Here is a 72,089-nt window from a genome sequence, read left to right on the forward strand (position 1 = left end):
ATGTGTCACTGGAACGTCCCACTGCAGAACTACACACAAATTTGCCCTGAACCTGTACCCCTCCATAACCTCCCTGTCTCACTGGAACGTACCAATGCAGAACTCCACACAAATGTGCCCTGAACCTGTACCCGTCCATAACCTCATGTCTCACTGGAACGTCCCACTGCAGAACTCCACACAAATATGCCCTGAACCTGTACCCTCCATAACTTCCCTGTCTCACTGGAACGTACCAATGCAGAACTCCAAACAAATATGCCCTGAACCTGTACCCCTCCATAACCTCCCAGTCACACTGGAACGTACCAATGCAGAACTCCACACAAAAATGCCCTGAACCTGTACCCCTCCAAAACCTCCCTGTCTCACTGGAACGTACCAATGCAGAATTCCACACAAATATGCCCTGAACCTGTACACGTCCATAAACTCCCTGTCTCACTGGAACGTCTCACTGCAGAATTCCACACAAATATGCCATGTACCGGTACCCTCCATAACCTCCCAGTCCCACTGGAAAGTACCAATGCAGAACTCGACACAAATATGCCCTGAAACTGTACACATCCATAACCTCCCTGTCTCACTGGAACGTACCAATGCAGAACTCCACACAAATATGCCCTGAACTTGTACCCTCCATAACCTCCCTGTCTCACTGGAACGTACCAATGCAGAACTCCACACAAATATGCCCTGAACTTGTACCCTCCATAACCTCCCTGTCTCACTGGAACGTACCAATGAAGAACTCCACACAAATATGCCCTGAACCTGTACCCCTCCATAACCTCCCGGTCTCACTGGAACGTACCAATGCAGATGTCCACACAAATGTGCCCTGAACCTGTACCCGTCCATAACCTCATGTCTCACTGGAACGTCCCAATGCAGAACTACACACAAATTTGCCCTGAACCTGTACCCCTCCATAACCTCCCTGTCTCACTGGAATGTACCAATGCAGAACTCCACACAAATGTGCCCTGAACCTGTACCCGTCCATAACCTCATGTCTCACTGGAACGTCCCACTGCAGAACTCCACACAAATATGCCCTGAAACTGTACCCTCCATAACTTCCCAGTGTCACTGGAACGTACCAATGCAGAACTCCACACAAATGTGCCCTGAACCTGTACCCTCCATGACCTCCCTGTCTCACTGGAACGTACCAATGCAGAATTCCACACAAAAATGCCCTGAACCTGTACCCCTCCAAAACCTCCCTGTCTCACTGGAACGTACCAATGCAGAATTCCACACAAATATGCCCTGAACCTGTACACGTCCATAAACTCCCTGTCTCACTGGAACGTCTCACTGCAGAATTCCACACAAATATGCCATGTACCGGTACCCTCCATAACCTCCCAGTCCCACTGGAAAGTACCAATGCAGAACTCCACACAAATTTGCCCTGAACCTGTACCCCTCCATAACCTCCCTGTCTCACTGGAACGTACCAATGAAGAACTCCACACAAATATGCCCTGAACCTGTACCCTCCATAACTTCCCTGTCTCACTGGAACGTACCAATGCAGATGTCCACACAAATGTGCCCTGAACCTGTACCCGTCCATAACCTCATGTCTCACTGGAACGTCCCACTGCAGAACTACACACAAATTTGCCCTGAACCTGTACCCCTCCATAACCTCCCTGTCTCACTGGAACGTACCAATGCAGAGCTCCACACAAATATGCCCTGAACCTGTACCCTCCATAACCTCCCTGTCTCACTGGAACATACCAATGCAGAACACCACACAAATATGCCCTGAACCTGTATCCCTCCATAACCTCCTTATCTCACTGGAACGTACCAATGCAGAACTCCACACAAATATGCCATGAACCTGTACTCTGCATAACCTCCCTGTCTCACTTGAAAGTACCAATGCAGAACTCCACACAAATATGCCCTGAACCTGCACCGCTCCATAACCTCCCGGTCTCACTGGAACGTACCAATGCAGAAGTCCACACAAATGTGCCCTGAACCTATATCCGTCCATAACCTCATGTCTCACTGGAACGTCCCACTGCAGAACTACACACAAATTTGCCCTGAACCTGTACCCCTCCATAACCTCCCTGTCTCACTGGAACGTACCAATGCAGGGCTCCACACAAATATGCCCTGAGCCTGTACCCCTCTATAACCTCCCTGACTCACTGGAAAGTACCAATGCAGAACTCCACACAAATGTGCCCTGAACCTGTACCCGTCCATAACCTCATGTCTCACTGGAACGTACCAATGCAGAACTCCACACAAATGTGCCCTGAACCTGTACCCGTCCATAACCACCCTGTCTCACTGGAACGTCCCACTGCAGAACTCCACACAAATATGCCCTGAAACTGTACCCCTCCAAAACCTCCCTGTCTCACTGGAACGTACCAATGCAGAACTCCACACAAATATGCCCTGAACCTGTACCCTCCATAACCTCCCTGTCTCACTGGAACGTACCAATGCAGAATTCCACACAACAATGCCCTGAACCTGTACCCCTCCAAAACCTCCCTGTCTCACTTGAACTTACCAATGCAGAATTCCACACAAATATGCCCTGAACCTGTACACGTCCATAAACTCCCTGTCTCACTCGAACGTCCCACTGCAGAATTCCACACAAATATGCCATGTACCGGTAACCTCCATAACCTCCCAGTCCCACTGGAAAGTACCAATGCAGAACTCCACACAAATATGCCCTGAACCTGTACACATCCATAACCTCCCTGTCTCACTGGAACGTACCAATGCAGAACTCCACACAAATATGCCCTGAACTTGTACCCTCCATAACCTCCCTGTCTCACTGGAACGTACCAATGCAGAAAACCACACTAATTTGCCCTGAACCTGTACCCCTCTATAGCCTCCCTTTCTCACTGGAACGTACCAATGCAGAACTCCACACAAATATGCCCTGAACCTGTACCCCTGCATAACCTCCCGGTCTCACTGGAACGTACCAATGCAGAAGGGCACACAAATGTGCCCTGAACCTGTACCCGTCCATAACCTCATGTGTCACTGGAACGTCCCACTGCAGAACTACACAGAAATTTGCCCTGAACCTGTACCCCTCCATAACCTCCCTGTCTCACTGGAACGTACCAATGCAGAACTCCACACAAATGTGCCCTGAACCTGTACCCGTCCATAACCTCATGTCTCACTGGAACGTCCCACTGCAGAACTCCACACAAATATGCCCTGAACCTGTACCCTCCATAACTTCCCTGTCTCACTGGAACGTACCAATGCAGAACTCCAAACAAATATGCCCTGAACATGTACCCCTCCATAACCTCCCAGTCACACAGGAACGTACCAACGCAGAACTCCAAACAAATATACCCTGAAACTGTACCCCTCCAAAACCTCCCTGTCTCACTGGAACGTACCAATGCAGAACTCCACACAAATATGCCCTGAACCTGCACCGCTCCATAACCTCCCGGTCTCACTGGAACGTAGCAATGCAGAAGTCCACACAAATGTGCCCTGAACCTGTACCCTCCATGACCTCCCTGTCTCACTGGAACGTACCAATGCAGAATTCCACACAAAAATGCCCTGAACCTGTACCCCTCCAAAACCTCCCTGTCTCACTGGAACGTACCAATGCAGAATTCCACACAAATATGCCCTGAACCTGTACACGTCCATAAACTCCCTGTCTCACTGGAACGTCTCACTGCAGAATTCCACACAAATATGCCATGTACCGGTACCCTCCATAACCTCCCAGTCCCACTGGAAAGTACCAATGCAGAACTCCACACAAATTTGCCCTGAACCTGTACCCCTCCATAACCTCCCTGTCTCACTGGAACATACCAATGCAGAACACCACACAAATATGCCCTGAACCTGTATCCCTCCATAACCTCCTTATCTCACTGGAACGTACCAATGCAGAACTCCACACAAATATGCCATGAACCTGTACTCTGCATAACCTCCCTGTCTCACTTGAAAGTACCAATGCAGAACTCCACACAAATATGCCCTGAACCTGCACCGCTCCATAACCTCCCGGTCTCACTGGAACGTAGCAATGCAGAAGTCCACACAAATGTGCCCTGAACCTGTATCCGTCCATAACCTCATGTCTCACTGGAACGTCCCACTGCAGAACTACACACAAATATACCCTGAACCTGTACCCCTCCATAACCTCCCTGTTTCACTGGAACGTACCAATGCAGAACTCCAGACAAATATGCCCTGAACCTGTACCCTCCATAAGCTCCCTGTCTCACTGGAACGTACCAATGCAGAATTCCACACAAATATGCCCTGAACCTGTACCCACCCAGAACCTCCTTGTCTCACTGGAATGTACCAATGCAGAACTCCACACAAATTTGCCCGGAACCTGTACCCCTCCATATCCTCCCTGTCTCACTGGAAAGTGCCAATGGAGAACTACACTCAAATTTGCCCTGAACCTGTACCGTCCGTAACCTCCCTGTCTCACTGGAACGTACCAGCGCAGAACTCCACACAAATATGCCCTGAACCTGTACCCCTCCATAACGTCCCTGTCTCACAGGAACGTACCAGCGCAGAACTCCACACAAATATGCCCTGAACCTGTACCCTCCGTAACCTCCCTGTCTCACTGGAACGTACCAATGCAGAACTCCACACAAATATGCCCTGAACCTGTACCCCTCCATAACCTCCCTGTCTCACAGGAACGTACCAATGCAGAACTCCACACAAATATGCCCTAAACCTGTACCCCTCCATAACCTCCCTGTCTCACTGGAACGTACAAATGCAGAACTCCACACAAATGTGCCCTGAACCTGTACCCGTCCATAACCTCCCTGTCTCACTGGAACGTCCCACTGCAGAACTCCACACAAATATGCCCTGAACCTGTAGCGCTCCAAAACCTCCCTGTCTCACCGGAACGTACCAATGCAGAATTAAACACAAATATGCCCTTAACCTGTACACGTCCATAAACTCCCTGCCGCACTGGAACGTCCCACTGCAGAATTCCACACAAATATGCCATGTACCGGTACCCTCCATAACCTCCCAGTCCCACTGGAAAGTACCAATGCAGAACTCCACACAAATATGCCCTGAACCTGTACACATCCATAACCTCCCTGTCTCACTGGAACGTACCAATGCAGAACTCCACACAAATATGCCCTGAACCTGTACCCCTCCATAACCTCACGGTCTCACTGGAACGTACCAATGCAGATGTACACACAAATGTGCCCTGAACCTGTACCCCTCCATAACCTCCCTGTCTCACTGGAATGTACCAATGCAGAACTCCACACAAATGTGCCCTGAACCTGTACCCGTCCATAACCTCATGTCTCACTGGAACGTCCCACTGCAGAACTCCACACAAATATGCCCTGAAACTGTACCCTCCATAACCTCATGTCTCACTGGAACGTCTCACTGCAGAATTCCACACAAATATGCCATGTACCGGTACCCTCCATAACCTCCCAGTCCCACTGGAAAGTACCAATGCAGAACTCCACACAAATTTGCCCTGAACCTGTACCCCTCCATAACCTCCCTGTCTCACTGGAACGTACCAATGAAGAACTCCACACAAATATGCCCTGAACCTGTACCCTCCATAACTTCCCTGTCTCACTGGAACGTACCAATGCAGATGTCCACACAAATGTGCCCTGAACCTGTACCCGTCCATAACCTCATGTCTCACTGGAACGTCCCACTGCAGAACTACACACAAATTTGCCCTGAACCTGTACCCCTCCATAACCTCCCTGTCTCACTGGAACGTACCAATGCAGAGCTCCACACAAATATGCCCTGAACCTGTACCCTCCATAACCTCCCTGTCTCACTGGAACATACCAATGCAGAACACCACACAAATATGCCCTGAACCTGTATCCCTCCATAACCTCCTTATCTCACTGGAACGTACCAATGCAGAACTCCACACAAATATGCCATGAACCTGTACTCTGCATAACCTCCCTGTCTCACTTGAAAGTACCAATGCAGAACTCCACACAAATATGCCCTGAACCTGCACCGCTCCATAACCTCCCGGTCTCACTGGAACGTACCAATGCAGAAGTCCACACAAATGTGCCCTGAACCTGTATCCGTCCATAACCTCATGTCTCACTGGAACGTCCCACTGCAGAACTACACACAAATTTGCCCTGAACCTGTACCCCTCCATAACCTCCCTGTCTCACTGGAACGTACCAATGCAGGGCTCCACACAAATATGCCCTGAGCCTGTACCCCTCTATAACCTCCCTGACTCACTGGAACGTACCAATGCAGAACTCCACACAAATGTGCCCTGAACCTGTACCCGTCCATAACCTCATGTCTCACTGGAACGTACCAATGCAGAACTCCACACAAATGTGCCCTGAACCTGTACCCGTCCATAACCACCCTGTCTCACTGGAACGTCCCACTGCAGAACTCCACACAAATATGCCCTGAACCTGTACCCTCCATAACCTCCCTGTCTCACTGGAACGTACCAATGCAGAATTCCACACAACAATGCCCTGAACCTGTACCCCTCCAAAACCTCCCTGTCTCACTTGAACTTACCAATGCAGAATTCCTCACAAATATGCCCTGAACCTGTACACGTCCATAAACTCCCTGTCTCACTGGAACGTCCCACTGCAGAATTCCACACAAATATGCCATGTACCGGTAACCTCCATATCCTCCCAGTCCCACTGGAAAGTACCAATGCAGAACTCCACCCAAATATGCCCTGAACCTGTACACATCCATAACCTCCCTGTCTCACTGGAACGTACCAATGCAGAACTCCACACAAATATGCCCTGAACTTGTACCCTCCATAACCTCCCTGTCTCACTGGAACGTACCAATGCAGAAAACCACACTAATTTGCCCTGAACCTGTACCCCTCTATAGCCTCCCTTTCTCACTGGAACGTACCAATGCAGAACTCCACACAAATATGCCCTGAACCTGTACCCCTGCATAACCTCCCGGTCTCACTGGAACGTACCAATGCAGAAGGGCACACAAATGTGCCCTGAACCTGTACCCGTCCATAACCTCATGTGTCACTGGAACGTCCCACTGCAGAACTACACACAAATTTGCCCTGAACCTGTACCCCTCCATAACCTCCCTGTCTCACTGGAACGTACCAATGCAGAACTCCACACAAATGTGCCCTGAACCTGTACCCGTCCATAACCTCATGTCTCACTGGAACGTCCCACTGCAGAACTCCACACAAATATGCCCTGAACCTGTACCCTCCATAACTTCCCTGTCTCACTGGAACGTACCAATGCAGAACTCCAAACAAATATGCCCTGAACCTGTACCCCTCCATAACCTCCCAGTCACATTGGAACGTACCAATGCAGAACTCCACACAAAAATGCCCTGAACCTGTACCCCTCCAAAACCTCCCTGTCTCACTGGAACGTACCAATGCAGAATTCCACACAAATATGCCCTGAACCTGTATACGTCCATAAACTCCCTGTCTCACTGGAACGTCTCACTGCAGAATTCCACACAAATATGCCATGTACCGGTACCCTCCATAACCTCCCAGTCCCACTGGAAAGTACCAATGCAGAACTCGACACAAATATGCCCTGAACCTGTACACATCCATAACCTCCCTGTCTCACTGGAACGTACCAATGCAGAACTCCACACAAATATGCCCTGAACTTGTACCCTCCATAACCTCCCTGTCTCACTGGAACGTACCAATGCAGAACTCCACACAAATATGCCCTGAACTTGTACCCTCCATAACCTCCCTGTCTCACTGGAACGTACCAATGAAGAACTCCACACAAATATGCCCTGAACCTGTACCCCTCCATAACCTCCCGGTCTCACTGGAACGTACCAATGCAGATGTCCACACAAATGTGCCCTGAACCTGTACCCGTCCATAACCTCATGTCTCACTGGAACGTCCCAATGCAGAACTACACACAAATTTGCCCTGAACCTGTACCCCTCCATAACCTCCCTGTCTCACTGGAATGTACCAATGCAGAACTCCACACAAATGTGCCCTGAACCTGTACCCGTCCATAACCTCATGTCTCACTGGAACGTCCCACTGCAGAACTCCACACAAATATGCCCTGAAACTGTACCCTCCATAACTTCCCAGTGTCACTGGAACGTACCAATGCAGAACTCCACACAAATGTGCCCTGAACCTGTACCCTCCATGACCTCCCTGTCTCACTGGAACGTACCAATGCAGAATTCCACACAAAAATGCCCTGAACCTGTACCCCTCCAAAACCTCCCTGTCTCACTGGAACGTACCATATATAACCATATAACCATATAACAATCACAGCACGGAAACAGGCCATTCCGGCCCTCCTAGTCCGTGCCGAACTCTTAATCTCACCTAGTCCCACCTACCCGCACTCAGCCCATAACCCTCCACTCCTTTCCTATCCATATACCTATCCAATTTTACCTTAAATGACACAACTGATCTGGCCTCTACTACTTCTACAGGAAGCTCATTCCACACAGCTATCACTCTCTGAGTAAAGAAATACCCCCTCGTGTTTCCCTTAAACTTTTGCCCCCTAACTCTCAAATCATGTCCTCTCGTTTGAATCTCCCCTACTCTCAATGGAAACAGCCTATTCACGTCAACTCTATCTATCCCTCTCAACATTTTAAATACCTCGATCAAATCCCCCCTCAACCTTCTACGCTCCAATGAATAGAGACCTAACTTGTTCAACCTTTCTCTGTAACTTAAGTGCTGAAACCCTGGTAACATCCTAGTAAATCGTCTCTGCACTCTCTCTAATTTATTGATATCTTTCCTATAATTCGGTGACCAGAACTGTACACAATATTCCAAATTTGGCCTTACCAATGCCTTGTACAATTTTAACATTACATCCCAACTTCTGTACTCAATGCTCTGATTTATAAAGGCCAGCGTTCCAAAAGCCTTCTTCACCACCCTATCTACATGAGACTCCACCTTCAGGGAACTATGCACTGTTATTCCTAGATCTCTCTGTTCCACTGCATTCCTCAATGCCCTACCATTTACCCTGTATGTTCTATTTGGATTATTCCTGCCAAAATGTAGAACCTCACACTTCTCAGCATTAAACTCCATCTGCCAACGTTCAGCCCATTCTTCTAACCGGCATAAATCTCCCTGCAAGCTTTGAAAACCCACCTCATTATCCACAACACCTCCTACCTTAGTATCATCAGCATACTTACTAATCCAATTTACCACCCCATCATCCAGATCATTTATGTATATTACAAACAACATTGGGCCCAAAACAGATCCCTGAGGCACCCCGCTAGTCACCGGCCTCCATCCCGATAAACAATTATCCACCACTACTCTCTGGCATCTCCCATCTAGCCACTGTTGAATCCATTTTATTACTCCAGCACTAATACCTAACGACTGAACCTTCTTAACTAACCTTCCATGTGGAACCTTGTCAAAGGCCTTGCTGAAGTCCATATAGACTACATCCACTGCCTTACCCTCGTCAACATTCCTCGTAACTACTTCAAAAAATTCAATAAGGTTTGTCAAACATGACCTTCCACGCACAAATCCATGCTGGCTACTCCTAATCAGATCCTGTCTATCCAGATAATTATAAATACTATCTCTAAGAATACTTTCCATTAATTTACCCACCACTGATGTCAAACTGACAGGTCTATAATTGCCAGGCTTACTTCTAGAACCCTTTTTAAACAATGGAACCACATGAGCAATACGCCAATCCTCCGGCACAATCCCTGTTTCTAATGACATCTGAAAGATCTCCGTCAGAGCTCCTGCTATCTCTACACAAACTTCCCTCAAGGTCCTGGGGAATATCCGGTCAGGACCCGGAGATTTATCCACTTTTAAATTTCTTAAAAGCGCCAGTACTTCCACCTCTTTAATTGTCATAGGTTCCATAACTTCCTTACTTGTTTCCCACACCTTACACCATTCGATATCCTTCTCCTTAGTGAATACCGAAGAGAAGAAATCGTTCAAAATCTCTCCCATCTCCCTCGGCTCCACACATAGCTGACCACCCTGATTCTCTAAGGGACCAATTTTATCCCTCACTATCCTCTTGCTTTTAATATAACTGTAGAAGCCTTTCGGATTTACTTCCACCTTATTTGCCAAACCAAACCAATGCAGAATTCCACACAAATATGCCCTGAACCTGTACACGTCCATAAACTCCCTGTCTCACTGGAACGTCTCACTGCAGAATTCCACACAAATATGCCATGTACCGGTACCCTCCATAACCTCCCAGTCCCACTGGAAAGTACCAATGCAGAACTCCACACAAATTTGCCCTGAACCTGTACCCCTCCATAACCTCCCTGTCTCACTGGAACGTACCAATGAAGAACTCCACACAAATATGCCCTGAACCTGTACCCTCCATAACTTCCCTGTCTCACTGGAACGTACCAATGCAGATGTCCACACAAATGTGCCCTGAACCTGTACCCGTCCATAACCTCATGTCTCACTGGAACGTCCCACTGCAGAACTACACACAAATTTGCCCTGAACCTGTACCCCTCCATAACCTCCCTGTCTCACTGGAACGTACCAATGCAGAGCTCCACACAAATATGCCCTGAACCTGTACCCTCCATAACCTCCCTGTCTCACTGGAACATACCAATGCAGAACACCACACAAATATGCCCTGAACCTGTATCCCTCCATAACCTCCTTATCTCACTGGAACGTACCAATGCAGAACTCCACACAAATATGCCATGAACCTGTACTCTGCATAACCTCCCTGTCTCACTTGAAAGTACCAATGCAGAACTCCACACAAATATGCCCTGAACCTGCACCGCTCCATAACCTCCCGGTCTCACTGGAACGTACCAATGCAGAAGTCCACACAAATGTGCCCTGAACCTATATCCGTCCATAACCTCATGTCTCACTGGAACGTCCCACTGCAGAACTACACACAAATTTGCCCTGAACCTGTACCCCTCCATAACCTCCCTGTCTCACTGGAACGTACCAATGCAGGGCTCCACACAAATATGCCCTGAGCCTGTACCCCTCTATAACCTCCCTGACTCACTGGAAAGTACCAATGCAGAACTCCACACAAATGTGCCCTGAACCTGTACCCGTCCATAACCTCATGTCTCACTGGAACGTACCAATGCAGAACTCCACACAAATGTGCCCTGAACCTGTACCCGTCCATAACCACCCTGTCTCACTGGAACGTCCCACTGCAGAACTCCACACAAATATGCCCTGAACCTGTACCCCTCCATAACCTCCCAGTCACACAGGAACGTACCAACGCAGAACTCCAAACAAATATACCCTGAAACTGTACCCCTCCAAAACCTCCCTGTCTCACTGGAACGTACCAATGCAGAACTCCACACAAATATGCCCTGAACCTGTACCCTCCATAACCTCCCTGTCTCACTGGAACGTACCAATGCAGAATTCCACACAACAATGCCCTGAACCTGTACCCCTCCAAAACCTCCCTGTCTCACTTGAACTTACCAATGCAGAATTCCACACAAATATGCCCTGAACCTGTACACGTCCATAAACTCCCTGTCTCACTCGAACGTCCCACTGCAGAATTCCACACAAATATGCCATGTACCGGTAACCTCCATAACCTCCCAGTCCCACTGGAAAGTACCAATGCAGAACTCCACACAAATATGCCCTGAACCTGTACACATCCATAACCTCCCTGTCTCACTGGAACGTACCAATGCAGAACTCCACACAAATATGCCCTGAACTTGTACCCTCCATAACCTCCCTGTCTCACTGGAACGTACCAATGCAGAAAACCACACTAATTTGCCCTGAACTTGTACCCCTCTATAGCCTCCCTTTCTCACTGGAACGTACCAATGCAGAACTCCACACAAATATGCCCTGAACCTGTACCCCTGCATAACCTCCCGGTCTCACTGGAACGTACCAATGCAGAAGGGCACACAAATGTGCCCTGAACCTGTACCCGTCCATAACCTCATGTGTCACTGGAACGTCCCACTGCAGAACTACACACAAATTTGCCCTGAACCTGTACCCCTCCATAACCTCCCTGTCTCACTGGAACGTACCAATGCAGAACTCCACACAAATGTGCCCTGAACCTGTACCCGTCCATAACCTCATGTCTCACTGGAACGTCCCACTGCAGAACTCCACACAAATATGCCCTGAACCTGTACCCTCCATAACTTCCCTGTCTCACTGGAACGTACCAATGCAGAACTCCAAACAAATATGCCCTGAACATGTACACCTCCATAACCTCCCAGTCACACAGGAACGTACCAACGCAGAACTCCAAACAAATATACCCTGAAACTGTACCCCTCCAAAACCTCCCTGTCTCACTGGAACGTACCAATGCAGAACTCCACACAAATATGCCCTGAACCTGTACCCGTCCATGACCTCATGTCTCACTGGAACGTCCCACTGCAGAACTCCACACAAATTTGCCCTGAACCTGTACCCCTCCATAACCTCCCTGTCTCACTGGAACGTACCAATGAAGAACTCCACACAAATATGCCCTGAACCTGTACCCTCCATAACTTCCCTGTCTCACTGGAACGTACCAATGCAGATGTCCACACAAATGTGCCCTGAACCTGTACCCGTCCATAACCTCATGTCTCACTGGAACGTCCCACTGCAGAACTACACACAAATTTGCCCTGAACCTGTACCCCTCCATAACCTCCCTGTCTCACTGGAACGTACCAATGCAGAGCTCCACACAAATATGCCCTGAACCTGTACCCTCCATAACCTCCCTGTCTCACTGGAACATACCAATGCAGAACACCACACAAATATGCCCTGAACCTGTATCCCTCCATAACCTCCTTATCTCACTGGAACGTACCAATGCAGAACTCCACACAAATATGCCATGAACCTGTACTCTGCATAACCTCCCTGTCTCACTTGAAAGTACCAATGCAGAACTCCACACAAATATGCCCTGAACCTGCACCGCTCCATAACCTCCCTGTCTCACTGGAACGTACCAATGCAGAAGTCCACACAAATGTGCCCTGAACCTATATCCGTCCATAACCTCATGTCTCACTGGAACGTCCCACTGCAGAACTACACACAAATTTGCCCTGAACCTGTACCCCTCCATAACCTCCCTGTCTCACTGGAACGTACCAATGCAGGGCTCCACACAAATATGCCCTGAGCCTGTACCCCTCTATAACCTCCCTGACTCACTGGAAAGTACCAATGCAGAACTCCACACAAATGTGCCCTGAACCTGTACCCGTCCATAACCTCATGTCTCACTGGAACGTACCAATGCAGAACTCCACACAAATGTGCCCTGAACCTGTACCCGTCCATAACCACCCTGTCTCACTGGAACGTCCCACTGCAGAACTCCACACAAATATGCCCTGAACCTGTACCCCTCCATAACCTCCCAGTCACACAGGAACGTACCAACGCAGAACTCCAAACAAATATACCCTGAAACTGTACCCCTCCAAAACCTCCCTGTCTCACTGGAACGTACCAATGCAGAATTCCACACAAATATGCCCTGAACCTGTACACGTCCATAAACTCCCTGTCTCACTGGAACGTCTCACTGCAGAATTCCACACAAATATGCCATGTACCGGTACCCTCCATAACCTCCCAGTCCCACTGGAAAGTACCAATGCAGAACTCCATACAAATTTGCCCTGAACCTGTACCCCTCCATAACCTCCCTGTCTCACTGGAACATACCAATGCAGAACACCACACAAATATGCCCTGAACCTGTATCCCTCCATAACCTCCTTATCTCACTGGAACGTACCAATGCAGAACTCCACACAAATATGCCATGAACCTGTACTCTGCATAACCTCCCTGTCTCACTTGAAAGTACCAATGCAGAACTCCACACAAATATGCCCTGAACCTGCACCGCTCTATAACCTCCCGGTCTCACTGGAACGTAGCAATGCAGAAGTCCACACAAATGTGCCCTGAACCTGTATCCGTCCATAACCTCATGTCTCACTGGAACGTCCCACTGCAGAACTACACACAAATATACCCTGAACCTGTACCCCTCCATAACCTCCCTGTTTCACTGGAACGTACCAATGCAGAACTCCAGACAAATATGCCCTGAACCTGTACCCTCCATAAGCTCCCTGTCTCACTGGAACGTACCAATGCAGAATTCCACACAAATATGCCCTGAACCTGTACCCACCCAGAACCTCCTTGTCTCACTGGAATGTACCAATGCAGAACTCCACACAAATTTGCCCGGAACCTGTACCCCTCCATATCCTCCCTGTCTCACCGGAACGTACCAATGCAGAATTAAACACAAATATGCCCTTAACCTGTACACGTCCATAAACTCCCTGCCGCACTGGAACGTCCCACTGCAGAATTCCACACAAATATGCCATGTACCGGTACCCTCCATAACCTCCCAGTCCAACTGGAAAGTACCAATGCAGAACTCCACACAAATATGCCCTGAACCTGTACACATCCATAACCTCCCTGTCTCACTGGAACGTACCAATGCAGAACTCCACACAAATATGCCCTGAACCTGTACCCCTCCATAACCTCACGGTCTCACTGGAACGTACCAATGCAGATGTCCACACAAATGTGCCCTGAACCTGTACCCCTCCATAACCTCCCTGTCTCACTGGAATGTACCAATGCAGAACTCCACACAAATGTGCCCTGAACCTGTACCCGTCCATAACCTCATGTCTCACTGGAACGTCCCACTGCAGAACTCCACACAAATATGCCCTGAAACTGTACCCTCCATAACTTCCCAGTGTCACTGGAACGTACCAATGCAGAACTCCACACAAATGTGCCCTGAACCTGTACCCTCCATGACCTCCCTGTCTCACTGGAACGTACCAATGCAGAATTCCACACAAAAATGCCCTGAACCTGTACCCCTCCAAAACCTCCCTGTCTCACTGGAACGTACCAATGCAGAATTCCACACAAATATGCCCTGAACCTGTACACGTCCATAAACTCCCTGTCTCACTGGAACGTCTCACTGCAGAATTCCACACAAATATGCCATGTACCGGTACCCTCCATAACCTCCCAGTCCCACTGGAAAGTACCAATGCAGAACTCCACACAAATTTGCCCTGAACCTGTACCCCTCCATAACCTCCCTGTCTCACTGGAACGTACCAATGAAGAACTCCACACAAATATGCCCTGAACCTGTACCCTCCATAACTTCCCTGTCTCACTGGAACGTACCAATGCAGATGTCCACACAAATGTGCCCTGAACCTGTACCCGTCCATAACCTCATGTCTCACTGGAACGTCCCACTGCAGAACTACACACAAATTTGCCCTGAACCTGTACCCCTCCATAACCTCCCTGTCTCACTGGAACGTACCAATGCAGAGCTCCACACAAATATGCCCTGAACCTGTACCCTCCATAACCTCCCTGTCTCACTGGAACATACCAATGCAGAACACCACACAAATATGCCCTGAACCTGTATCCCTCCATAACCTCCTTATCTCACTGGAACGTACCAATGCAGAACTCCACACAAATATGCCATGAACCTGTACTCTGCATAACCTCCCTGTCTCACTTGAAAGTACCAATGCAGAACTCCACACAAATATGCCCTGAACCTGCACCGCTCCATAACCTCCCGGTCTCACTGGAACGTACCAATGCAGAAGTCCACACAAATGTGCCCTGAACCTGTATCCGTCCATAACCTCATGTCTCACTGGAACGTCCCACTGCAGAACTACACACAAATTTGCCCTGAACCTGTACCCCTCCATAACCTCCCTGTCTCACTGGAACGTACCAATGCAGGGTTCCACACAAATATGCCCTGAGCCTGTACCCCTCTATAACCTCCCTGACTCACTGGAACGTACCAATGCAGAACTCCACACAAATGTGCCCTGAACCTGTACCCGTCCATAACCTCATGTCTCACTGGAACGTACCAATGCAGAACTCCACAGAAATGTGCCCTGAACCTGTACCCGTCCATAACCACCCTGTCTCACTGGAACGTCCCACTGCAGAACTCCACACAAATATGCCCTGAACCTGTACCCCTCCATAACCTCCCAGTCACACTGGAACGTACCAACGCAGAACTCCAAACAAATATACCCTGAAACTGTACCCCTCCAAAACCTCCCTGTCTCACTGGAACGTACCAATGCAGAACTCCACACTAATATGCCCTGAACCTGTACCCTCCATAACCTCCCTGTCTCACTGGAACGTACCAATGCAGAATTCCACACAACAATGCCCTGAACCTGTACCCCTCCAAAACCTCCCTGTCTCACTTGATCTTACCAATGCAGAATTCCTCACAAATATGCCCTGAACCTGTACACGTCCATAAACTCCCTGTCTCACTGGAACGTCCCACTGCAGAATTCCACACAAATATGCCATGTACCGGTAACCTCCATAACCTCCCAGTCCCACGGGAAAGTACCAATGCAGAACTCCACACAAATATGCCCTGAACCTGTACACATCCATAACCTCCCTGTCTCACTGGAACGTACCAATGCAGAACTCCACACAAATATGCCCTGAACTTGTACCCTCCATAACCTCCCTGTCTCACTGGAACGTACCAATGCAGAAAACCACACTAATTTGCCCTGAACCTGTACCCCTCTATAGCCTCCCTTTCTCACTGGAACGTACCAATGCAGAACTCCACACAAATATGCCCTGAACCTGTACCCCTGCATAACCTCCCGGTCTCACTGGAACGTACCAATGCAGAAGGGCACACAAATGTGCCCTGAACCTGTACCCGTCCATAACCTCATGTGTCACTGGAACGTCCCACTGCAGAACTACACACAAATTTGCCCTGAACCTGTACCCCTCCATAACCTCCCTGTCTCACTGGAACGTACCAATGCAGAACTCCACACAAATGTGCCCTGAACCTGTACCCGTCCATAACCTCATGTCTCACTGGAACGTCCCACTGCAGAACTCCACACAAATATGCCCTGAACCTGTACCCTCCATAACTTCCCTGTCTCACTGGAACGTACCAATGCAGAACTCCAAACAAATATGCCCTGAACCTGTACCCCTCCATAACCTCCCAGTCACACTGGAACGTACCAATGCAGAACTCCACACAAAAATGCCCTGAACCTGTACCCCTCCAAAACCTCCCTGTCTCACTGGAACGTACCAATGCAGAATTCCACACAAATATGCCCTGAACCTGTACACGTCCATAAACTCCCTGTCTCACTGGAACGTCTCACTGCAGAATTCCACACAAATATGCCATGTACCGGTACCCTCCATAACCTCCCAGTCCCACTGGAAAGTACCAATGCAGAACTCGACACAAATATGCCCTGAACCTGTACACATCCATAACCTCCCTGTCTCACTGGAACGTACCAATGCAGAACTCCACACAAATATGCCCTGAACTTGTACCCTCCATAACCTCCCTGTCTCACTGGAACGTACCAATGCAGAACTCCACACAAATATGCCCTGAACTTGTACCCTCCATAACCTCCCTGTCTCACTGGAACGTACCAATGAAGAACTCCACACAAATATGCCCTGAACCTGTACCCCTCCATAACCTCCCGGTCTCACTGGAACGTACCAATGCAGATGTCCACACAAATGTGCCCTGAACCTGTACCCGTCCATAACCTCATGTCTCACTGGAACGTCCCAATGCAGAACTACACACAAATTTGCCCTGAACCTGTACCCCTCCATAACCTCCCTGTCTCACTGGAATGTACCAATGCAGAACTCCACACAAATGTGCCCTGAACCTGTACCCGTCCATAACCTCATGTCTCACTGGAACGTCCCACTGCAGAACTCCACACAAATATGCCCTGAAACTGTACCCTCCATAACTTCCCAGTGTCACTGGAACGTACCAATGCAGAACTCCACACAAATGTGCCCTGAACCTGTACCCTCCATGACCTCCCTGTCTCACTGGAACGTACCAATGCAGAATTCCACACAAAAATGCCCTGAACCTGTACCACTCCAAAACCTCCCTGTCTCACTGGAACGTACCAATGCAGAATTCCACACAAATATGCCCTGAACCTGTACACGTCCATAAACTCCCTGTCTCACTGGAACGTCTCACTGCAGAATTCCACACAAATATGCCATGTACCGGTACCCTCCATAACCTCCCAGTCCCACTGGAAAGTACCAATGCAGAACTCCACACAAATTTGCCCTGAACCTGTACCCCTCCATAACCTCCCTGTCTCACTGGAACGTACCAATGAAGAACTCCACACAAATATGCCCTGAACCTGTACCCTCCATAACTTCCCTGTCTCACTGGAACGTACCAATGCAGATGTCCACACAAATGTGCCCTGAACCTGTACCCGTCCATAACCTCATGTCTCACTGGAACGTCCCACTGCAGAACTACACACAAATTTGCCCTGAACCTGTACCCCTCCATAACCTCCCTGTCTCACTGGAACGTACCAGTGCAGAGCTGCACACAAATATGCCCTGAACCTGTACCCTCCATAACCTCCCTGTCTCACTGGAACATACCAATGCAGAACACCACACAAATATGCCCTGAACCTGTATCCCTCCATAACCTCCTTATCTCACTGGAACGTACCAATGCAGAACTCCACACAAATATGCCATGAACCTGTACTCTGCATAACCTCCCTGTCTCACTTGAAAGTACCAATGCAGAACTCCACACAAATATGCCCTGAACCTGCACCGCTCCATAACCTCCCGGTCTCACTGGAACGTACCAATGCAGAAGTCCACACAAATGTGCCCTGAACCTATATCCGTCCATAACCTCATGTCTCACTGGAACGTCCCACTGCAGAACTACACACAAATTTGCCCTGAACCTGTACCCCTCCATAACCTCCCTGTCTCACTGGAACGTACCAATGCAGGGCTCCACACAAATATGCCCTGAGCCTGTACCCCTCTATAACCTCCCTGACTCACTGGAAAGTACCAATGCAGAACTCCACACAAATGTGCCCTGAACCTGTACCCGTCCATAACCTCATGTCTCACTGGAACGTACCAATGCAGAACTCCACACAAATGTGCCCTGAACCTGTACCCGTCCATAACCACCCTGTCTCACTGGAACGTCCCACTGCAGAACTCCACACAAATATGCCCTGAACCTGTACCCCTCCATAACCTCCCAGTCACACAGGAACGTACCAACGCAGAACTCCAAACAAATATACCCTGAAACTGTACCCCTCCAAAACCTCCCTGTCTCACTGGAACGTACCAATGCAGAACTCCACACAAATATGCCCTGAACCTGTACCCTCCATAACCTCCCTGTCTCACTGGAACGTACCAATGCAGAATTCCACACAACAATGCCCTGAACCTGTACCCCTCCAAAACCTCCCTGTCTCACTTGAACTTACCAATGCAGAATTCCACACAAATATGCCCTGAACCTGTACACGTCCATAAACTCCCTGTCTCACTCGAACGTCCCACTGCAGAATTCCACACAAATATGCCATGTACCGGTAACCTCCATAACCTCCCAGTCCCACTGGAAAGTACCAATGCAGAACTCCACACAAATATGCCCTGAACCTGTACACATCCATAACCTCCCTGTCTCACTGGAACGTACCAATGCAGAACTCCACACAAATATGCCCTGAACTTGTACCCTCCATAACCTCCCTGTCTCACTGGAACGTACCAATGCAGAAAACCACACTAATTTGCCCTGAACCTGTACCCCTCTATAGCCTCCCTTTCTCACTGGAACGTACCAATGCAGAACTCCACACAAATATGCCCTGAACCTGTACCCCTGCATAACCTCCCGGTCTCACTGGAACGTACCAATGCAGAAGGGCACACAAATGTGCCCTGAACCTGTACCCGTCCATAACCTCATGTGTCACTGGAACGTCCCACTGCAGAACTACACACAAATTTGCCCTGAACCTGTACCCCTCCATAACCTCCCTGTCTCACTGGAACGTACCAATGCAGAACTCCACACAAATGTGCCCTGAACCTGTACCCGTCCATAACCTCATGTCTCACTGGAACGTCCCACTGCAGAACTCCACACAAATATGCCCTGAACCTCTACCCTCCATAACTTCCCTGTCACACAGGAACGTACCAACGCAGAACTCCAAACAAATATACCCTGAAACTGTACCCCTCCAAAACCTCCCTGTCTCACTGGAACGTACCAATGCAGAACTCCACACAAATATGCCCTGAACCTGTACCCGTCCATGACCTCATGTCTCACTGGAACGTCCCACTGCAGAACTCCACACAAATTTGCCCTGAACCTGTACCCCTCCATAACCTCCCTGTCTCACTGGAACGTACCAATGAAGAACTCCACACAAATATGCCCTGAACCTGTACCCTCCATAACTTCCCTGTCTCACTGGAACGTACCAATGCAGATGTCCACACAAATGTGCCCTGAACCTGTACCCGTCCATAACCTCATGTCTCACTGGAACGTCCCACTGCAGAACTACACACAAATTTGCCCTGAACCTGTACCCCTCCATAACCTCCCTGTCTCACTGGAACGTACCAATGCAGAGCTCCACACAAATATGCCCTGAACCTGTACCCTCCATAACCTCCCTGTCTCACTGGAACATACCAATGCAGAACACCACACAAATATGCCCTGAACCTGTATCCCTCCATAACCTCCTTATCTCACAGGAACGTACCAATGCAGAACTCCACACAAATATGCCATGAACCTGTACTCTGCATAACCTCCCTGTCTCACTTGAAAGTACCAATGCAGAACTCCACACAAATATGCCCTGAACCTGCACCGCTCCATAACCTCCCGGTCTCACTGGAACGTACCAATGCAGAAGTCCACACAAATGTGCCCTGAACCTATATCCGTCCATAACCTCATGTCTCACTGGAACGTCCCACTGCAGAACTACACACAAATTTGCCCTGAACCTGTACCCCTCCATAACCTCCCTGTCTCACTGGAACGTACCAATGCAGGGCTCCACACAAATATGCCCTGAGCCTGTACCCCTCTATAACCTCCCTGACTCACTGGAAAGTACCAATGCAGAACTCCACACAAATGTGCCCTGAACCTGTACCCGTCCATAACCTCATGTCTCACTGGAACGTACCAATGCAGAACTCCACACAAATGTGCCCTGAACCTGTACCCGTCCATAACCACCCTGTCTCACTGGAACGTCCCACTGCAGAACTCCACACAAATATGCCCTGAACCTGTACCCCTCCATAACCTCCCAGTCACACAGGAACGTACCAACGCAGAACTCCAAACAAATATACCCTGAAACTGTACCCCTCCAAAACCTCCCTGTCTCACTGGAACGTACCAATGCAGAACTCCACACAAATATGCCCTGAACCTGTACCCTCCATAACCTCCCTGTCTCACTGGAACGTACCAATGCAGAATTCCACACAACAATGCCCTGAACCTGTACCCCTCCAAAACCTCCCTGTCTCACTTGAACTTACCAATGCAGAATTCCACACAAATATGCCCTGAACCTGCACACGTCCATAAACTCCCTGTCTCACTCGAACGTCCCACTGCAGAATTCCACACAAATATGCCATGTACCGGTAACCTCCATAACCTCCCAGTCCCACTGGAAAGTACCAATGCAGAACTCCACACAAATATGCCCTGAACCTGTACACATCCATAACCTCCCTGTCTCACTGGAACGTACCAATGCAGAACTCCACACAAATATGCCCTGAACTTGTACCCTCCATAACCTCCCTGTCTCACTGGAACGTACCAATGCAGAAAACCACACTAATTTGCCCTGAACCTGTACCCCTCTATAGCCTCCCTTTCTCACTGGAACGTACCAATGCAGAACTCCACACAAATATGCCCTGAACCTGTACCCCTGCATAACCTCCCGGTCTCACTGGAACGTACCAATGCAGAAGGGCACACAAATGTGCCCTGAACCTGTACCCGTCCATAACCTCATGTGTCACTGGAACGTCCCACTGCAGAACTACACACAAATTTGCCCTGAAACTGTACCCCTCCATAACCTCCCTGTCTCACTGGAACGTACCAATGCAGAACTCCACACAAATGTGCCCTGAACCTGTACCCGTCCATAACCTCATGTCTCACTGGAACGTCCCACTGCAGAACTCCACACAAATATGCCCTGAACCTGTACCCTCCATAACTTCCCTGTCTCACTGGAACGTACCAATGCAGAACTCCAAACAAATATGCCCTGAACATGTACCCCTCCATAACCTCCCAGTCACACAGGAACGTACCAACGCAGAACTCCAAACAAATATACCCTGAAACTGTACCCCTCCAAAACCTCCCTGTCTCACTGGAACGTACCAATGCAGAACTCCACACAAATATGCCCTGAACCTGTACCCGTCCATGACCTCATGTCTCACTGGAACGTCCCACTGCAGAACTCCACACAAATTTGCCCTGAACCTGTACCCCTCCATAACCTCCCTGTCTCACTGGAACGTACCAATGAAGAACTCCACACAAATATGCCCTGAACCTGTACCCTCCATAACTTCCCTGTCTCACTGGAACGTACCAATGCAGATGTCCACACAAATGTGCCCTGAACCTGTACCCGTCCATAACCTCATGTCTCACTGGAACGTCCCACTGCAGAACTACACACAAATTTGCCCTGAACCTGTACCCCTCCATAACCTCCCTGTCTCACTGGAACGTACCAATGCAGAGCTCCACACAAATATGCCCTGAACCTGTACCCTCCATAACCTCCCTGTCTCACTGGAACATACCAATGCAGAACACCACACAAATATGCCCTGAACCTGTATCCCTCCATAACCTCCTTATCTCACTGGAACGTACCAATGCAGAACTCCACACAAATATGCCATGAACCTGTACTCTGCATAACCTCCCTGTCTCACTTGAAAGTACCAATGCAGAACTCCACACAAATATGCCCTGAACCTGCACCGCTCCATAACCTCCCGGTCTCACTGGAACGTACCAATGCAGAAGTCCACACAAATGTGCCCTGAACCTATATCCGTCCATAACCTCATGTCTCACTGGAACGTCCCACTGCAGAACTACACACAAATTTGCCCTGAACCTGTACCCCTCCATAACCTCCCTGTCTCACTGGAACGTACCAATGCAGGGCTCCACACAAATATGCCCTGAGCCTGTACCCCTCTATAACCTCCCTGACTCACTGGAACGTACCAATGCAGAACTCCACACAAATGTGCCCTGAACCTGTACCCGTCCATAACCTCATGTCTCACTGGAACGTACCAATGCAGAACTCCACACAAATGTGCCCTGAACCTGTACCCGTCCATAACCACCCTGTCTCACTGGAACGTCCCACTGCAGAACTCCACACAAATATGCCCTGAACCTGTACCCCTCCATAACCTCCCAGTCACACAGGAACGTACCAACGCAGAACTCCAAACAAATATACCCTGAAACTGTACCCCTCCAAAACCTCCCTGTCTCACTGGAACGTACCAATGCAGAACTCCACACAAATATGCCCTGAACCTGTACCCTCCATAACCTCCCTGTCTCACTGGAACGTACCAATGCAGAATTCCACACAACAATGCCCTGAACCTGTACACGTCCATAAACTCCCTGTCTCACTGGAACGTCCCACTGCAGAATTCCACACAAATATGCCATGTACCGGTAACCTCCATAACCTCCCAGTCCCACTGGAAAGTACCAATGCAGAACTCCACACAAATATGCCCTGAACCTGTACACATCCATAACCTCCCTGTCTCACTGGAACGTACCAATGCAGAACTCCACACAAATATGCCCTGAACTTGTACCCTCCATAACCTCCCTGTCTCACTGGAACGTACCAATGCAGAAAACCACACTAATTTGCCCTGAACCTGTACCCCTCTATAGCCTCCCCTTCTCACTGGAACGGACCAAAGCAGAACTCCACACAAATATGCCCTGAACCTGTACCCCTGCATAACCTCCCGGTCTCACTGGAACGTACCAATGCAGAAGGGCACACAAATGTGCCCTGAACCTGTACCCGTCCATAACCTCATGTGTCACTGGAACGTCCCACTGCAGAACTACACACAAATTTGCCCTGAACCTGTACCCCTCCATAACCTCCCTGTCTCACTGGAACGTACCAATGCAGAACTCCACACAAATGTGCCCTGAACCTGTACCCGTCCATAACCTCATGTCTCACTGGAACGTCCCACTGCAGAACTCCACACAAATATGCCCTGAACCTGTACCCTCCATAACTTCCCTGTCTCACTGGAACGTACCAATGCAGAACTCCAAACAAATATGCCCTGAACCTGTACCCCTCCATAACCTCCCAGTCACACTGGAACGTACCAATGCAGAACTCCACACAAATGTGCCCTGAACCTGTACCCGTCCATAACCTCCCTGTCTCACAGGAACGTCCCACTGCAGAACTCCACACAAATATGCCCTGAACGTGTACCCCTCCATAACCTCCCAGTCACACAGGAACGTACCAACGCAGAACTCCAAACAAATATACCCTGAACCTGTACCCCTCCAAAACCTCCCTGTCTCACTGTAACGTACCAATACAGAACTCCACACAAATATGCCCTGAACCTGTACCCACCATGAGCTCCCTGTCTCACTGGAACGTCTCACTGCAGAATTCCACACAAATATGCCATGTACCGGTACCCTCCATAACCTCCCAGTCCCACTGGAAAGTACCAATGCAGAACTCGACACAAATATGCCCTGAACCTGTACACATCCATAACCTCCCTGTCTCACTGGAACGTACCAATGCAGAACTCCACACAAATATGCCCTGAACTTGTACCCTCCATAACCTCCCTGTCTCACTGGAACGTACCAATGAAGAACTCCACACAAATATGCCCTGAACCTGTACCCCTCCATAACCTCCCGGTCTCACTGGAACGTACCAATGAAGAACTCCACACAAATATGCCCTGAACTTGTACCCTCCATAACCTCCCTGTCTCACTGGAACGTACCAATGAAGAACTCCACACAAATATGCCCTGAACCTGTACCCCTCCATAACCTCCCGGTCTCACTGGAACGTACCAATGCAGATGTCCACACAAATGTGCCCTGAACCTGTACCCGTCCATAACCTCATGTCTCACTGGAACGTCCCAATGCAGAACTACACACAAATTTGCCCTGAACCTGTACCCCTCCATAACCTCCCTGTCTCACTGGAACGTACCAATGCAGAGTTCCACACAAATATGCCCTGAACCTGTACCCCTCCATAAACTCCCTGTCACACTGGAATGTACCAATGCAGAACTCCTCACAAATGTGCCCTGAACCTGTACCCCTCCATAACCTATCTGTCTCACTTGAAAGTGCCAATGCAGAACTACACTCAAATTTGCCCTGAACCTGTACCCTCAGTAACCTCCATGTCTCATTGGAACGTACCAATGCAGAACTCCACACAAATATGCCCTGAACCTGTACCCCTTCATAACCTCCCTGTCTCACTGGAACGTACCAATGCAGATGTCCACACAAATGTGCCCTGAACCTGTACCCGTCCATAACCTCATGTCTCACTGGAACGTCCCACTGCAGAACTACACACAAATTTGCCCTGAACCTGTACCCCTCCATAACCTCCCTGTCTCTCTGGAACGTACCAATGCAGAGCTCCACACAAATATGCCCTGAACCTGTACCCCTCCATAACCTCCCGGTCTCACTGGAACGTACCAATGCAGATGTCCACACAAATGTGCCCTGAACCTGTACCCGTCCATAACCTCATGTCTCACTGGAACGTCCCACTGCAGAACTACACACAAATTTGCCCTGAACCTGTACCCCTCCATAACCTCCCGGTCTCACTGGAACGTACCAATGCAGAACTCCACACAAATATGCCCTGAACTTGTACCCTCCATAACCTCCCTGTCTCACTGGAAAGTACCAATGAAGAACTCCACACAAATATGCCCTGAACCTGTACCCCTCCATAACCTCCCGGTCTCACTGGAACGTACCAATGCAGATGTCCACACAAATGTGCCCTGAACCTGTACCCGTCCATAACCTCATGTCTCACTGGAACGTCCCAATGCAGAACTACACACAAATTTGCCCTGAACCTGTACCCCTCCATAACCTCCCTGTCTCACTGGAACGTACCAATGCAGAGTTCCACACAAATATGCCCTGAACCTGTACCCCTCCATAACCTCCCTGTCACACTGGAATGTACCAATGCAGAACTCCTCACAAATGTGCCCTGAACCTTTACCCCTCCATAACCTATCTGTCTCACTTGAAAGTGCCAATGCAGAACTACACTCAAATTTGCCCTGAACCTGTACCCTCAGTAACCTCCCTGTCTCATTGGAACGTACCAATGCAGAACTCCACACAAATATGCCCTGAACCTGTACCCCTTCATAACCTCCCTGTCTCACAGGAACGTACCAATGCAGAACTCCACACAAATATGCCCTGAACCTGTACCCCTCCATAACCTCCCTGTCTCACTGGAACGTACCAATGAAGAACTCCACACAAATATGCCCTGAACCTGTACCCCTCCATAACCTCCCGGTCTCACTGGAACGTACCAATGCAGATGTCCACACAAATGTGCCCTGAACCTGTACCCGTCCATAAACTCATGTCTCACTGGAACGTCCCACTGCAGAACTCCAAACAAATATGCCCTGAACCTGTACCCCTCCATAACCTCCCTGTCTCACTGGAACGTACCAATGCAGAGCTCCACACAAATATGCCTTGAACCTGTACCCTCCATAACCTCCCTGTCTCACTGGAACATACCAATGCAGAACACCACACAAATATGCCCTGAACCTGTATCCCTCCATAACCTCCTTTTCTCACTGGAACGTACCAATGCAGAACTCCACACAAATATGCCATGAACCTGTACTCTGCATAACCTCCCTGTCTCACTTGAAAGTACCAATGCAGAACTCCACACAAATATGCCCTGAACCTGCACCGCTCCATAACCTCCCGGTCTCACGGGAACGTACCAATGCAGAAGTCCACACAAATGTGCCCTGAACCTGTATCCGTCCATAACCTCATGTCTCACTGGAACGTCCCACTGCAGAACTACACACAAATTTGCCCTGAACCTGTACCCCTCCATAACCTCCCTGTCTCACTGGAACGTACCAATGCAGAGCTCCACACAAATATGCCCTGAGCCTGTACACCTCCATAACCTCCCTGACTCACTGGAACGTACCAATGCAGAACTCCACACAAATGTGCCCTGAACCTGTACCCGTCCATAACCTCATGTCTCACTGGAACGTCCCACTGCAGAACTCCACACAAATATGCCCTGAACCTGTACCCTCCATAACTTCCCTGTCTCACTGGAACGTACCAATGCAGAAATCCAAACAAATATGCCCGGAACCTGTACCCCTCCATAACCTCCCAGTCACACTGGAACGTACCAAAGCAGTACTACACACAAATATACCCTGAACCTGTACCCCTCCATAACCTCCCTGTCTCACTGGAACGTACCAATGCAGAACTCCAGACAAATATGCCCTGAACCTGTACCCTCCATAATCTCCCTGTCTCACTGGAACGTACCAATGCAGAATTCCACACAGATATGCCCTGAACCTGTACCCACCCAGAACCTCCTTGTCTCACTGGAATGTACTAATGCAGAACTCCACACAAATTTGCCCTGAACCTGTACCCCTCCATAACCTCCCTGTCTCACAGGAACGTACCAATGCAGAACTCCACACAAATATGCCCTGAACCTGTACCCCTCCATAACCTCCCTGTCTCACTGGAACGTACCAATGCAGAACTCCACACAAACGTGCCCTGAACCTGTACCCGTCCATAACCACCCTGTCTCACTGGAACGTCCCACTGCAGAACTCCACACAAATATGCCCTGAACGTGTACCCCTCCATAACCTCCCAGTCACACAGGAACGTACCAACGCAGAACTCCAAACAAATATACCCTGAAACTGTACCCCTCCAAAACCTCCCTGTCTCACTGGAACGTACCAATGCAGAACTCCACACAAATATGCCCTGCACCTGTACCCTCCATAACCTCCCTGTCTCACTGGAACGTACCAATGCAGAATTCCACACAAAAATGCCCTGAACCGGTACCCCTCCAAAACCTCCCTGTCTCACTGGAACGTAGCAATGCAGAATTCCACACAAATATGCCATGAACCTGTACACGTCCATAAACTCCCTGTCTCACTGGAACGTCTCACTGCAGAATTCCACACAAATATGCCATGTACCGGTACCCTCCATAACCTCCCAGTCCCACTGGAAAGTACCAATGCAGAACTCGACACAAATATGCCCTGAACCTGTACACATCCATAACCTCCCTCTCTCACTGGAACGTACCAATGCAGAACTCCACACAAATATGCCCTGAACTTGTACCCTCCATAACCTCCCTGTCTCACTGGAACGTACCAATGAAGAACTCCACACAAATATGCCCTGAACCTGTACCCCTCAATAACCTCCCGGTCTCACTGGAACGTACCAATGCAGATGTCCACACAAATGTGCCCTGAACCTGTACCCGTCCATAACCTCATGTCTCACTGGAACGTCCCACTGCAGAACTACACACAAATTTGCCCTGAACCTGTACCCCTCCATAACCTCCCTGTCTCACTGGAACGTACCAATGCAGAGTTCCACACAAATATGCCCTGAACCTGTACCCCTCCATAACCTCCCTGTCACACTGGAATGTACCAATGCAGAACTCCTCACAAATGTGCCCTGAACCTGTACCCCTCCATAACCTATCTGTCTCACTGGAAAGTGCCAATGCAGAACTACACTCAAATTTGCACTGAACCTGTACCCTCAGTAACCTCCCTGTCTCATTGGAACGTACCAATGCAGAACTCCACACAAATATGCCCTGAACCTGTACCCCTTCATAACCTCCCTGTCTCACAGGAACGTACCAATGCAGAACTCCACACAAATATGCCCTGTACCTGTACCCCTCCATAACCTCCCTGTCTCACTGGAACGTACCAATGAAGAACTCCACACAAATATGCCCTGAACCTGTACCCCTCCATAACCTCCCGGTCTCACTGGAACGTACCAATGCAGATGTCCACACAAATGTGCCCTGAACCTGTACCCGTCCATAACCTCATGTCTCACTGGAACGTCCCACTGCAGAACTACACACAAATTTGCCCTGAACCTGTACCCCTCCATAACCTCCCTGTCTCACTGGAACGTACCAATGCAGAGCTCCACACAAATATGCCCTGAACCTGTACCCTCCATAACCTCCCTGTCTCACTGGAACATACCAATGCAGAACACCACACAAATATGCCCTGAACCTGTATCCCTCCATAACCTCCTTATCTCACTGGAACGTACCAATGCAGAACTCCACACAAATATGCCATGAACCTGTACTCTGCATAACCTCCCTGTCTCACTTGAAAGTACCAATGCAGAACTCCACACAAATATGCCCTGAACCTGCACCGCTCCATAACCTCCCGGTCTCACTGGAACGTACCAATGCAGAAGTCCACACAAATGTGCCCTGAACCTGTATCCGTCCATAACCTCATGTCTCACTGGAACGTCCCACTGCAGAACTACACACAAATTTGCCCTGAACCTGTACCCCTCCATAACCTCCCTGTCTCACTGGAACGTACCAATGCAGAGCTCCACACAAATATGCCCTGAGCCTGTACCCCTCCATAACCTCCCTGACTCACTGGAACGTACCAATGCAGAACTCCACACAAATGTGCCCTGAACCTGTACCCGTCCATAACCTCATGTCTCACTGGAACGTCCCACTGCAGAACTCCACACAAATATGCCCTGAACCTGTACCCTCCATAACTTCCCTGTCTCACTGGAACGTACCAATGCAGAACTCCAAACAAATATGCCCGGAACCTGTACCCCTCCATAACCTCCCAGTCACACTGGAACGTACCAAAGCAGTACTCCACACAAATATACCCTGAACCTGTACCCCTCCATAACCTCCCTGTCTCACTGGAACGTACCAATGCAGAACTCCAGACAAATATGCCCTGAACCTGTACCCTCCATAACCTCCCTGTCTCACTGGAACGCACCAATGCAGAATTCCACACAGATATGCCCTGAACCTGTACCCACCCAGAACCTCCTTGTCTCACTGGAATGTACTAATGCAGAACTCCACACAAATTTGCCCTGAACCTGTACCCCTCCATAACCTCCCTGTCTCACAGGAACGTACCAATGCAGAACTCCACACAAATATGCCCTGAACCTGTACCCCTCCATAACCTCCCAGTCACACAGGAACGTACCAACGCAGAACTCCAAACAAATATACCCTGAAACTGTACCCCTCCAAAACCTCCCTGTCTCACTGGAACGTACCAATGCAGAACTCCACACAAATATGCCCTGAACCTGTACCCTCCATAACCTCCCTGTCTCACTGGAACGTACCAATGCAGAATTCCACACAACAATGCCCTGAACCTGTACCCTCCAAAACCTCCCTGTCTCACTTGAACTTACCAATGCAGAATTCCACACAAATATGCCCTGAACCTGTACACGTCCATAAACTCCCTGTCTCACTGGAACGTCCCACTGCAGAATTCCACACAAATATGCGATGTACCGGTAACCTCCATAACCTCCCAGTCCCACTGGAAAGTACCAATGCAGAACTCCACACAAATATGCCCTGAACCTGTACACATCCATAACCTCCCTGTCTCACTGGAACGTACCAATGCAGAACTCCACACAAATATGCCCTGAACTTGTACCCTCCATAACCTCCCTGTCTCACTGGAACGTACCAATGCAGAAAACCACACTAATTTGCCCTGAACCTGTACCCCTCCATAACCTCCCTGTCTCACTGGAACGTACCAATGCAGAACTCCAGACAAATATGCCCTGAACCTGTACCCTCCATAACCTCCCTGTCTCACTGGAACGCACCAATGCAGAATTCCACACAGATATGCCCTGAACCTGTACCCACCCAGAACCTCCTTGTCTCACTGGAATGTACTAATGCAGAACTCCACACAAATTTGCCCTGAACCTGTACCCCTCCATAAACTCCCTGTCTCACAGGAACGTACCAATGCAGAACTCCACACAAATATGCCCTGAACCTGTACCCCTCCATACCACCCTGTCTCACTGGAACGTCCCACTGCAGAACTCCACACAAATATGCCCTGAACGTGTACCCCTCCATAACCTCCCAGTCACACAGGAACGTACCAACGCAGAACTCCAAACAAATATACCCTGAAACTGTACCCCTCCAAAACCTCCCTGTCTCACTGGAACGTACCAATGCAGAACTCCACACAAATATGCCCTGAACCTGTACCCTCCATAACCTCCCTGTCTCACTGGAACGTACCAATGCAGAATTCCACACAACAATGCCCTGAACCTGTACCCCTCCAAAACCTCCCTGTCTCACTTGAACTTACCAATGCAGAATTCCACACAAATATGCCCTGAACCTGTACATGTCCATAAACTCCCTGTCTCACTGGAACGTCCCACTGCAGAATTCCACACAAATATGCGATGTACCGGTAACCTCCATAACCTCCCAGTCCCACTGGAAAGTACCAATGCAGAACTCCACACAAATATGCCCTGAACCTGTACACATCCATAACCTCCCTGTCTCACTGGAACGTACCAATGCAGAACTCCACACAAATATGCCCTGAACTTGTACCCTCCATAACCTCCCTGTCTCACTGGAACGTACCAATGCAGAAAACCACACTAATTTGCCCTGAACCTGTACCCCTCTATAGCCTCCCTTTCTCACTGGAACGTACCAATGCAGAACTCCACACAAATATGCCCTGAACCTGTACCCCTGCATAACCTCCCGGTCTCACTGGAACGTACCAATGCAGAAGGGCACACAAATGTGCCCTGAACCTGTACCCGTCCAATACCTCATGTGTCACTGGAACGTCCCACTGCAGAACTACACACAAATTTGCCCTGAACCTGTACCCCTCCATAACCTCCCTGTCTCACTGGAACGTACCAATGCAGAACTCCACACAAATGTGCCCTGAACCTGTACCCGTCCATAACCTCATGTCTCACTGGAACGTCCCACTGCAGAACACCACACAAATATGCCCTGAACCTGTACCCTCCATAACTTCCCTGTCTCACTGGAACGTACCAATGCAGAACTCCAAACAAATATGCCCTGAACCTGTACCCCTCCATAACCTCCCAGTCACACTGGAACGTACCAATGCAGAACTCCACACAAATGTGCCCTGAACCTGTACCCGTCCATAACCTCCCTGTCTCACAGGAACGTCCCACTGCAGAACTCCACACAAATATGCCCTGAACGTGTACCCCTCCATAACCTCCCAGTCACACAGGAACGTACCAACGCAGAACTCCAAACAAATATACCCTGAACCTGTACCCCTCCATAACCTCCCGGTCTCACTGGAACGTACCAATGCAGAAGTCCTCACAAATGTGCCCTGAACCTGTATCCGTCCATAACCTCATGTCTCACTGGAACGTCCCACTGCAGAACTACACACAAATTTGCCTTGAACCTGTACCCCTCCATAACCTCCCTGACTCACTGGAACGTACCAATGCAGAACTCCACACAAATGTGCCCTGAACCTGTACCCGTCCATAACCTCATGTCTCACGGGAACGTCCCACTGCAGAACTCCACACAAATATGCCCTGAACCTGTACCCTCCATAACTTCCCTGTCTCACTGGAACGTACCAATGCAGAACTCCAAACAAATATGCCCGGAACCTGTACCCCTCCATAACCTCCCTGACTCACTGGAACGTACCAATGCAGAACTCCACACAAATGTGCCCTGAACCTGTACCCGTCCATAACCTCATGTCTCACAGGAACGTCCCACTGCAGAACTCCACACAAATATGCCCTGAACCTGTACCCTCCATAACTTCCCTGTCTCACTGGAACGTACCAATGCAGAACTCCAAACAAATATGCCCGGAACCTGTACCCCTCCATAACCTCCCAGTCACACTGGAACGTACCAAAGTAGTACTCCACACAAATATACCCTGAACCTGTACCCCTCCATAACCTCCCTGTCTCACTGGAACGTACCAATGCAGAACTCCAGACAAATATGCCCTGAACCTGTACCCTCCATAACCTCCCTGTCTCACTGGAACGTACCAATGCAGAATTCCACACAGATATGCCCTGAACCTGTACCCACCCAGAACCTCCTTGTCTCACTGGAATGTACTAATGCAGAACTCCACACAAATTTGCCCTGAACCTGTACCCCTCCATAACCTCCCTGTCTCACAGGAACGTACCAATGCAGAACTCCACACAAATATGCCCTGAACCTGTACCCCTCCATAATCTCCCTGTCTCACTGGAACGTACCAATGCAGAACTCCACACAAATGTGCCCTGAACCTGTACCCGTCCATAACCACCCTGTCTCACTGGAACGTCCCACTGCAGAACTCCACACAAAAATGCCCTGAACCGGTACCCCTCCAAAACCTCCCTGTCTCACTGGAACGTACCAATGCAGAATTCCACACAAATATGCCATGAACCTGTACACGTCCATAAACTCCCTGTCTCACTGGAACGTCTCACTGCAGAATTCCACACAAATATGCCATGTACCGGTACCCTCCATAACCTCCCAGTCCCACTGGAAAGTACCAATGCAGAACACGACACAAATATGCCCTGAACCTGTACACATCCATAACCTCCCTGTCTCACTGGAACGTACCAATGCAGAACTCCACACAAATATGCCCTGAACTTGTACCCGTCCATAACCTCATGTCTCACTGGAACGTCCCACTGCAGAACTCCACACAAATATGCCCTGAACCTGTACCCTCCATAACTTCCCTGTCTCACTGGAACGTACCAATGCAGAACTCCAAACAAATATGCCCGGAACCTGTACCCCTCCATAACCTCCCAGTCACACTGGAACGTACCAAAGCAGTACTCCACACAAATATACCCTGAACCTGTACCCCTCCATAACCTCCCTGTCTCACTGGAACGTACCAATGCAGAACTCCAGACAAATATGCCCTGAACCTGTACCCTCCATAACCTCCCTGTCTCACTGGAACGCACCAATGCAGAATTCCACACAGATATGCCCTGAACCTGTACCCACCCAGAACCTCCTTGTCTCACTGGAATGTACTAATGCAGAACTCCACACAAATTTGCCCTGAACCTGTACCCCTGCATAACCTCCCTGTCTCACAGGAACGTACCAATGCAGAACTCCACACAAATATGCCCTGAACCTGTACCCCTCCATAACCACCCTGTCTCACTGGAACGTCCCACTGCAGAACTCCACACAAATATGCCCTGAACGTGTACCCCTCCATAACCTCCCAGTCACACAGGAACGTACCAACGCAGAACTCCAAACAAATATACCCTGAAACTGTACCCCTCCAAAACCTCCCTGTCTCACTGGAACGTACCAATGCAGAACTCCACACAAATATGCCCTGAACCTGTACCCTCCATAACCTCCCTGTCTCACTGGAACGTACCAATGCAGAATTCCACACAACAATGCCCTGAACCTGTACCCCTCCAAAACTTCCCTGTCTCACTTGAACTTACCAATGCAAAATTCCACACAAATATGCCCTGAACCTGTACACGTCCATAAACTCCCTGTCTCACTGGAACGTCCCACTGCAGAATTCCACACAAATATGCGATGTACCGGTAACCTCCATAACCTCCCAGTCCCACTGGAAAGTACCAATGCAGAATTCCACACAAATATGCCCTGAACCTGTACACATCCATAACCTCCCTGTCTCACTGGAACGTACCAATGCAGAACTCCACACAAATATGCCCTGAACTTGTACCCTCCATAACCTCCCTGTCTCACTGGAACGTACCAATGCAGAAAACCACACTAATTTGCCCTGAACCTGTACCCCTGCATAACCTCCCGGTCTCACTGGAACGTACCAATGCAGAAGGGCACACAAATGTGCCCTGAACCTGTACCCGTCCAATACCTCATGTGTCACTGGAACGTCCCACTGCAGAACTACACACAAATTTGCCCTGAACCTGTACCCCTCCATAACCTCCCTGTCTCACTGGAACGTACCAATGCAGAACTCCACACAAATGTGCCCTGAACCTGTACCCGTCCATAACCTCATGTCTCACTGGAACGTCCCACTGCAGAACACCACACAAATATGCCCTGAACCTGTACCCTCCATAACTTCCCTGTCTCACTGGAACGTACCAATGCAGAACTCCAAACAAATATGCCCTGAACCTGTACCCCTCCATAACCTCCCAGTCACACTGGAACGTACCAATGCAGAACTCCACACAAATGTGCCCTGAACCTGTACCCGTCCATAACCTCCCTGTCTCACAGGAACGTCCCACTGCAGAACTCCACACAAATATGCCCTGAACGTGTACCCCTCCATAACCTCCCAGTCACACAGGAACGTACCAACGCAGAACTCCAAACAAATATACCCTGAACCTGTACCCCTCCATAACCTCCCGGTCTCACTGGAACGTACCAATGCAGAAGTCCTCACAAATGTGCCCTGAACCTGTACCCGTCCATAACCTCATGTCTCACTGGAACGTCCCACTGCAGAACTCCACACAAATATGCCCTGAACCTGTACCCTCCATAACTTCCCTGTCTCACTGGAACGTACCAATGCAGAACTCCAAACAAATATGCCCGGAACCTGTACCCCTCCATAACCTCCCTGACTCACTGGAACGTACCAATGCAGAACTCCACACAAATGTGCCCTGAACCTGTACCCGTCCATAACCTCATGTCTCACTGGAACGTCCCACTGCAGAACTCCACACAAATATGCCCTGAACCTGTACCCTCCATAACTTCCCTGTCTCACTGGAACGTACCAATGCAGAACTCCAAACAAATATGCCCGGAACCTGTACCCCTCCATAACCTCCCAGTCACACTGGAACGTACCAAAGCAGTACTCCACACAAATATACCCTGAACCTGTACCCCTCCATAACCTCCCTGTCTCACTGGAACGTACCAATGCAGAACTCCAGACAAATATGCCCTGAACCTGTACCCTCCATAACCTCCCTGTCTTACTGGAACGTACCAATGCAGAATTCCACACAGATATGCCCTGAACCTGTACCCACCCAGAACCTCCTTGTCTCACTGGAATGTACTAATGCAGAACTCCACACAAATTTGCCCTGAACCTGTACCCCTCCATAACCTCCCTGTCTCACAGGAACGTACCAATGCAGAACTCCACACAAATATGCCTTGAACCTGTACCCCTCCATAATCTCCCTGTCTCACTGGAACGTACCAATGCAGAACTCCACACAAATGTGCCCTGAACCTGTACCCGTCCATAACCACCCTGTCTCACTGGAACGTCCCACTGCAGAACTCCACAGAAAAATGCCCTGAACCGGTACCCCTCCAAAACCTCCCTGTCTCACTGGAACGTACCAATGCAGAATTCCACACAAATATGCCATGAACCTGTACACGTCCATAAACTCCCTGTCTCACTGGAACGTCTCACTGCAGAATTCCACACAAATATGCCATGTACCGGTACCCTCCATAACCTCCCAGTCCCACTGGAAAGTACCAATGCAGAACACGACACAAATATGCCCTGAACCTGTACACATCCATAACCTCCCTGTCTCACTGGAACGTACCAATGCAGAACTCCACACAAATATGCCCTGAACTTGTACCCTCCATAACCTCCCTGTCTCACTGGAACGTACCAATGAAGAACTCCACACAAATATGCCCTGAACCTGTACCCCTCCATAACCTCCCGGTCTCACTGGAACGTACCAATGCAGATGTCCACACAAATGTGCCCTGAACCTGTACCGGTCCATAACCTCATGTCTCACTGGAACGTCCCACTGCAGAACTACACACAAATTTGCCCTGAACCTGTACCCCTCCATAACCTCCCTGTCTCACTGGAACGTACCAATGCAGATTTCCACACAAATATGCCCTGAACCTGTAGCCCTCCATAACCTCCCTGTCACACTGGAATGTACCAATGCAGAACTCCTCACAAATGTGCCCTGAACCTGTACCCCTCCATAACCTATCTGTCTCACTGGAACGTACCAATGCAGAACTCCAGACAAATATGCCCTGAACCTGTACCCTCCATAACCTCCCTGTCTCACTGGAACGTACCAATGCAGAATTCCACACAGATATGCCCTGAACCTGTACCCACCCAGAACCTCCTTGTCTCACTGGAATGTACTAATGCAGAACTCCACACAAATTTGCCCTGAACCTGTACCCCTCCATAACCTCCCTGTCTCACAGGAACGTACCAATGCAGAACTCCACACAAATATGCCCTGAACCTGTACCCCTCCATAACCTCCCTGTCTGACTGGAACGTACCAATGCAGAACTCCACACAAATGTGCCCTGAACCTGTACCCGTCCATAAACACCTTGTCTCACTGGAACGTCCCACTGCAGAACTCCACACAAATATGCCCTGAACGTGTACCCCTCCATAACCTCCCAGTCACACAGGAACGTACCAACGCAGAACTCCAAACAAATATACCCTGAAACTGTACCCCTCCAAAACCTCCCTGTCTCACTGGAACGTACCAATGCAGAACTCCACACAAATATGCCCTGAACCTGTACCCTCCATAACCTCCCTGTCTCACTGGAACGTACCAATGCAGAATTCCACACAAAAATGCCCTGAACCGGTACCCCTCCAAAACCTCCCTGTCTCACTGGAACGTACCAATGCAGAATTCCACACAAATATGCCATGAACCTGTACACGTCCATAAACTCCCTGTCTCACTGGAACGTCTCACTGCAGAATTCCACACAAATATGCCATGTACCGGTACCCTCCATAACCTCCCAGTCCCACTGGAAAGTACCAATGCAGAACTCCACACAAATTTGCCCTGAACCTGTACCCCTCCATAACCTCCCTGTCTCACTGGAACGTACCAATGCAGATGTCCACACAAATGTGCCCTGAACCTGTACCCGTCCATAACCTCATGTCTCACTGGAACGTCCCACTGCAGAACTACACACAAATTTGCCCTGAACCTGTACCCCTCCATAACCTCCCTGTCTCACTGGAACGTACCAATGCAGAGCTCCACACAAATATGCCCTGAACCTGTACCCTCCATAACCTCCCTGTCTCACTGGAACATACCAATGCAGAACACCACACAAATATGCCCTGAACCTGTATCCCTCCATAACCTCCTTATCTCACTGGAACGTACCAATGCAGAACTCCACACAAATATGCCATGAACCTGTACTCTGCATAACCTCCCTGTCTCACTTGAAAGTACCAATGCAGAACTCCACACAAATATGCCCTGAACCTGCACCGCTCCATAACCTCCCGGTCTCACTGGAACGTACCAATGCAGAAGTCCACACAAATGTGCCCTGAACCTGTATCCGTCCATAACCTCATGTCTCACTGGAACGTCCCACTGCAGAACTACACACAAATTTGCCCTGAACCTGTACCCCTCCATAACCTCCCTGTCTCACTGGAACGTACCAATGCAGAGCTCCACACAAATATGCCCTGAGCCTGTACCCTCCATAACCTCCCTGTCTCACTGGAACGTACCAATGAAGAACTCCACACAAATATGCCCTGAACCTGTACCCCTCCATAACCTCCCGGTCTCACTGGAACGTACCAATGCAGATGTCCACACAAATGTGCCCTGAACCTGTACCCGTCCATAACCTCATGTCTCACTGGAACGTCCCACTGCAGAACTACACACAAATTTGCCCTGAACCTGTACCCCTCCATAACTTCCCTGTCTCACTGGAACGTACCAATGCAGAGTTCCACACAAATATGCCCTGAACCTGTACCCCTCCATAACCTCCCTGTCACACTGGAATGTACCAATGCAGAACTCCTCACAAATGTGCCCTGAACCTGTACCCCTCCATAACCAATCTGTCTCACTGGAAAGTGCCAATGCAGAACTACACTCAAATTTGCCCTGAACCTGTACCCTCAGTAACCTCCCTGTCTCATTGGAACGTACCAATGCAGAACTCCACACAAATATGCCCTGAACCTGTACCCCTTCATAACCTCCCTGTCTCACAGGAACGTACCAATGCAGAACTCCACACAAATATGCCCTGAACCTGTACCCCTCCATAACCTCCCTGTCTCACTGGAACGTACCAATGAAGAACTCCACACAAATATGCCCTGAACCTGTACCCCTCCATAACCTCCCGGTCTCACTGGAACGTACCAATGCAGATGTCCACACAAATGTGCCCTGAACCTGTACCCGTCCATAACCTCATGTCTCACTGGAACGTCCCACTGCAGAACTACACACAAATTTGCCCTGAACCTGTACCCCTCCATAACCTCCCTGTCTCACTGGAACGTACCAATGCAGAGCTCCACACAAATATGCCCTGAACCTGTACCCTCCATAACCTCCCTGTCTCACTGGAACATACCAATGCAGAACACCACACAAATATGCCCTGAACCTGTATCCCTCCATAACCTCCTTATCTCACTGGAACGTACCAATGCAGAACTCCACACAAATATGCCATGAACCTGTACTCTGCATAACCTCCCTGTCTCACTTGAAAGTACCAATGCAGAACTCCACACAAATATGCCCTGAACCTGCACCGCTCCATAACCTCCCGGTCTCACTGGAACGTACCAATGCAGAAGTCCACACAAATGTGCCCTGAACCTGTATCCGTCCATAACCTCATGTCTCACTGGAACGTCCCACTGCAGAACTACACACAAATTTGCCCTGAACCTGTACCCCTCCATAACCTCCCTGTCTCACTGGAACGTACCAATGCAGAGCTCCACACAAATATGCCCTGAGCCTGTACCCCTCCATAACCTCCCTGACTCACTGGAACGTACCAATGCAGAACTCCACACAAATGTGCCCTGAACCTGTACCCGTCCATAACCTCATGTCTCACTGGAACGTCCCACTGCAGAACTCCACACAAATATGCCCTGAACCTGTACCCTCCATAACTTCCCTGTCTCACTGGAACGTACCAATGCAGAACTCCAAACAAATATGCCCTGAACCTGTACCCCTCCATAACCTCCCTGTCTGACTGGAACGTACCAATGCAGAACTCCACACAAATGTGCCCTGAACCTGTACCCGTCCATAAACACCCTGTCTCACTGGAACGTCCCACTGCAGAACTCCACACAAATATGCCCTGAACGTGTACCCCTCCATAACCTCCCAGTCACACAGGAACGTACCAACGCAGAACTCCAAACAAATATACCCTGAAACTGTACCCCTCCAAAACCTCCCTGTCTCACTGGAACGTACCAATGCAGAACTCCACACAAATATGCCCTGAACCTGTACCCTCCATAACCTCCCTGTCTCACTGGAACGTACCAATGCAGAATTCCACACAAAAATGCCCTGAACCGGTACCCCTCCAAAACCTCCCTGTCTCACTGGAACGTACCAATGCAGAATTCCACACAAATATGCCATGAACCTGTACACGTCCATAAACTCCCTGTCTCACTGGAACGTCTCACTGCAGAATTCCACACAAATATGCCATGTACCGGTACCCTCCATAACCTCCCAGTCCCACTGGAAAGTACCAATGCAGAACTCCACACAAATTTGCCCTGAACCTGCACCCCTCCATAACCTCCCTGTCTCACTGGAACGTACCAATGCAGATGTCCACACAAATGTGCCCTGAACCTGTACCCGTCCATAACCTCATGTCTCACTGGAACGTCCCACTGCAGAACTACACACAAATTTGCCCTGAACCTGTACCCCTCCATAACCTCCCTGTCTCACTGGAACGTACCAATGCAGAGCTCCACACAAATATGCCCTGAACCTGTACCCTCCATAACCTCCCTGTCTCACTGGAACATACCAATGCAGAACACCACACAAATATGCCCTGAACCTGTATCCCTCCATAACCTCCTTATCTCACTGGAACGTACCAATGCAGAACTCCACACAAATATGCCATGAACCTGTACTCTGCATAACCTCCCTGTCTCACTTGAAAGTACCAATGCAGAACTCCACACAAATATGCCCTGAACCTGCACCGCTCCATAACCTCCCGGTCTCACTGGAACGTACCAATGCAGAAGTCCACACAAATGTGCCCTGAACCTGTATCCGTCCATAACCTCATGTCTCACTGGAACGTCCCACTGCAGAACTACACACAAATTTGCCCTGAACCTGTACCCCTCCATAACCTCCCTGTCTCACTGGAACGTACCAATGCAGAGCTCCACACAAATATGCCCTGAGCCTGTACCCTCCATAACCTCCCTGTCTCACTGGAACGTACCAATGAAGAACTCCACACAAATATGCCCTGAACCTGTACCCCTCCATAACCTCCCGGTCTTACTGGAACGTACCAATGCAGATGTCCACACAAATGTGCCCTGAACCTGTACCCGTCCATAACCTCATGTCTCACTGGAACGTCCCACTGCAGAACTACACACAAATTTGCCCTGAACCTGTACCCCTCCATAACTTCCCTGTCTCACTGGAACGTACCAATGCAGAGTTCCACACAAATATGCCCTGAACCTGTACCCCTCCATAACCTCCCTGTCACACTGGAATGTACCAATGCAGAACTCCTCACAAATGTGCCCTGAACCTGTACCCCTCCATAACCAATCTGTCTCACTGGAAAGTGCCAATGCAGAACTACACTCAAATTTGCCCTGAACCTGTACCCTCAGTAACCTCCCTGTCTCATTGGAACGTACCAATGCAGAACTCCACACAAATATGCCCTGAACCTGTACCCCTTCATAACCTCCCTGTCTCACAGGAACGTACCAATGCAGAACTCCACACAAATATGCCCTGAACCTGTACCCCTCCATAACCTCCCTGTCTCACTGGAACGTACCAATGAAGAACTCCACACAAATATGCCCTGAACCTGTACCCCTCCATAACCTCCCGGTCTCACTGGAACGTACCAATGCAGATGTCCACACAAATGTGCCCTGAACCTGTACCCGTCCATAACCTCATGTCTCACTGGAACGTCCCACTGCAGAACTACACACAAATTTGCCCTGAACCTGTACCCCTCCATAACCTCCCTGTCTCACTGGAACGTACCAATGCAGAGCTCCACACAAATATGCCCTGAACCTGTACCCTCCATAACCTCCCTGTCTCACTGGAACATACCAATGCAGAACACCACACAAATATGCCCTGAACATGTATCCCTCCATAACCTCCTTATCTCACTGGAACGTACCAATGCAGAACTCCACACAAATATGCCATGAACCTGTACTCTGCATAACCTCCCTGTCTCACTTGAAAGTACCAATGCAGAACTCCACACAAATATGCCCTGAACCTGCACCGCTCCATAACCTCCCGGTCTCACTGGAACGTACCAATGCAGAAGTCCACACAAATGTGCCCTGAACCTGTATCCGTCCATAACCTCATGTCTCACTGGAACGTCCCACTGCAGAACTACACACAAATTTGCCCTGAACCTGTACCCCTCCATAACCTCCCTGTCTCACTGGAACGTACCACTGCAGAGCTCCACACAAATATGCCCTGAGCCTGTACCCCTCCATAACCTCCCTGACTCACTGGAACGTACCAATGCAGAACTCCACACAAATGTGCCCTGAACCTGTACCCGTCCATAACCTCATGTCTCACTGGAACGTCCCACTGCAGAACTCCACACAAATATGCCCTGAACCTGTACCCTCCATAACTTCCCTGTCTCACTGGAACGTACCAATGCAGAACTCCAAACAAATATGCCCGGAACCTGTACCCCTCCATAACCTCCCAGTCACACTGGAACGTACCAAAGCAGTACTCCACACAAATATACCCTGAACCTGTACCCCTCCATAACCTCCCTGTCTCACTGGAACGTACCAATGCAGAACTCCAGACAAATATGCCCTGAACCTGTACCCTCCATAACCTCCCTGTCTCACTGGAACGCACCAATGCAGAATTCCACACAGATATGCCCTGAACCTGTACCCACCCAGAACCTCCTTGTCTCACTGGAATGTACTAATGCAGAACTCCACACAAATTTGCCCTGAACCTGTACCCCTCCATAACCTCCCTGTCTCACAGGAACGTACCAATGCAGAACTCCACACAAATATGCCCTGAACCTGTACCCCTCCATAACCACCCTGTCTCACTGGAACGTCCCACTGCAGAACTCCACACAAATATGCCCTGAACGTGTACCCCTCCATAACCTCCCAGTCACACAGGAACGTACCAACGCAGAACTCCAAACAAATATACCCTGAAACTGTACCCCTCCAAAACCTCCCTGTCTCACTGGAACGTACCAATGCAGAACTCCACACAAATATGCCCTGAACCTGTACCCTCCATAACCTCCCTGTCTCACTGGAACGTACCAATGCAGAATTCCACACAACAATGCCCTGAACCTGTACCCCTCCAAAACCTCCCTGTCTCACTTGAACTTACCAATGCAGAATTCCACACAAATATGCCCTGAACCTGTACACGTCCATAAACTCCCTGTCTCACTGGAACGTCCCACTGCAGAATTCCACACAAATATGCGATGTACCGGTAACCTCCATAACCTCCCAGTCCCACTGGAAAGTACCAATGCAGAACTCAACACAAATATGCCCTGAACCTGTACACATCCATAACCTCCCTGTCTCACTGGAACGTACCAATGCAGAACTCCACACAAATATGCCCTGAACTTGTACCCTCCATAACCTCCCTGTCTCACTGGAACGTACCAATGCAGAAAACCACACTAATTTGCCCTGAACCTGTACCCCTCTATAGCCTCCCTTTCTCACTGGAACGTACCAATGCAGAACTCCACACAAATATGCCCTGAACCTGTACCCCTGCATAACCTCCCGGTCTCACTGGAACGTACCAATGCAGAAGGGCACACAAATGTGCCCTGAACCTGTACCCGTCCAATACCTCATGTGTCACTGGAACGTCCCACTGCAGAACTACAAACAAATTTGCCCTGAACCTGTACCCCTCCATAACCTCCCTGTCTCACTGGAACGTACCAATGCAGAACTCCACACAAATGTGCCCTGAACCTGTACCCGTCCATAACCTCATGTCTCACTGGAACGTCCCACTGCAGAACACCACACAAATATGCCCTGAACCTGTACCCTCCATAACTTCCCTGTCTCACTGGAACGTACCAATGCAGAACTCCAAACAAATATGCCCTGAACCTGTACCCCTCCATAACCTCCCAGTCACACTGGAACGTACCAATGCAGAACTCCACACAAATGTGCCCTGAACCTGTACCCGTCCATAACCTCCCTGTCTCACAGGAACGTCCCACTGCAGAACTCCACACAAATATGCCCTGAACGTGTACCCCTCCATAACCTCCCTGTCACACAGGAACGTACCAAAGCAGAACTCCAAACAAATATACCCTGAACCTGTACCCCTCCATAACCTCCCGGTCTCACTGGAACGTACCAATGCAGAAGTCCTCACAAATGTGCCCTGAACCTGTATCCGTCCATAACCTCATGTCTTACTGGAACGTCCCACTGCAGAACTACACACAAATTTGCCCTGAACCTGTACCCCTCCATAACCTCCCTGACTCACTGGAACGTACCAATGCAGAACTCCACACAAATGTGCCCTGAACCTGTACCCGTCCATAACCTCATGTCTCACTGGAACGTCCCACTGCAGAACTCCACACAAATATGCCCTGAACCTGTACCCTCCATAAATTCCCTGTCTCACTGGAACGTACCAATGCAGAACTCCAAACAAATATGCCCGGAACCTGTACCCCTCCATAACCTCCCTGACTCACTGGAACGTACCAATGCAGAACTCCACACAAATGTGCCCTGAACCTGTACCCGTCCATAACCTGATGTCTCACTGGAACGTCCCACTGCAGAACTCCACACAAATATGCCCTGAACCTGTACCCTCCACAACTTCCCTGTCTCAGTGGAACGTACCAATGCAGAACTCCAAACAAATATGCCCGGAACCTGTACCCCTCCATAACCTCCCAGTCACACTGGAACGTACCAAAGCAGTACTCCACACAAATATACCCTGAACCTGTACCCCTCCATAACCTCCCTGTCTCACTGGAACGTACCAATGCAGAACTCCAGCCAAATATGCCCTGAACCTGTACCCTCCATAGCCTCCCTGTCTCACTGGAACGTACCAATGCAGAATTCCACACAGATATGCCCTGAACCTGTACCCACCCAGAACCTCCTTGTCTCACTGGAATGTACTAATGCAGAACTCCACACAAATTTGCCCTGAACCTGTACCCCTCCATAACCTCCCTGTCTCACAGGAACGTACCAATGCAGAACTCCACACAAATATGCCCTGAACCTGTACCCCTCCATAATCTCCCTGTCTCACTGGAACGTACCAATGCAGAACTCCACACAAATGTGCCCTGAACCTGTACCCGTCCATAACCACCCTGTCTCACTGGAACGTCCCACTGCAGAACTCCACACAAAAATGCCCTGAACCGGTACCCCTCCAAAACCTCCCTGTCTCACTGGAACGTACCAATGCAGAATTCCACACAAATATGCCATGAACCTGTACACGTCCATAAACTCCCTGTCTCACTGGAACGTCTCACTGCAGAATTCCACACAAATATGCCATGTACCGGTACCCTCCATAACCTCCCAGTCCCACTGGAAAGTACCAATGCAGAACACGACACAAATATGCCCTGAACCTGTACACATCCATAACCTCCCTGTCTCACTGGAACGTACCAATGCAGAACTCCACACAAATATGCCCTGAACTTGTACCCTCCATAACCTCCCTGTCTCACTGGAACGTACCAATGAAGAACTCCACACAAATATGCCCTGAACCTGTACGCCTCCATAACCTCCCGGTCTCACTGGAACGTACCAATGCAGATGTCCACACAAATGTGCCCTGAACCTGTACCCGTCCATAACCTCATGTCTCACTGGAACGTCCCACTGCAGAACTACACACATATTTGCCCTGAACCTGTATCCCTCCATAACCTCCCTGTCTCACTGGAACGTACCAATGCAGATTTCCACACAAATATGCCCTGAACCTGTACCCCTCCATAACCTCCCTGTCACACTGGAATGTACCAATGCAGAACTCCTCACAAATGTGCCCTGAACCTGTACCCCTCCATAACCTGTCTGTCTCACTGGAAAGTGCCAATGCAGAACTACACTCAAATTTGCCCTGAACCTGTACCCTCAGTAACCTCCCTGTCTCATTGGAACGTACCAATGCAGAACTCCACACAAATATGCCCTGAACCTGTACCCCTTCATAACCTCCCTGTCTCACAGGAACGTACCAATGCAGAACTCCACACAAATATGCCCTGAACCTGTACCCCTCCATAACCTCCCTGTCTCACTGGAACGTACCAATGAAGAACTCCACACAAATATGCCCTGAACCTGTACCCCTCCATAACCTCCCGGTCTCACTGGAACGTACCAATGCAGATGTCCACACAAATGTGCCCTGAACCTGTACCCGTCCATAACCTCATGTCTCACTGGAACGTCCCACTGCAGAACTACACACAAATTTGCCCTGAACCTGTACCCCTCCATAACCTCCCTGTCTCACTGGAACGTACCAATGCAGAGCTCCACACAAATATGCCCTGAACCTGTACCCTCCATAACCTCCCTGTCTCACTGGAACATACCAATGCAGAACACCACACAAATATGCCCTGAACCTGTATCCCTCCATAACCTCCTTATCTCACTGGAACGTACCAATGCAGAACTCCACACAAATATGCCATGAACCTGTACTCTGCATAACCTCCCTGTCTCACTTGAAAGTACCAATGCAGAACTCCACACAAATATGCCCTGAACCTGCACCGCTCCATATCCTCCCTGTCTCACAGGAACGTACCAATGCAGAACTCCACACAAATATGCCCTGAACCTGTACCCCTCCATAACCACCCTGTCTCACTGGAACGTCCCACTGCAGAACTCCACACAAATATGCCCTGAACGTGTACCCCTCCATAACCTCCCAGTCACACAGGAACGTACCAACGCAGAACTCCAAACAAATATACCCTGAAACTGTACCCCTCCAAAACCTCCCTGTCTCACTGGAACGTACCAATGCAGAACTCCACACAAATATGCCCTGAACCTGTACCCTCCATAACCTCCCTGTCTCACTGGAACGTACCAATGCAGAATTCCACACAACAATGACCTGAACCTGTACCCCTCCAAAACCTCCCTGTCTCACTTGAACTTACCAATGCAGAATTCCACACAAATATGCCCTGAACCTGTACACATCCATAAACTCCCTGTCTCACTGGAACGTCCCACTGCAGAATTCCACACAAATATGCGATGTACCGGTAACCTCCATAACCTCCCAGTCCCACTGGAAAGTACCAATGCAGAACTCAACACAAATATGCCCTGAACCTGTACACATCCATAACCTCCCTGTCTCACTGGAACGTACCAATGCAGAACTCCACACAAATATGCCCTGAACTTGTACCCTCCATAACCTCCCTGTCTCACTGGAACGTACCAATGCAGAAAACCACACTAATTTGCCCTGAACCTGTACCCCTCTATAGCCTCCCTTTCTAACTGGAACGTACCAATGCAGAACTCCACACAAATATGCCCTGAACCTGTACCCCTGCATAACCTCCCGGTCTCACTGGAACGTACCAATGCAGAAGGGCACACAAATGTGCCCTGAACCTGTACCCGTCCAATACCTCATGTGTCACTGGAACGTCCCACTGCAGAACTACACACAAATTTGCCCTGAACCTGTACCCCTCCATAACCTCCCTGTCTCACTGGAACGTACCAATGCAGAACTCCACACAAATGTGCCCTGAACCTGTACCCGTCCATAACCTCATGTCTCACTGGAACGTCCCACTGCAGAACACCACACAAATATGCCCTGAACCTGTACCCTCCATAACTTCCCTGTCTCACTGGAACGTACCAATGCAGAACTCCAAACAAATATGCCCTGAACCTGTACCCCTCCATAACCTCCCAGTCACACTGGAACGTACCAATGCAGAACTCCACACAAATGTGCCCTGAACCTGTACCCGTCCATAACCTCCCTGTCTCACAGGAACGTCCCACTGCAGAACTCCACACAAATATGCCCTGAACGTGTACCCCTCCATAACCTCCCTGTCACACAGGAACGTACCAAAGCAGAACTCCAAACAAATATACCCTGAACCTGTACCCCTCCATAACCTCCCGGTCTCACTGGAACGTACCAATGCAGAAGTCCTCACAAATGTGCCCTGAACCTGTATCCGTCCATAACCTCATGTCTCACTGGAACGTCCCACTGCAGAACTACACACAAATTTGCCCTGAACCTGTACCCCTCCATAACCTCCCTGACTCACTGGAACGTACCAATGCAGAACTCCACACAAATGTGCCCTGAACCTGTACCCGTCCATAACCTCATGTCTCACTGGAACGTCCCACTGCAGAACTCCACACAAATATGCCCTGAACCTGTACCCTCCATAACTTCCCTGTCTCACTGGAACGTACCAATGCAGAACTCCAAACAAATATGCCCGGAACCTGTACCCCTCCATAACCTCCCTGACTCACTGGAACGTACCAATGCAGAACTCCACACAAATGTGCCCTGAACCTGTACCCGTCCATAACCTGATGTCTCACTGGAACGTCCCACTGCAGAACTCCACACAAATATGCCCTGAACCTGTACCCTCCACAACTTCCCTGTCTCACTGGAACGTACCAATGCAGAACTCCAAACAAATATGCCCGGAACCTGTACCCCTCCATAACCTCCCAGTCACACTGGAACGTACCAAAGCAGTACTCCACACAAATATACCCTGAACCTGTACCCCTCCATAACCTCCCTGTCTCACTGGAACGTACCAATGCAGAACTCCAGCCAAATATGCCCTGAACCTGTACCCTCCATAACCTCCCTGTCTCACTGGAACGTACCAATGCAGAATTCCACACAGATATGCCCTGAACCTGTACCCACCCAGAACCTCCTTGTCTCACTGGAATGTACTAATGCAGAACTCCACACAAATTTGCCCTGAACCTGTACCCCTCCATAACCTCCCTGTCTCACAGGAACGTACCAATGCAGAACTCCACACAAATATGCCCTGAACCTGTACCCCTCCATAATCTCCCTGTCTCACTGGAACGTACCAATGCAGAACTCCACACAAATGTGCCCTGAACCTGTATCCGTCCATAACCACCCTGTCTCACTGGAACGTCCCACTGCAGAACTCCACACAAAAATGCCCTGAACCGGTACCCCTCCAAAACCTCCCTGTCTCACTGGAACGTACCAATGCAGAATTCCACACAAATATGCCATGAACCTGTACACGTCCATACACTCCCTGTCTCACTGGAACGTCTCACTGCAGAATTCCACACAAATATGCCATGTACCGGTACCCTCCATAACCTCCCAGTCCCACTGGAAAGTACCAATGCAGAACACGACACAAATATGCCCTGAACCTGTACACATCCATAACCTCCCTGTCTCACTGGAACGTACCAATGCAGAACTCCACACAAATATGCCCTGAACTTGTACCCTCCATAACCTCCCTGTCTCACTGGAACGTACCAATGAAGAACTCCACACAAATATGCCCTGAACCTGTACCCCTCCATAACCTCCCGGTCTCACTGGAACGTACCAATGCAGATGTCCACACAAATGTGCCCTGAACCTGTACCCGTCCATAACCTCATGTCTCACTGGAACGTCCCACTGCAGAACTACACACATATTTGCCCTGAACCTGTATCCCTCCATAACCTCCCTGTCTCACTGGAACGTACCAATGCAGATTTCCACACAAATATGCCCTGAACCTGTACCCCTCCATAACCTCCCTGTCACACTGGAATGTACCAATGCAGAACTCCTCACAAATGTGCCCTGAACCTGTACCCCTCCATAACCTGTCTGTCTCACTGGAAAGTGCCAATGCAGAACTACACTCAAATTTGCCCTGAACCTGTACCCTCAGTAACCTCCCTGTCTCATTGGAACGTACCAATGCAGAACTCCACACAAATATGCCCTGAACCTGTACCCCTTCATAACCTCCCTGTCTCACAGGAACGTACCAATGCAGAACTCCACACAAATATGCCCTGAACCTGTACCCCTCCATAACCTCCCTGTCTCACTGGAACGTACCAATGAAGAACTCCACACAAATATGCCCTGAACCTGTACCCCTCCATAACCTCCCGGTCTCACTGGAACGTACCAATGCAGATGTCCACACAAATGTGCCCTGAACCTGTACCCGTCCATAACCTCATGTCTCACTGGAACGTCCCACTGCAGAACTACACACAAATTTGCCCTGAACCTGTACCCCTCCATAACCTCCCTGTCTCACTGGAACGTACCAATGCAGAGCTCCACACAAATATGCCCTGAACCTGTACCCTCCATAACCTCCCTGTCTCACTGGAACATACCAATGCAGAACACCACACAAATATGCCCTGAACCTGTATCCCTCCATAACCTCCTTATCTCACTGGAACGTACCAATGCAGAACTCCACACAAATATGCCATGAACCTGTACTCTGCATAACCTCCCTGTCTCACTTGAAAGTACCAATGCAGAACTCCACACAAATATGCCCTGAACCTGCACCGCTCCATAACCTCCAGGTCTCACTGGAACGTACCAATGCAGAAGTCCACACAAATGTGCCCTGAACCTGTATCCGTCCATAACCTCATGTCTCACTGGAACGTCACACTGCAGAACTACACACAAATTTGCCCTGAACCTGTACCCCTCCATAACCTCCCTGTCTCACTGGAACGTACCAATGCAGAGCTCCACACAAATATGCCCTGAGCCTGTACCCTCCATAACTTCCCTGTCTCACTGGAACGTACCAATGCAGAACTCCAAACAAATATGCCCGGAACCTGTACCCCTCCATAACCTCCCAGTCACACTGGAACGTACCAAAGCAGTACTCCACACAAATATACCCTGAACCTGTACCCCTCCATAACCTCCCTGTCTCACTGGAACGTACCAATGCAGAACTCCAGACAAATATGCCCTGAACCTGTACCCTCCATAACCTCCCTGTCTCACTGTAACGTACCAATGCAGAATTCCACACAGATATGCCCTGAACCTGTACCCACCCAGAACCCCCTTGTCTCACTGGAATGTACTAATGCAGAACTCCACACAAATTTGCCCTGAACCTGTACCCCTCCATTATCTCCCTGTCTCACAGGAACGTACCAATGCAGAACTCCACACAAATATGCCCTGAACCTGTACCCCTCCATAACCACCCTGTCTCACTGGAACGTCCCACTGCAGAACTCCACACAAATATGCCCTGAACGTGTACCCCTCCATAACCTCCCAGTCACACAGGAACGTACCAACGCAGAACTCCAAACAAATATACCCTGAAACTGTACCCCTCCAAAACCTCCCTGTCTCACTGGAACGTACCAATGCAGAACTCCACACAAATATGCCCTGAACCTGTACCCTCCATAACCTCCCTGTCTCACTGGAACGTACCAATGCAGAATTCCACACAACAATGCCCTGAACCTGTACCCATCCAAAACCTCCCTGTCTCACTTGAACTTACCAATGCAGAATTCCACACAAATATGCCCTGAACCTGTACACGTCCATAAACTCCATGTCTCACTGGAACGTCCCACTGCAGAATTCCACACAAATATGCGATGTACCGGTAACCTCCATAACCTCCCAGTCCCACTGGAAAGTACCAATGCAGAACTCCACACAAATATGCCATGAACCTGTACACATCCATAACCTCCCTGTCTCACTGGAACGTACCAATGCAGAACTCCACACAAATATGCCCTGAACTTGTACCCTCCATAACCTCCCTGTCTCACTGGAACGTACCAATGCAGAAAACCACACTAATTTGCCCTGAACCTGTACCCCTCTATAGCCTCCCTTTCTCACTGGAACGTACCAATGCAGAACTACACACAAATATGCCCTGAACCTGTACCCCTGCATAACCTCCCGGTCTCACTGGAACGTACCAATGCAGAAGGGCACACAAATGTGCCCTGAACCTGTACCCGTCCATAACCTCATGTGTCACTGGAACGTCCCACTGCAGAACTACACACAAATTTGCCCTGAACCTGTACCCCTCCATAACCTCCCTGTCTCACTGGAACGTACCAATGCAGAACTCCACACAAATGTGCCCTGAAACTTTACCCGTCCATAACCTTATGTCTCACTGGAACGTCCCACTGCAGAACTCCACACAAATATGCCCTGAACCTGTACCCTCCATAACTTCCCTGTCTCACTGGAACGTACCAATGCAGAACTCCAAACAAATATGCCCTGAACCTGTACCCCTCCATAACCTCCCAGTCACACTGGAACGTACCAATGAAGAACTCCACACAAATGTGCCCTGAACCTGTACCCGTCCATAACCTCCCTGTCTCACAGGAACGTCCCACTGCAGAACTCCACACAAATATGCCCTGAACGTGTACCCCTCCATAACCTCCCAGTCACACAGGAACGTACCAACGCAGAACTCCAAACAAATATACCCTGAACCTGTACCCCTCCAAAACCTCCCTGTCTCACTGGAACGTACCAATACAGAACTCCACACAAATATGCCCTGAACCAGTACCCACCATGAGCTCCCTGTCTCACTGGAACGTACCAATGCAGAATTCCACACAAAAATGCCCTGAACCGGTACCCCTCCAAAACCTCCCTGTCTCACTGGAACGTACCAATGCAGAATTCCACACAAATATGCCATGAACCTGCACACGTCCATAAACTCCCTGTCTCACTGGAACGTCTCACTGCAGAACTCCACACAAATATGCCCTGAACCTGTACCCCTCCATAACCTCCCGGTCTCACTGGAACGTACCAATGCAGATGTCCACACAAATGTGCCCTGAACCTGTACCCGTCCATAACCTCATGTCTCACTGGAACGTCCCACTGCAGAACTACACACAAATTTGCCCTGAACCTGTACCCCTCCATAACCTCCCTGTCTCACTGGAACGTACCAATGCAGAGTTCCACACAAATATGCCCTGAACCTGTACCCCTCCATAACCTCCCTGTCACACTGGAATGTACCAAAGCAGAACTCCTCACAAATGTGCCCTGAACCTGTACCCCTCCATAACCTATCTGTCTCACTGGAAAGTGCCAATGCAGAACTACACTCAAATTTGCCCTGAACCTGTACCCTCAGTAACCTCCCTGTCTCATTGGAACGTACCAATGCAGAACTCCACTCAAATGTGCCCTGAACCTGTTCCCGTCCATAACCTCATGTCTCACTGGAACGTCCCACTGCAGAACTGCAAACAAATATGCCCTGAACCTGTACCCCTCCATAACCTCCCAGTCACACTGGAACGTACCAACGCAGAACTCCACACAAATATGCCCTGAACCTGTACCCCTCCATAACCTCCCGGTCTCACTGGAACGTACCAATGCAGAAGTCCACACAAATGTGCCCTGAACCTGTACCCGTCCATAACCTCATTTCTCACTGGAACGTCCCACTGCAGAACTACACACAAATTTGCCCTGAACCTGTACCCCTCCATAAGCTCCCTGTCTCACTGGAACGTACCAATGCAGAACTCCACACAAATGTGCCCTGAACCTGTACCCGTCCATAACCTCATGTCTCACTGGAATGTCCCACTGCAGAACTCCACACAAATATGCCCTGAACCTGTACCCTCCATAACTTCCCTGTCTCACTGGAACGTACCAATGCAGAACTCCAAACAAATATGCCCTGAACCTGTACCCCTCCATAACCTCCCAGTCACACTGGAACGTACCAATGCAGAACTCCACACAAATGTGCCCTGAACCTGTACCCGTCCATAACCTCCCTGTCTCACTGGAACGTCCCACTGCAGAACTCCACACAAATATGCCCTGAACGTGTACCCCTCCATAACCTCCCAGTCTCACTGGAACGTACCAATGGAGAACTCCACACAAATATGCCCTGAACCTGTACCCCTCCATAACCTCCCGGTCTCACTGGAACGTACCAATGCAGATGTCCACACAAATGTGCCCTGAACCTGTACCCGTCCATAACCTCATGTCTCACTGGAACGTCCAACTGCAGAACTCCACACAAATATGCCCTGAACCTGTACCCTCCATAACTTTCCTGTCTCACTAGAACGTACCAATGCAGAACTCCAAACAAATATGCCCTGAAGCTGTACCCCTCCATAACCTCCCAGTCACACTGGAACGTACCAACGCAGAACTCCACACAAATATACCCTGAACCTGTACCCCTCCATAACCTCCCTGTCTCACTGGAACGCACCAATGCAGAACTCCACACAAATATGCCCTGAACCTGTACCCTCCATAACCTCCCTGTCTCACTGGAATGTACCAATGCAGAACTCCACACAAATTTGCCCTGAACCTGTACCCCTCCATAAACTCCCTGTCTCACAGGAACGTACCAATGCACTACTCCACACAAATATGCCCTGAACCTGTACCCCTCCATAATCTCCCTGTCTCACTGGAACGTACCAATGCAGAACTCCACACAAATGTGCCCTGAACCTGTACCCGTCCATAACCACCCTGTCTCACTGGAACGTCCCACTGCAGAACTCCACACAAAAATGCCCTGAACCGGTACCCCTCCAAAACCTCCCTGTCTCACTGGAACGTACCAATGCAGAATTCCACACAAATATGCCATGAACCTGTACACGTCCATAAACTCCCTGTCTCACTGGAACGTCTCACTGCAGAATTCCACACAAATATGCCATGTACCGGTACCCTCCATAACCTCCCAGTCCTACTGGAAAGTACCAATGCAGAACACGACACAAATATGCCCTGAACCTGTACACATCCATAACCTCCCTGTCTCACTGGAACGTACCAATGCAGAACTCCACACAAATATGCCCTGAACTTGTACCCTCCATAACCTCCCTGTCTCACTGGAACGTACCAATGAAGAACTCCACACAAATATGCCCTGAACCTGTACCCCTCCATAACCTCCCGGTCTCACTGGAACGTACCAATGCAGATGTCCACACAAATGTGCCCTGAACCTGTACCCGTCCATAACCTCATGTCTCACTGGAACGTCCCACTGCAGAACTACACACAAATTTGCCCTGAACCTGTATCCCTCCATAACCTCCCTGTCTCACTGGAACGTACCAATGCAGATTTCCACACAAATATGCCCTGAACCTGTACCCCTCCATAACCTCCCTGTCACACTGGAATGTACCAATGCAGAACTCCTCACAAATGTGCCCTGAACCTGTACCCCTCCATAACCTCCCTGTCTCACTGGAACGTACCAATGAAGAACTCCACACAAATATGCCCTGAACCTGTACCCCTCCATAACCTCCCGGTCTCACTGGAACGTACCAATGCAGATGTCCACACAAACGTGCCCTGAACCTGTACCCGTCCATAACCTCATGTCTCACTGGAACGTCCCACTGCAGAACTACACACAAATTTGCCCTGAACCTGTACCCCTCCATAACCTCCCTGTCTCACTGGAACGTACCAATGCAGAGCTCCACACAAATATGCCCTGAACCTGTACCCTCCATGATCTCCCTGTCTCACTGGAACATACCAATGCAGAACACCACACAAATATGCCCTGAACCTGTATCCCTCCATAACCTCCTTATCTCACTGGAACGTACCAATGCAGAACTCCACACAAATATGCCATGAACCTGTACTCTGCATAACCTCCCTGTCTCACTTGAAAGTACCAATGCAGAACTCCACACAAATATGCCCTGAACCTGCACCGCTCCATAACCTCCCGGTCTCACTGGAACGTACCAATGCAGAAGTCCACACAAATGTGCCCTGAACCTGTATCCGTCCATAACCTCATGTCTCACTGGAACGTCCCACTGCAGAACTACACACAAATTGGCCCTGAACCTGTACCCCTCCATAACCTCCCTGTCTCACTGGAACGTACCAATGCAGAGCTCCACACAAATATGCCCTGAGCCTGTACCCCTCCATAACCTCCCTGACTCACTGGAACGTACCAATGCAGAACTCCACACAAATGTGCCCTGAACCTGTACCCGTCCATAACCTCATGTCTCACTGGAACGTCCCACTGCAGAACTCCACACAAATATGCCCTGAACCTGTACCCTCCATAACTTCCCTGTCTCACTGGAACGTACCAATGCAGAACTCCAAACAAATATGCCCGGAACCTGTACCCCTCCATAACCTCCCAGTCACACTGGAACGTACCAAAGCAGTACTCCACACAAATATACCCTGAACCTGTACCCCTCCATAACCTCCCTGTCTCACTGGAACGTCCCACTGCAGAACTCCACACAAATATGCCCTGAACGTGTACCCCTCCATAACCTCCCAGTCACACAGGAACGTACCAACGCAGAACTCCAAACAAATATACCCTGAAACTGTACCCCTCCAAAACCTAACTGTCTCACTGGAACGTACCAATGCAGAACTCCACACAAATATGCCCTGAACCTGTACCCTCCATAACCTCCCTGTCTCACTGGAACGTACCAATGCAGAATTCCACACAACAATGCCCTGAACCTGTACCCCTCCAAAACCTCCCTGTCTCACTTGAACTTACCAATGCAGAATTCCACACAAATATGCCCTGAACCTGTACACGTCCATAAACTCCCTGTCTCACTGGAACGTCCCACTGCAGAATTCCACACAAATATGCGATGTACCGGTAACCTCCATAACCTCCCAGTCCCACTGGAAAGTACCAATGCAGAACTCCACACAAATATGCCATGAACCTGTACACATCCATAACCTCCCTGTCTCACTGGAACGTACCAATGCAGAACTCCACACAAATATGCCCTGAACGTGTACCCTCCATAACCTCCCTGTCTCACTGGAACGTACCAATGCAGAAAACCACACTAATTTGCCCTGAACCTGTACCCCTCTATAGCCTCCCTTTCTCACTGGAACGTACCAATGCAGAACTACACACAAATATGCCCTGAACCTGTACCCCTGCATAACCTCCCGGTCTCACTGGAACGTACCAATGCAGAAGGGCACACAAATGTGCCCTGAACCTGTACCCGTCCATAACCTCATGTGTCACTGGAACGTCCCACTGCAGAACTACACACAAATTTGCCCTGAACCTGTACCCCTCCATAACCTCCCTGTCTCACTGGAACGTACCAATGCAGAACTCCACACAAATGTGCCCTGAAACTGTACCCGTCCATAACCTCATGTCTCACTGGAACGTCCCACTGCAGAACTCCACACAAATATGCCCTGAACCTGTACCCTCCATAACTTCCCTGTCTCACTGGAACGTACCAATGCAGAACTCCAAACAAATATGCCCTGAACCTGTACCCCTCCATAACCTCCCAGTCACACTGGAACGTACCAATGCAGAACTCCACACAAATGTGCCCTGAACCTGTACCCGTCCATAACCTCCCTGTCTCACAGGAACGTCCCACTGCAGAACTCCACACAAATATGCCCTGAACGTGTACCCACCATGAGCTCCCTGTCTCACTGGAACGTACCAATGCAGAATTCCACACAAAAATGCCCTGAACCGGTACCCCTCCAAAACCTCCCTGTCTCACTGGAACGTACCAATGCAGAATTCCACACAAATATGCCATGAACCTGCACACGTCCATAAACTCCCTGTCTCACTGGAACGTCTCACTGCAGAATTCCACACAAATATGCCATGTACCGGTACCCTCCATAACCTCCCAGTCCCACTGGAAAGTACCAATGCAGAACTCGACACAAATATGCCCTGAACCTGTACACATCCATAACCTCCCTGTCTCACTGGAACGTACCAATGCAGAACTCCACACAAATATGCCCTGAACTTGTACCCTCCATAACCTCCCTGTCTCACTGGAACGTACCAATGAGGAACTCCACACAAATATGCCCTGAACCTGTACCCCTCCATAACCTCCCGGTCTCACTGGAACGTACCAATGCAGATGTCCACACAAATGTGCCCTGAACCTGTACCCGTCCATAACCTCATGTCTCACTGGAACGTCCCACTGCAGAACTACACACAAATTTCCCCTGAACCTGTACCCCTCCATAACCTCCCTGTCTCACTGGAACGTACCAATGCAGAGTTCCACACAAATATGCCCTGAACCTGTACCCCTCCATAACCTCCCTGTCACACTGGAATGTACCAGAGCAGAACTCCTCACAAATGTGCCCTGAACCTGTACCCCTCCATAACCTATCTGTCACACTGGAAAGTGCCAATGCAGAACTACACTCAAATTTGCCCTGAACCTGTACCCTCAGTAACCTCCCTGTCTCATTGGAACGTACCAATGCAGAACTCCACTCAAATGTGCCCTGAACCTGTTCCCGTCCATAACCTCATGTCTCACTGGAACGTCCCACTGCAGAACTGCAAACAAATATGCCCTGAACCTGTACCCCTCCATAACCTCCCAGTCACACTGGAACGTACCAACGCAGAACTCCACACAAATATGCCCTGAACCTGTACCCCTCCATAACCTCCCGGTCTCACTGGAACGTACCAATGCAGAAGTCCACACAAATGTGCGCTGAACCTGTACCCGTCCATAACCTCATTTCTCACTGGAACGTCCCACTGCAGAACTACACACAAATTTGCCCTGAACCGGTACCCCTCCATAAGCTCCCTGTCTCACTGGAACGTACCAATGCAGAACTCCACACAAATGTGCCCTGAACCTGTACCCGTCCATAACCTCATGTCTCACTGGAACGTCCCACTGCAGAACTCCACACAAATATGCTCTGAACCTGTACCCTCCATAACTTCCCTGTCTCACTGGAACGTACCAATGCAGAACTCCAAACAAATATGCCCTGAACCTGTACCCCTCCATAACCTCCCAGTCACACTGGAACGTACCAATGCAGAACTCCACACAAATGTGCCCTGAACCTGTACCCGTCCATAACCTCCCTGTCTCACTGGAACGTCCCACTGCAGAACTCCACACAAATATCCCCTGAACGTGTACCCCTCCATAACCTCCCAGTCTCACTGGAACGTACCAATGCAGAACTCCACACAAATATGCCCTGAACCTGTACCCCTCCATAACCTCCCGGTCTCACTGGAACGTACCAATGCAGAACTCCACACAAATATGCCCTGAACCTGTACCCCTCCATAACCTCCCTGTCTCACTGGAACGTACCAATGCAGATGTCCACACAAATGTGCCCTGAACCTGTACCCGTCCATAACCTCATGTCTCAGTGGAACGTCCCACTGCAGAACTACACACAAATTTGCCCTGAACCTGTACCCCTCCATAACCTCCCGGTCTCACTGGAACGTACCAATGCAGAGCTCCACACAAATATACCCTGAACCTGTACCCCTCCATAACCTCACTCTCTCACTGGAATGTACCAATGCAGAACTCCACACAAATGTGCCCTGAACCTGTACCCGTCCATAACCTCATGTCTCACTGGAACGTCCCACTGCAGAACTCCACACAAATATGCCCTGAACCTGTACCCTCCATAACTTTCCTGTCTCACTGGAACGTACCAATGCAGAACTCCAAACAAATATGCCCTGAAGCTGTACCCCTCCATAACCTCCCAGTCACACTGGAACGTACCAACGCAGAACTCCACACAAATATACCCTGAACCTGTACCCCTCCATAACCTCCCTGTCTCACTGGAACGCACCAATGCAGAACTCCACACAAATATGCCCTGAACCTGTACCCTCCATAACCTCCCTGTCTCACTGGAATGTACCAATGCAGAACTCCACACAAATTTGCCCGGAACCTGTACCCCTCCATAACCTCCCTGTCTCACTGGAAAGTGCCAATGGAGAACTACACTCAAATTTGCCCTGAACCTGTACCGTCCGTAACCTCCCTGTCTCACTGGAACGTACCAATGCAGAACTCCACACAAATATGCCCTGAACCTGTACCCCTCCATAACCTCCCTGTCTCACAGGAACGTACCAGCGCAGAACTCCACACAAATATGCCCTGAACCTGTACCCTCCATAACCTCCCTGTCTCACTGGAACGTACCAATGCAGAACTCCACACAAATATGCCCTGAACCTGTACCCCTCCATAACCTCCCTGTCTCACAGGAACGTACCAATGTAGAACTCCACACAAATATGCCCTGAACCTGTACCCCTCCATAAGCTCCCTGTCTCACTGGAACGTACCAATGCAGAACTCCACACAAATGTGCCCTGAACCTGTACCCGTCCATAACCTCCCTGTCTCACTGGAACGTCCCACTGCAGAACTCCACACAAATATTCCCTGAACCTGTAGCCCTCCAAAACCTCCCTGTCTCACTGGAACGTACCAATGCAGAATTAAAAACAAATATGCCCTTAACCTGTACACGTCCATAAAGTCCCTGTCTCACTGGAACGTCCCACTGCAGAATTCCACACAAATATGCCATGTACCGGTATCCTCCATAACCTCCCAGTCCCACTGGAAAGTACCAATGCAGAACTCCACACAAATATGCCCTGAACCTGTACACATCCATAACCTCCCTGTCTCACGGGAACGTACCAATGCAGAACTCCACACAAATATGCCCTGAACCTGTACCCCTCCATAACCTCCCGGTCTCACTGGAACGTACCAATGCAGAAGTCCACACAAATGTGCCCTGAACCTGTACCCGTCCATAACCTCCCTGTCTCACTGGAACGTCCCACTGCAGAACTCCACACAAATATTCCCTGAACCTGTAGCCCTCCAAAACCTCCCTGTCTCACTGGAACGTACCAATGCAGAATTAAAAACAAATATGCCCTTAACCTGTACACGTCCATAAAGTCCCTGTCTCACTGGAACGTCCCACTGCAGAATTCCACACAAATATGCCATGTACCGGTATCCTCCATAACCTCCCAGTCCCACTGGAAAGTACCAATGCAGAACTCCACACAAATATGCCCTGAACCTGTACACATCCATAACCTCCCTGTCTCACGGGAACGTACCAATGCAGAACTCCACACAAATATGCCCTGAACCTGTACCCCTCCATAACCTCCCGGTCTCACTGGAACGTACCAATGCAGAAGTCCACACAAATGTGCCCTGAACCTGTACCCGTCCATAACCTCATGTCTCACTGGAACGTCCCACTGCAGAACTACACACAAATTTCCCCTGAACCTGTACCCCTCCATAACTTCCCTGTCTCACTGGAACGTACCAATGCAGAGCTCCACACAAATGTGCGCTGAACCTGTACCCGTCCATAACCTCATTTCTCACTGGAACGTCCCACTGCAGAACTACACACAAATTTGCCCTGAACCTGTACCCCTCCATAAGCTCCCTGTCTCACTGGAACGTACCAATGCAGAACTCCACATAAATGTGCCCTGAACCTGTACCCGTCCATAACCTCATGTCTCACTGGAACGTCCCACTGCAGAACTCCACACAAATATGCTCTGAACCTGTACCCTCCATAACTTCCCTGTCTCACTGGAACGTACCAATGCAGAACTCCAAACAAATATGCCCTGAACCTGTACCCCTCCATAACCTCCCAGTCACACTGGAACGTACCAATGCAGAACTCCACACAAATGTGCCCTGAACCTGTACCCGTCCATAACCTCCCTGTCTCACTGGAACGTCCCACTGCAGAACTCCACACAAATATCCCCTGAACGTGTACCCCTCCATAACCTCCCAGTCTCACTGGAACGTACCAATGCAGAACTCCACACAAATATGCCCTGAACCTGTACCCCTCCATAACCTCCCGGTCTCACTGGAACGTACCAATGCAGAACTCCACACAAATATGCCCTGAACCTGTACCCCTCCATAACCTCCCTGTCTCACTGGAACGTACCAATGCAGATGTCCACACAAATGTGCCCTGAACCTGTACCCGTCCATAACCTCATGTCTCAGTGGAACGTCCCACTGCAGAACTACACACAAATTTGCCCTGAACCTGTACCCCTCCATAACCTCCCGGTCTCACTGGAACGTACCAATGCAGAGCTCCACACAAATATACCCTGAACCTGTACCCCTCCATAACCTCACTCTCTCACTGGAATGTACCAATGCAGAACTCCACACAAATGTGCCCTGAACCTGTACCCGTCCATAACCTCATGTCTCACTGGAACGTCCCACTGCAGAACTCCACACAAATATGCCCTGAACCTGTACCCTCCATAACTTTCCTGTCTCACTGGAACGTACCAATGCAGAACTCCAAACAAATATGCCCTGAAGCTGTACCCCTCCATAACCTCCCAGTCACACTGGAACGTACCAACGCAGAACTCCACACAAATATACCCTGAACCTGTACCCCTCCATAACCTCCCTGTCTCACTGGAACGCACCAATGCAGAACTCCACACAAATATGCCCTGAACCTGTACCCTCCATAACCTCCCTGTCTCACTGGAATGTACCAATGCAGAACTCCACACAAATTTGCCCGGAACCTGTACCCCTCCATAACCTCCCTGTCTCACTGGAAAGTGCCAATGGAGAACTACACTCAAATTTGCCCTGAACCTGTACCGTCCGTAACCTCCCTGTCTCACTGGAACGTACCAATGCAGAACTCCACACAAATATGCCCTGAACCTGTACCCCTCCATAACCTCCCTGTCTCACAGGAACGTACCAGCGCAGAACTCCACACAAATATGCCCTGAACCTGTACCCTCCATAACCTCCCTGTCTCACTGGAACGTACCAATGCAGAACTCCACACAAATATGCCCTGAACCTGTACCCCTCCATAACCTCCCTGTCTCACAGGAACGTACCAATGTAGAACTCCACACAAATATGCCCTGAACCTGTACCCCTCCATAAGCTCCCTGTCTCACTGGAACGTACCAATGCAGAACTCCACACAAATGTGCCCTGAACCTGTACCCGTCCATAACCTCCCTGTCTCACTGGAACGTCCCACTGCAGAACTCCACACAAATATTCCCTGAACCTGTAGCCCTCCAAAACCTCCCTGTCTCACTGGAACGTACCAATGCAGAATTAAAAACAAATATGCCCTTAACCTGTACACGTCCATAAAGTCCCTGTCTCACTGGAACGTCCCACTGCAGAATTCCACACAAATATGCCATGTACCGGTATCCTCCATAACCTCCCAGTCCCACTGGAAAGTACCAATGCAGAACTCCACACAAATATGCCCTGAACCTGTACACATCCATAACCTCCCTGTCTCACGGGAACGTACCAATGCAGAACTCCACACAAATATGCCCTGAACCTGTACCCCTCCATAACCTCCCGGTCTCACTGGAACGTACCAATGCAGAAGTCCACACAAATGTGCCCTGAACCTGTACCCGTCCATAACCTCATGTCTCACTGGAACGTCCCACTGCAGAACTACACACAAATTTCCCCTGAACCTGTACCCCTCCATAACTTCCCTGTCTCACTGGAACGTACCAATGCAGAGCTCCACACAAATATGCCCTGAACCTGTACCCCTCCATAACCTCCCTGTCTCACTGGAACGTACCAATGCATCACTCCACACAAATGTGCCCTGAACCTGTACCCGTCCATAACTTCATGTCTCACTGGAACATCCCACTACAGAACTCCACACAAATATGCCCTGAACCTGTACCCTCCATATCTTCCCTGTCTCACTGGAACGTACCAATGCAGAACTCCAAACAAATATGCCCGGAACCTGTACCCCTCCATAACCTCCCAGTCACACTGGAACGTACCAACGCAGTACTCCACACAAATATACCCTGAACCTGTACCCCTCCATAACCTCCCTGTTTCACTGGAACGTACCAATGCAGAACTCCAGACAAATATGCCCTGAACCTGTACCCTCCATAAGCTCCCTGTCTCACTGGAACGTACCAATGCAGAATTCCACACAAATATGCCGTGAACCTGTACCCACCCAGAACCTGCTTGTCTCACTGGAATGTACCAATGCAGAACTCCACACAAATTTGCCCGGAACCTGTACCCCTCCATAACCTCACTGTCTCACTGGAAAGTGCCAATGGAGAACTACACTCAAAGTTGCCCTGAACCTGTACCGTCCGTAACCTCCCTGTCTCACTGGAACGTACCAGCGCAGAACTCCACACAAATATGCCCTGAACCTGTACCCCTCCATGACGTCCCTGTCTCACAGGAACGTACCAGCGCAGAACTCCACACAAATATGCCCTGAACCTGTACCCTCCGTAACCTCCCTGTCTCACTGGAACGTACCAATGCAGAACTACACACAAATATGCCCTGAACCTGTACCCCTCCATAACCTCCCTGTCTCACAGGAACGTACCAATGCAGAACTCCACACAAATATGCCCTGAACCTGTACCCCTCCATAACCTCCCTGTCTCACTGGAACGTACCAATGCAGAACTCCACACAAATGTGCCCTGAACCTGTACCCGTCCATAACCTCCCTGTCTCACTGGAATGTCCCACTGCAGAAGTCCACACAAATATGCCCTGAACCTGTAGCCCTCCAAAACCTCCCTGTCTCACTGGAACGTACCAATGCACAATTAAACACAAATATGCCCTTAACCTGTACACGTCCATAAACTCCCTGTCTCACTGGAACGTCCCACTGCAGAATTCCACACAAATATGCCATGTACCGGTACCCTCCATAACCTCCCAGTCCCACTGGAAAGTACCAATGCAGAACTCCACACAAATATGCCCTGAACCTGTACACATCCATAACCTCCCTGTCTCACTGGAACGTACCAATGCAGAACTCCACACAAATATGCCCTGAACCTGTACCCCTCCATAACCTCCCGGTCTCACTGGAACGTACCAATGCAGATGTCCACACAAATGTGCCCTGAACCTGTACCCGTCCATAACCTCATGTCTCACTGGAACGTCCCACTGCAGAACTACACACAAATTTGCCCTGAACCTGTACCCCTCCATAACCTCCCTGACTCACTGGAACGTACCAATGCAGAGCTCCACACAAATATACCCTGAACCTGTACCCCTCCATAACTTCACTGTCTCACTGGAATGTACCAATGCAGAACTCCACACAAATGTGCCCTGTACCTGTACCCGTCCATAACCTCATGTCTAGCTGGAACGTCCCACTGCAGAACTCCACACAAATATGCCGTGAACCTGTACCCTCCATAACCTCCCTGTCTCACAGGAACGTACCAGCGCAGAACTCCACACAAATATGCCCTGAACCTGTACCCTCCATAACCTCCCTGTCTCACTGGAACGTACCAATGCAGAACTCCACACAAATATGACCTGAACCTGTACCCCTCCATAACCTCCCTGTCTCACAGGAACGTACCAATGCAGAACTCCACACAAATATGCCCTGAACCTGTACCCCTCCATAAGCTCCCTGTCTCACTGGAAAGTACCAATGCAGAACTCCACACAAATGTGCCCTGAACCTGTACCCGTCCATAACCTCCCTGTCTCACTGGAAAGTACCAATGCAGAACTCCACACAAATATTCCCTGAACCTGTACCCGTCCATAACCTCATGTCTCACTGGAACGTCCCACTGCAGAACTACACACAAATTTGCCCTGAACCTGTACCCCTCCATAACCTCCCTGTCTCACTGGAACGTACCAATGCAGAGCTCCACACAAATATGCCCTGAACCAGTACCCCTCCATATCCTCATGTCTCACTAGAACGTCCCACTGCAGAACTCCAAACAAATATGCCCTGAACCTGTACCCCTCCATTACCTCCCAGTCACACTGGAACGTACCAACGCAGAACTCCACACAAATATACCCTGAACCTGTACCCCTCCATAACCTCCCTATCTTACTGGAACGTACCAATGCAGAACTCCACTCAAATATGCCCTGAACCTGTACCTTCCATAACCTCATGTCTCACTGGAACGTCCCACTGCAGAACTCCAAACAAATATGCCCTGAACCTGTACCCCTCCATAACCTCCCAGTCACACTGGAACGTACCAACGCAGAACTCCACACAAATATACCCTGAACCTGTACCCCTCCATAACCTCCTTATCTTACTGGAACGTACCAATGCAGAACTCCACTCAAATATGCCCTGAACCTGTACCTTCCATAACCTCCCTGTCTCACTGGAACGTACCAATGCAGAATTCCACACAAATATGCCCTGAACCTGTACCCCTCCATAACCTCCCGGTCTCACTGGAACGTACCAATGCAGAAGTACACACAAATGTGCCCTGAACCTGTACCCGTCCATAACCTCATGTCTCACTGGAACGTCCCACTGCAGAACTACACACAAATTTCCCCTGAACCTGTACCCCTCCATAACCTCCCTGTCTCACTGGAACGTACCAATGCAGAGCTCCACACAAATATGCCCTGAACCTGTACCCCTCCATAACCTCCCTGTTTCACTGGAACGTACCAATGCAGATCTCCACACAAATGTGCCCTGAACCTGTACCCGTCCTTAACCTCATGTCTCACTGGAACGTCCCACTACAGAACTCCACACAAATATGCCCTGAACCTGTACCCTCCATAACTTCCCTGTCTCACTGGAACGTACCAATGCAGAACTCCAAACAAATATGCCCGGAACCTGTACCCCTCCATAACCTCCCAGTCACACTGGAACGTACCAACGCAGTACTCCACACAAATATACCCTGAACATGTACCCCTCCATAACCTCCCTGTTTCACTGGAACGTACCAATGCAGAACTCCAGACAAATATGCCCTGAACCTGTACCCTCCATAAGCTCCCTGTCTCACTGGAACGTACCAATGCAGAATTCCACACAAATAGGCCCTGAACCTGTACCCACCCAGAACCTCCTTGTCTCACTGGAATGTACCAATGCAGAACTCCACACAAATTTGCCCGGAACCTGTACCCCTCCATAACCTCCCTGTCTAACTGGAAAGTGCCAATGGAGAACTACACTCAAATTTGCCCTGAACCTGTACCGTCCGTAACCTCCCTGTCTCACTGGAACGTACCAGCGCAGAACTCCACACAAATATGCCCTGAACCTGTACCCCTCCATAACGTCCCTGTCTCACAGGAACGTACCAGCGCAGAACTCCACACAAATATGCCCTGAACCTGTACCCTCCGTAACCTCCCTGTCTTACTGGAACGTACCAATGCAGAACTCCACACAAATATGCCCTGAACCTGTACCCCTCCATAACCTCCCTGTCTCACAGGAACGTACCAATGCAGAACTCCACACAAATACGCCCTGAACCTGTACCCCTCCATAACCTCCCTGCCTCACTGGAACGTACCAATGCAGAACTCCACACAAATGTGCCCTGAACCTGTACCCGTCCATAACCTCCCTGTCTCACTGGAACGTCCCACTGCAGAACTCCACACAAATATGCCCTGAACCTGTAGCCCTCCAAAACCTCCCTGTCTCACTGGAACGTACCAATGCAGAATTAATCACAAATTTGCCCTTAACCTGTACACGTCCATAAACTCCCTGTCTCACTGGAACGTCCCACTGCAGAATTCCACACAAATATGCCATGTACCGGTACCCTCCATAACCTCCCAGTCCCACTGGAAAGTACCAATGCAGAACTCCACACAAATATGCCCTGAACCTGTACACATCCATAACCTCCCTGTCTCACTGGAACGTACCAATGCAGAACTCCACACAAATATGCCCTGAACCTGTACCCCTCCATAACCTCCCGGTCTCACTGGAACGTACCAATGCAGATGTCCACACAAATGTGCCCTGAACCTGTACCCGTCCATAACCTCATGTCTCACTGGAACGTCCCATGCAGAACTACACACAAATTTGCCCTGAACCTGTACCCCTCCATAACCTCCCTGTCTCACTGGACCGTACCAATGCAGAGCTCCACACAAATATACCCTGAACCTGTACCCCTCCATAACTTCACTGTCTCACTGGAACGTACCAGCGCAGAACTCCACACAAATATGCCCTGAACCTGTACCCCTCCATAACGTCCCTGTCTCACAGGAACGTACCAGCGCAGAATTCCACACAAATAGGCCCTGAACCTGTACCCACCCAGAACCTCCTTGTCTCACTGGAATGTACCAATGCAGAACTCCACACAAATTTGCCCGGAACCTGTACCCCTCCATAACCTCCCTGTCTAACTGGAAAGTGCCAATGGAGAACTACACTCAAATTTGCCCTGAACCTGTACCGTCCGTAACCTCCCTGTCTCACTGGAACGTACCAGCGCAGAACTCCACACAAATATGCCCTGAACCTGTACCCCTCCATAACGTCCCTGTCTCACAGGAACGTACCAGCGCAGAACTCCACACAAATATGCCCTGAACCTGTACCCTCCGTAACCTCCCTGTCTTACTGGAACGTACCAATGCAGAACTCCACACAAATATGCCCTGAACCTGTACCCCTCCATAACCTCCCTGTCTCACAGGAACGTACCAATGCAGAACTCCACACAAATACGCCCTGAACCTGTACCCCTCCATAACCTCCCTGCCTCACTGGAACGTACCAATGCAGAACTCCACACAAATGTGCCCTGAACCTGTACCCGTCCATAACCTCCCTGTCTCACTGGAACGTCCCACTGCAGAACTCCACACAAATATGCCCTGAACCTGTAGCCCTCCAAAACCTCCCTGTCTCACTGGAACGTACCAATGCAGAATTAATCACAAATTTGCCCTTAACCTGTACACGTCCATAAACTCCCTGTCTCACTGGAACGTCCCACTGCAGAATTCCACACAAATATGCCATGTACCGGTACCCTCCATAACCTCCCAGTCCCACTGGAAAGTACCAATGCAGAACTCCACACAAATATGCCCTGAACCTGTACACATCCATAACCTCCCTGTCTCACTGGAACGTACCAATGCAGAACTCCACACAAATATGCCCTGAACCTGTACCCCTCCATAACCTCCCTGTCTCACTGGAACGTCCCACTGCAGAACTCCACACAAATATGCCCTGAACCTGTAGCCCTCCAAAACCTCCCTGTCTCACTGGAACGTACCAATGCAGAATTAATCACAAATTTGCCCTTAACCTGTACACGTCCATAAACTCCCTGTCTCACTGGAACGTCCCACTGCAGAATTCCACACAAATATGCCATGTACCGGTACCCTCCATAACCTCCCAGTCCCACTGGAAAGTACCAATGCAGAACTCCACACAAATATGCCCTGAACCTGTACACATCCATAACCTCCCTGTCTCACTGGAACGTACCAATGCAGAACTCCACACAAATATGCCCTGAACCTGTACCCCTCCATAACCTCCCGGTCTCACTGGAACGTACCAATGCAGATGTCCACACAAATGTGCCCTGAACCTGTACCCGTCCATAACCTCATGTCTCACTGGAACGTCCCATGCAGAACTACACACAAATTTGCCCTGAACCTGTACCCCTCCATAACCTCCCTGTCTCACTGGACCGTACCAATGCAGAGCTCCACACAAATATACCCTGAACCTGTACCCCTCCATAACTTCACTGTCTCACTGGAACGTACCAGCGCAGAACTCCACACAAATATGCCCTGAACCTGTACCCCTCCATAACGTCCCTGTCTCACAGGAACGTACCAGCGCAGAATTCCACACAAATAGGCCCTGAACCTGTACCCACCCAGAACCTCCTTGTCTCACTGGAATGTACCAATGCAGAACTCCACACAAATTTGCCCGGAACCTGTACCCCTCCATAACCTCCCTGTCTAACTGGAAAGTGCCAATGGAGAACTACACTCAAATTTGCCCTGAACCTGTACCGTCCGTAACCTCCCTGTCTCACTGGAACGTACCAGAGCAGAACTCCACACAAATATGCCCTGAACCTGTACCCCTCCATAACGTCCCTGTCTCACAGGAACGTACCAGCGCAGAACTCCACACAAATATGCCCTGAACCTGTACCCTCCGTAACCTCCCTGTCTTACTGGAACGTACCAATGCAGAACTCCACACAAATATGCCCTGAACCTGTACCCCTCCATAACCTCCCTGTCTCACAGGAACGTACCAATGCAGAACTCCACACAAATACGCCCTGAACCTGTACCCCTCCATAACCTCCCTGCCTCACTGGAACGTACCAATGCAGAACTCCACACAAATGTGCCCTGAACCTGTACCCGTCCATAACCTCCCTGTCTCACTGGAACGTCCCACTGCAGAACTCCACACAAATATGCCCTGAACCTGTAGCCCTCCATAACCTCCCTGTCTCACTGGAACGTCCCACTGCAGAATTCCACACAAATATGCCATGTACCGGTACCCTCCATAACCTCCCAGTCCCACTGGAAAGTACCAATGCAGAACTCCACACAAATATGCCCTGAACCTGTACACATCCATAACCTCCCTGTCTCACTGGAACGTACCAATGCAGAACTCCACACAAATATGCCCTGAACCTGTACCCCTCCATAACCTCCCGGTCTCACTGGAACGTACCAATGCAGATGTCCACACAAATGTGCCCTGAACCTGTACCCGTCCATAACCTCATGTCTCACTGGAACGTCCCATGCAGAACTACACACAAATTTGCCCTGAACCTGTACCCCTCCATAACCTCCCTGTCTCACTGGACCGTACCAATGCAGAGCTCCACACAAATATACCCTGAACCTGTACCCCTCCATAACTTCACTGTCTCACTGGAACGTACCAGCGCAGAACTCCACACAAATATGCCCTGAACCTGTACCCCTCCATAACGTCCCTGTCTCACAGGAACGTACCAGCGCAGAATTCCACACAAATAGGCCCTGAACCTGTACCCACCCAGAACCTCCTTGTCTCACTGGAATGTACCAATGCAGAACTCCACACAAATTTGCCCGGAACCTGTACCCCTCCATAACCTCCCTGTCTAACTGGAAAGTGCCAATGGAGAACTACACTCAAATTTGCCCTGAACCTGTACCGTCCGTAACCTCCCTGTCTCACTGGAACGTACCAGCGCAGAACTCCACACAAATATGCCCTGAACCTGTACCCCTCCATAACGTCCCTGTCTCACAGGAACGTACCAGCGCAGAACTCCACACAAATATGCCCTGAACCTGTACCCTCCGTAACCTCCCTGTCTTACTGGAACGTACCAATGCAGAACTCCACACAAATATGCCCTGAACCTGTACCCCTCCATAACCTCCCTGTCTCACAGGAACGTACCAATGCAGAACTCCACACAAATACGCCCTGAACCTGTACCCCTCCATAACCTCCCTG

The sequence above is a fragment of the Hemitrygon akajei genome, unplaced genomic scaffold (genome assembly GCF_048418815.1).
Source record: "Hemitrygon akajei unplaced genomic scaffold, sHemAka1.3 Scf000137, whole genome shotgun sequence".
NCBI classification, from domain to species: Eukaryota; Metazoa; Chordata; class Chondrichthyes; order Myliobatiformes; family Dasyatidae; genus Hemitrygon; species Hemitrygon akajei.